Source organism: Triticum dicoccoides, chromosome 2B (assembly GCF_002162155.2).
Source record: "Triticum dicoccoides isolate Atlit2015 ecotype Zavitan chromosome 2B, WEW_v2.0, whole genome shotgun sequence".
Lineage (NCBI taxonomy): Eukaryota > Viridiplantae > Streptophyta > Magnoliopsida > Poales > Poaceae > Triticum > Triticum dicoccoides.
In genome coordinates this window covers 507,624,881-507,696,969 of record NC_041383.1, presented here as the reverse complement: position 1 = coordinate 507,696,969, position 72,089 = coordinate 507,624,881, and the positions used below count along the sequence as shown (strand labels likewise).

The 72,089-nt window shown below is 44.4% G+C and overlaps 2 protein-coding genes across 3 annotated transcripts; one reads left to right on the top strand and one right to left on the bottom strand.

The window, feature by feature from the left end:
* Window positions 1-46,602: 46,602 nt before the first annotated feature.
* On the top strand, window positions 46,603-48,579 carry LOC119364528. The gene is made up of 3 exons (XM_037630008.1): window positions 46,603-46,938; window positions 47,063-47,132; window positions 47,391-48,579. Exons 1-3 carry the CDS (start codon window positions 46,876-46,878, stop codon window positions 48,302-48,304), a joined length of 1,047 nt encoding a protein of 348 aa, XP_037485905.1. The 5' UTR covers window positions 46,603-46,875; the 3' UTR covers window positions 48,305-48,579.
* A 3,011-nt stretch (window positions 48,580-51,590) lies between these two features.
* LOC119364527 lies at window positions 51,591-54,126 on the bottom strand. Of its 2 annotated transcripts, none has more exons than XM_037630006.1 (4): window positions 53,876-54,126; window positions 52,666-52,990; window positions 52,518-52,590; window positions 51,591-52,437 (listed from the first exon to the last, which is right to left on the bottom strand). In XM_037630006.1, the coding sequence occupies exons 2-4, from the start codon at window positions 52,972-52,974 to the stop codon at window positions 51,851-51,853; spliced, it is 969 nt and encodes a 322-aa protein (XP_037485903.1). In that variant the 5' UTR covers window positions 52,975-52,990; window positions 53,876-54,126; the 3' UTR covers window positions 51,591-51,850. The 2 variants fall into 2 exon arrangements, with proteins under 2 accessions (XP_037485903.1, XP_037485904.1); XM_037630007.1 differs by lacking the exon at window positions 53,876-54,126 and adding an exon at window positions 53,167-53,834.
* Window positions 54,127-72,089: the final 17,963 nt, after the last annotated feature.

Here is a 72,089-nt window from a genome sequence, read left to right as displayed (position 1 = left end):
TATGACGCCGCGCGGACCGGGCATCTTGAGCTTTCGATAGGCATAATGTGGCATTGCGTTGAATCAAGAAAACACAGTCCGTCCGAGCAGTGCATGATAATTACTCCGGAAAGGGACGATGTCGAAGATTAACTCTTCGATACGGTAATTGTTCGGTGATCCGAAGACTACCTCCAGAGTGATGGAGCCTGTACAACGGGCCTCCACACCTGGTATAACACCTTTAAAGGTGGTTTTAGTGGGTTTGATCATCGAATGATCAATACCCATCTTGCGCATTGTGTCCTGATAGAGCAGGTTTAGACTGCTGCCTCCGTCCATAAGGACTCGTGTGAGGTGGAATCTGTCAATTATTGGGTCAAGGATGAGTGCGGCTGAATTGCCCTGGTTGGTATTGTCCGGACGATCCGTACGATCGAAAGTTATCGGCCATAGTTTATATTGTGGGGCGACTGGCTCCGTTAAGTCGACATCCCGAAGAGTGCACGTCCGTTCCAGTTTGGGGATGTGGATGGCGTTTATCATATTCACCATTTTGATTTGTAGGGGAAATTTCTTTTGCCCTCCTTTGTTTGGTGATCGGGGCTCCTTGTCGTTGTCATCGCTTTGAGACCCTTTCTCCTTGTTTTCAGCACCTGACCTACCGGCTTGTTTGAAGACCCAGCATTCTCTGTTGGTATGATTTGCTGGTGTTCCTGGGGTGCCATGAATTTGGCATGGACGATCGAGTATGCTGTCCAGACTGGACGGGCCCGAATTGTTCTTTTGGAATGGCTTTTTCCGCTGACCGGACTTAGAGCCACTGAATCCGGCATTGACTACCGTGTCTTCGGCACTACCACCATTTTTGTGATGCTTGTGTTTGTTGCGTCAGGGCTTGCCGTTGCTATCTCTGGCCTCTAATGTGCCAGGATTGCTTGTTGTATTGTTGCTACGAGCCAACCAGCTATCCTCGCCCGCACAAAAGCGGGTCATGAGTGTCGTGAGGGCTGCCATGGACTTCGGCTTTTCTTGGCCGAGATGTCGAGCAAGCCACTCATCACTTATATTATGCTTAAAGGTCGCTAGGGCTTCGGCATCCGGACAGTCGACAATTTGGTTCTTTTTAGTTAGGAACCGAGTCCAGAATTTCCTGGTAGACTCTCCGGGCTGTTGGGTTATGTGACTTAAATTGTCAGCATTAGTGGTTGCACATACGTGCCCTGGAAGTTATCCAGGAATGCGTCTACCAGGTTCTCCCAACTTCCGATGGAGTTTGCCGGCAAGCTATTTATCCAATGCCGAGTCGGTCCCTTGAGTTTTAGTGGGAGGTACTTGATGGCGTGTAGATCATCCCCGCGGGCCATGTGAATGTGGAGAAAGAAATCTTCTATCCATACCGCGGGGTTTGTAGTCCCATTATAGGGCTCAATATTTACGGGCTTAAACCCTTCTGGGAATTCGTGATCCATTACTTTGTCAGTGAAGCATAGGAAGTGAGCGGCGCCTCTATGCCGGGCTACATCATGACGCAGTTCAAATGGGTCTGGTCTGTTGTATTCGGCCCAGCCGGATTTGCTTTTAGTGTATCCGGCGTGACAGTCATCGTCATGCGTTGGGGCGCGCCCCCGTGATCCATAGATCGATCTTGACCGTCCTGCTTTGTTTTCCAATACGTCTTGCAGGTCCTGCGTGTAGCCCCAGGCCTTAATGTTTTTGTTTGATTCGCGACGGGGTGCGGGCTGATGTTCGGGTTGATACGCTACTTTGTCCCGGCCACGAGGTGGCCGATCAGCCGCATCTTGTGCTGGTAGTGTAGGATTTAATGCCTCCTCCTCGAGTTGAGGTAGCAACCTACGCTTTGGGTAACTTTTGGTTGAGCGCTCGAGTCTGTATTCCTCGGCTGCCAGGACCTTAGTCCATCTATCAGTTAGCAGATCTTGATCAGCTTGAAGCTGCTGCTGCTTTTTCTTCAGTCTTTTTGCAATGGCTATAAGCCGATGCTTGAAGCGCTCCTGCTCGACGGGGTCCTCAGGCATGATGAATTCTTCGTCGCCGAGGCTTACCTCGTCTTCGGAGAGAGGCATGTAATTGTCATCCTCCAAATTTCCATCCATTGCCTATTTGTCGGGGCTAACTTGCCCATCATCCTGTCCGGCTTGCTCGAAGCTTGGCTGGGCGGGATTGTTTTCGTCTTCGGCACCATCCGGAGTGCTATTGTCTCCTGTGCCGGTATCGCCATTTTTGTTGTGGTGGGGCTTAGAGCGGCGCCGTCGGCGCTTAGATTGCTTCTCGAGGGGATTATCCTCTATTCCCTATTCGCCATTGCTTTCTTTGGGTGTGTCCACCATATATATATCATATGACGAGGTGGCTGTCCGAACGCCCTATGGGCGGTGGTTCCTGTTCTTATCCTACATCGTCGTACATACCGTTGATGTCTTCGGAGTCGAAATCAAGCATGTCGGTTAAGTCGTCGACAGTGGCTATTAAGTGGGTGGTGGGTGGGGAACGAATTTCTTCGTCGTCCGCTTCCCACTCAAGCCGGACATAGTTCGGCCAAGAGTCTCCTAACAGGGAGAGAGACTTCAATGAATTTAGCACGTCGCCCAAGGGCGAGTGCTGAAAGGTATCCGCAGATGTAAACTCCATGATCGGTGCCCAATCGGATTCGATAGGCACAGATGCGCGTGGTTCGGAACCTATGACCGGAGATGAGTCCGAGGGCCCGATGACACAGATCTCTTTGGAGGTGAAGTCTGTGTTCGGCTCAAGCGCCGATGAGTGTGCGGCCTCCGTGGCAGGGTCTATCCACCCGTCCTCGGATGCCGCGATCTGCTCTGGATCTAAGGCCAGGGCAGCTGCAGGTGCGTTCTCCTGAACACCGTCTGATGGCAGATCTAAGTCATGCTCATCGTGACTGTACGGCGCACCTGTCATGGGCTCGAATCCGTCAAAGATCAAGTCTCCGCGGATGTCGGCGGTGTAGTTCAAGCTTCCAAACCTGACCTAATGGCCAGGGGCGTAGCTATCGATTTGCTCCAGGTGGCCAAGCGAATTGGCCCGTAGTACGAAGCCGCCGAATACGAAGATCTGTCCGGGGAGAAAAACCTCACCCTGGATCGCATCATTGCAGATGCTTGAAGGAGCCATCAAGCCTTATCGTGATGGCACAGTGGAACTCTCAATGAAAGCACCAATGTCGGTGTCAAAACCGGTGGATCTCAGGTAGGGGGTCCCGAATTGTGCGTCTAAGGCTAATGGTAACAGGAGGCGGGGGACACAATGTTTACCCAGGTTCGGGCCCTCTCGATGGAGGTAATACCCTACTTCCTGCTTGATTGATCTTAATGATATGAGTATTACAAGAGTTGATCTACCACGAGATCGTAGAGGCTAAACCGTAGAAGCTAGCCTATGATTATGATTGTTGTTGTCCTACAGACTAAACCCTCCAATTTATATAGACACCGGAGGGGGCTAGGGTTACAACAGAGTCGGATACAGAGAAGGAAATCTACATATCCAAATTGCCAAGCTTGCCTTCCACGCAAAGGAGAGTCCCACCCGGACATGGGACGAAGTCTTCAATCTTGTATCTTCATAGTCCAACAGTTTGGCCAAAGTATATAGTCCGACTGTCTGAAGACCCCCTAATCCAGGACTCCCTCACCCCCCCCACACACACAAAGAGAGAGAGATAAAGAGAGAGAGGGAGAGGGACCAACAAGGTTTGTGTTTGGATGCATGCGACAGAATTGAAGATTGTCGATGAGAGAGAGAGAGCAGGAGCCCGGGAGAGGGGGAGGTCATGTTTTATGCATCAAAGACTGATATAAACCATGTTTCGATATAAACTTGCATTCAAATATTTAAATTGGAGAACATGTTGTCTGCAATCCACACATGAACAGAGATATGCGTATCAAACAAGTTCATTAATTTGACTTTCAACATGTTCATGGAGTACTATAATATTGTACAACATGCTACTGGATTGAGGTGTTCAATTTTGGAATTAGTTCACTATTTTGACCTGGTGAACTAGCTATTTCATTGAATCAAGATATTTAATTTTGGGTTTGATTCCCATTTTTGAGTGGGTCAACTATTTGTCACATAGTAAATCGTTAGCAACGAGCATGTAAAAACACATTAGTCTCGAGCATCATCTCTCCATCTAAAAAAGAAGTGGCAAGCTAATATTTCAAAATTTGATTGGAATCGACTTGGTAAGGTAGACGTGGATGCTCGTTCTCCCAAAATTTGAATGAACCGCTAAACACCCTCTGCTCGGTGGAATTCGCACGAGCAAATAAATGGGAGACGCGAAATTACCGGCCTATGTGGGACACGCATCAATTGGCCCGTTGTACATCGAGGGTAGGTTTGTAACTTCATCCAAGTGCGCCTTCTCCTCGACCAAAATGACATGTGCCAAATAATTCATAAACCGTGGGCGGCAAAACACCCTCTCCTCGCCCGAAATCGCTCGCGCCGACTATTTCAAAAGACGCCCTCCTCGCCCCAAATCGCTCGCGCCCACTATTTCAAAACACGCCCGAAATCGCTCGCGCCCACTATTTGGGAGAAGCAAAGTTACTTTACTATCCCCAACCCTCAGTACACAGACCCAAGCCCAAAAGCCTAAAGGCAGGGGTAAAACTATGACTCCCCCACATTTCAGACAAATGCGTCTGACATGGTTCCCCCTCCCAATTCCCCATTCATACCTCATGGGCGCCAAATCACCTTATCTCCAGGAGCTCCCTTCTTCCCAGCCGTGAAACCTCAGCCCCTCCTTCATGGTGCCCCCCCACCGCGCCAAATTCACCGCCGCCCTCCTCCCCAGTGTCGGAGACGTTGTCCGTTTACCGTCGTGCACTGGGTCGTCTGCCTCTTACTCCGTGCTGCCGGAGCTACCTCGACGACGGCCATGTGAACCATACCGGAGCCGATTCACCCACGTTGTTGTGCACGGTGCCAGAGCGGCTCCAACTTCGGATGCGTCCAGGGCCCCAACACTGCTTCCCCATAGCCGTCGACCGTCACGACATCTCTGCTTTCCTACCGCCGGTAGCCATCGCAACCGTGCCGTCCTCACCGACTCGGCAGCTGGAGCTGCCTACTTCACCGGGCCGCAAGATAGGTCATACACTCATCTCAAATCACTTTATTCTGAATTTTTATTCTATCCAATCGATTCCCAACGGGAAGCAGCACCCCTCGAGGCGGCAGAGCTCCTAGGCTGTCGGTTGGCTGTTGTCTAACGTAAGGGTGCGGGGGCGCAAGTTCGCCACAGAAGCACCACTTACATGGCTATCTTAGAGTTGCGTGGGTTGAAGGTACTACCGCCGCCGGATCTAGATGACGGTGAGTCTTTGTGGATTGGCCGGGGGCGGCGCAACCACGACAACGCGGTGGGGCGGGGAGCGAGGTTTTGGCCGTAGCTCTCACGGCCACGGATGGCAGAGGCAGGCTGCTCTGCTGGTGGTCGCTGGCTCTTCAGAGAAGATTCTGAACAGTGTCAGCCGGGAGGCACAAGACGGCCATCAAGCCATCCGGCATAGATCGAACAGTACCAAAATAAAATAAAATCGCGTGACCCTGATACGTCCCGAACGTATCTATAATTTATGAAGCATTCATGCTATTTTATTATCTGTTTTGAATGATTACGGGCTTTATTGTACACTTTTATATTACTTTTGGGACTAACCTATTAACCGGAGGCCCAGCCCATATTGCTGTTTTATTGCTTGTTTTAGTATTTCGAAGAAAAGGAATATCAAACGGAGTCCAAACGGAATGAAACCTTCGGCAGAGTGATTCTTTGGAAGAATATGATCCTGGAGACTTGGAGTTCACGTCAGAAGATCCTCGAGGAGGCCAGGAGATAGGAGGGCGCGCCCACCCCCCTGGGCGTGCCCCCTATCTCTTGGGCCCCTCGATCACCTCCCGACCGACTTCTTTCGCCTATATAGTCCCACGTACCCTAAAAACATCCACGGAGAAGATAGATCGGGAGTTCCGCCAGCGCAAGCCTCTGTAGCCAGCAAAAACCTCCCGGGAGCCCGTTCTGGCACCCTGCCGGAGGGGGAATCCCTCACTGGTGGCCATCTTCATCATCCCGGTGCTATCCATGACGAGGAGGGAGTAGTTCACCCTCGGGGCTGAGGGTATGTACCAGTAGCTATGTGTTTGATCTCTCTCTCTCTCTCTCTCGTGTTCGCTCTATGGCACGATCTTGATGTATCCCGAGCTTTGCTATTATAGTTGGATCTTATGATGTTTCTCCCCCTCTACTCTCTTGTAATGGATTGAGTTTTTCCTTTGAAGTTATCTTATCGGATTGAGTCTTTTATGATTTGAGAACACTTGATGTATGTCTTGCTGTGCTTATCTGTGGTGACAATGGGATATCATGTGCCACTTGATGTATGTTTTGGTGACCAACTTGCGGGTTCCGCCCATGAACCTATGCATAGGGGTTGGCACACGTTTTCGTCTTGACTCTCCGGTAGAAACTTTGGGGAACTCTTTTGAAGTACTTTGCGTTGGTTGAATAGATGAATCTGAGATTGTGTGATGCTTATCGTATAATCATGCCCACGGATACTTGAGGTGACAATGGAGTATCTAGGTGACATTAGGGTTTTGGTTGATTTGTGTCTTAAGGTGTTATTCTAGTATGAACTCTATGATAGATTGAGCGGAAAAAATAGCTTCATGTTATTTTACTACGAACTCTTGAATAGATAGAACAGAAAGGATAACTTTGAGGTGGTTTCATACCCTACCATAATCTCTTCGTTTGTTCTCCGCTATTAGTGTCTTTGGAGTGACTCTTTGTTGCATGTTGAGGGATTGTTATATGATCTATCTATGTTATTATTGTTGAGAGAACTTGCACTAGTGAAAGTATGAACCCTATGCCTTGTTTCCTATCATTGCAATACCGTTTACGCTCACTTTTATCATTAGTTACCTTGCTGTTTTTATAATTTCAGATTACAAATACCTTTATCTACCATCCATATTGCACTTGTATCACCATCTCTTCGCCAAACTAGCGCACCTATACAATTTACCATTGTATTAGGTGTGTTGGGGACACAAGAGACTATTTGTTATTTGGTTGTAGGGTTGTTTGAGAGAGACCATCTTCATCCTACGCCTCCCACGGATTGATAAACCTTAGGTCATCCACTTGAGGGAAATTTGCTATGTCTATACGAAGAAGGTTGTGTAGTAGACATCAAGCTCTTTTCTGGCGCCATTGCCGGGGAGGCTAGGTAAGCGGCACTCACACCCCGTCAACTAAGCTCTTTTCTGGCGCCGTTGCCAGGGAGGTGAGTGCTTGAAGGTATATATTTAGATCTTGCAATCAAATCTTTTTGTTTCTTGTTTTATCACTAGTTTAGTTTATAAAAGAAAACTATAAAAAATGGAATTGAGTTTGTCTCATGCGCTTCACCTTTTTAATATCTTTCGTGAGAATGATGGTAAGGAAAATTGTGCTCAAGTGCTAGAAAAATTAATCTATACAATGTTTTGCACTAAATCTTTGAATGATGAGCATGATTGCAATGTTGTTAGTATGAACTCTTTGAATATCCATAGTACTAATGATGATTACACTAGTCATGATGAAAATATCTCTTATGAGCATGTCAACTATTGTGGAGTGCCTGTCTGCATGAACACACCAAATAGAGAAGATATATATTGCAAGAGGCATAGGTATTTAGAAACTAAAAGGTTGCAAGAAAGTCTTGATGTTTGTGCTAAAAAATTCAATATTTTTCGCGCTCCTTGTGAACTTTGCAATGAACGTGGTCATTTAAATCTCCAATGCAAATTGTTTCATGACCAAACCGTATACAAAAATTGTGATAATTTGATTACCCTTGAGCATCATAAAGAGCTTAGTCTTCTTTTGGGGTATGAAGAAATGAAACGTATAACTGAGGGTATTCCAAAATTTAATCTTGATAGAGTTCTTGGTTTTGATCTAGAGAAGATTTATATGTATTGTACGGTGAATTGCATTGAAAATCCTTATATTGCCAATTACCTAAAGAAAAGAAAGCAAATATAAGATGATGAGAATACTAATGAAAGGGAAGAGACTTCCCAATATCCTCCTATTATTTCTTATGATGAATCAGGTATCGAGGAGGAGCCTTCTATTCAACCAATCTCATCTATAAGGAGCTCAAAGAAGATGGTTGAACCCACACATAATGTGAAGAAGAAAAGGAATAGAAGGAGCAGCAAAGATAAAAAAGGTATCCCTCCCAAATGATGTTGCTCCTACCACTCGTTGTGATGATGATAATTGCTATACTATTGGTGCTATCCATACTATTGATGATTATTATGCTTATGATATGAAAAGGCCCAGGCTTGAGGAAGCTATGTTTGATGAGGATGAAATATTTGAGAATATATTTGCTGAAATTAATGTTTGTCCCAAGCTTGGGGATGCTACATTTAATGAAGATGATATTTTTAGCCTCCCAAGTTTTGATATGCAAAGTTGTTATGATGATAGCATGCCTTGTACCTATGATGATTATATTGATGAAAGTGGGTTTGGAAGAGTGTCAACTTTAGGAAGTAGCGATCCCACTATTTTGGAGGATATTGAATCTTATAATATTTATGAAAGTGTATTTGGCAGAGTGTCAACTTTATTTAGTGATGATTCCACTATCTTGGGAACGAAGTTGCTACTTATGATGATTATTGTGATGAAACTTATGCTATAAAAAGTAGTGATGATTATATTTATAAAACTTGTCATGATTATGATTACCCTTTTTCTGAACATTACTCTTTTAATGTGGAAACAATTTATAGTGTTCAAGTCTCTTATGATACTCCCACCATTCCGAACGAGAAGAATTTTGCTTATGTGGAGAGTAGTAAATTTTCTATGCCTGTAGATCATGAAAAGAATGCTTTGGGTGCTGGTTATATTGTTAAATTTATTCATGATGCTACTGAAAACTATTATGAGGGAGGAACATATGCTTGTATCAATTGCAATAATGTCAAGTTTCCTCTCTATGTGTTGAAATTTTTGAAGCTATGCTTGTTTTACCTTCCTATGCTAGTTGATTATTGTTACCATAAGTTGTTTTCTCACAAAATCCCTATTCATAGGAAGTGGGTTAGACTTAAATGTGCTAGTCATATTCTTCACGATGCTCCCGTTATCTTTCAATTCTTATCCTTTATGTGAGCATCATTGTCATCATCATGCCTAGCTAGAAAGCCATTAAAGAAAATAGCTTGTTGGGAGACAACCCAATATTTACCCTTACTGTTTTTGTGTGTTAACATGATTATGCTACTGTATTAATCATGTTCTATAGCTTTTGTTTCAATAAAGTGCCAAGTAGAGCCTTTGGGAAGACTTGGGTGAAGTCTTTGTGATCTTGCTGTAAAAAACAGAAACTTTAGCGCTCACGAGATTAGCTTCCATTTTTTACTGGAGAGTGATTTTATGTTGATTATTTTTCAGATTATTAATAGACAAATTACTCAGGTCCACCAATTTATTTCATAATTTTTGGGGTTCCAGAAGTATACGTTTGATACAGATTACTACAGACTGTTCTGTTTTTGAGAGATTCTGTTTTCTATGTGTTGTTTGCTTATTTTGATGAATCTATGGCTAGTATGTAAGGGTATGAACCATAGAGAAGTTGTAATATAGTAGGTTTAACACCAATATGAATTTAGAATGAGTTCATTACAGTACCTTAAAGTGGTGGTTTATTTTCTTGTACTAACGGAGCTTACGAGTTTTGTGTTGAGTTTTGTGTGGTTGAAGTTTTCAAGTTTTGGGTAATGATTCGATGGACTATGGAATAAGGAGTGGTAAGAGCCTAAGCTTGGGTATTCCCAAGGCACCCCAAGGTAATATCCAAGGACAACCAAGAGCCTAAGCTTGGGGATGCCCCGGAAGGCATCCCCTCTTTCGTCTTTGTTCATCGGTAACTTTACTTGGAGCTATATTTTTATTCACCACATGATATGTGTTTTGCTTGGAGCGTCATTTTATTTTGTTGGTATTTTATTTCTGTTATTTAGAATAATTTTTTGCATCTATATTTTCAATAAAAAATGTCAAGGATAGCCTTTACCATGCTTATTTTGCTAGTATACATGTTGCTGTTTCGAAAACAGAAAGTTTACCACTGTTGCAAAAATTCCCTAGAAAAGTCAGAGAGCAATATAATGTTGAATATTTTTGCATAATGAGCTCTGATAAATCTTCGACAACTCCGTTTTTTCTCATAATTTTTGGAGTTAGGGAAGTATGATGAATCTTGCATTCTTTACAGACTATACTGTTTTGGCAGATTGCTGTTATGTTTGCATTGTTTGCATATGTTTGCTTGTTTCATGATTCTATTTGAGGGTAGGAGTGTTAAATATGCAGAGGCATTTAGTATGCAATGTTGAATAATTTTTTTAGTAATTTGTTACAGTAGAAAATGATAAGGTTTTTCATTGGTTTATACTAACCTATCTCACGAGTTCTCGTTGAGTTTGGTGTGGATGAAGCTTTTGATAAAAAAGGAAACCGACATGAAAGGAATTAAGGAGACGCAAAATTTCAAGCTTGGGGATGCCCAAGGCACCCCAATATAATATTTCAAGAAGTCTCAAGCATCTAAGCTTGGGGATGCCCCGGTAGGCATCCCACCTTTCTTCTTCAACAATCATCGGCTAGTATCGGTTGAACCTAAGTTTTTGCTTCTTCACATGAGTTGTGCTATCCTTGCAATGTAATTTTATTTTGTTTTGCTTTCTGTTTGAATAAAATACCAAGATCTGAAATTCTTAAATGAGAGAGAGTCTTCACATAGTTGCATAATTATTTAACTACTCATTGATCTTCACTTATATCTTTTTGGAGTAGTCTGTCATTTACTCGTGTGCTTCACTTATATCCTGTGAGTAAATGGTTGAATGAGTTGAATGTCACAAATCTGAAATTATATATGTTTCATTTGCTTATCCCATGGGGATTAATGACTTCACATCTAAGAAGTAGAGGTTGTAAATTTATTGAAGGTTAGCAAGCATTGTATTGGTCATTTGAACAATTCATGAAAGAATATTGAAGGAAGAGAAATTTCACATATAAATATATTATCATGGACATCTTTTATAATTGTGAGCACTCATTAAGTATGACATGCTAAAGAGTTGATGTTGGACAAGGAAGATAACGTAATGGGTTATGTTTTCTCACATCTCAGTTAAAGTATATTGTCATGGATCATTCAAACATGTTGAGCTTGCCTTTCCCCCTCATGCTAGCCAAAATTCCTCGCACCAAGTAGAGATACTACTTGTGTTTCCAAATATCCTTAAACCCAGTTTTGCCATGAGAGTCCACCATATCTACCTATGGATTGAGTAAGATCCTTCAAGTAAGTTGTCATCGGTGCGAGCAATAAAAATTGCTCTCTAAATATGCATGACTTATTAGTACGGAGAAAATAAGCTTTGTACGATCTTGTTATGGAAGCAATAAAAGCGACGGACTGCGTAATAAAGGTCCATATACAAGTGGTAATATAAAGTGACGTTCTTTCGCATTAAGATTTTGTGTATCCAATCCTAAAAGCGCATGACAACCTCTGCTTCCCTCTGTGAAGGGCCTATCTTTTACTTTATGTCTTTTACTTTATTCAAGAGTCAAGGTGATCTTCACCTTTCCCTTTTTCATTTTATCCTTTGGCAAGCACTTTGTGTTAGGGTGATCCTGATATATATATCCAATTGGATGTACGTTAGCATGAACTATTATTGTTGACATCACCCAAGGTGAATACATTTGAAGGCAACATTATAAGCCCCTATCTTTCTCTGTGTCTGATTAAAACTTCATAACCACAAGTATTGTGTGAGTGTTAGCAACTGTAGAAGACTATATGATAGTTGAGTATGTGAAGTTTGCTAAATCAAAGCTCTGACATAGACCCTTCCTGAAAATAAGATGAATTGCAATTGTTTGATGACTAAGAATGAAGTTTGCTAGCTTTCAAGAAAGTTTATGGTCTATGCTTTAACATGTGAATTGCTTGTTACTTGATTATGAAAAGTTTAATGAGATGAACTATTGTTATGACATATAATCATGCTAGAAAATATGATTGAAATTATCATTGGTCAAACTTGTGCACCTACAAGCATTCACACTTCATAAATTCTTTCTTTATCATTTACCTACTCGAGGACGAGTAGGAATTAAGCTTGGGGATGCTGATACGTCTCCAACGTATCTATAATTTATGAAGCATTCATGCTATTTTATTATCTGTTTTGAATGATTACAGGCTTTATTATACAGTTTTATATTACTTTTGGGACTAACCTATTAACCGGAGGCCCAGCCCATATTGCTGTTTTATTGCCTGTTTCAGTATTTCGAAGAAAAGGAATATCAAACGGAGTCCAAACGGAATGAAACCTTCGGCAGAGTGATTATTTGGAAGAATATGATCCTGGAGACTTGGAGTTCACGTCAGAAGATCCTCGAGGAGGCCAGGAGATAGGAGGGCGCACCCACCCCCCTGGGCGCGCCCCCCTGTCTCGTGGGCCCCTCGAGCACCTCCCGATGACTTCTTTCGCCTATATAGTCCCACGTACCCTAAAACATCCACGGAGAAGATAGATCGGGAGTTCCGCCGCCGCAAGCCTCTGTAGCCACCAAAAACCTCTGGGGAGCCCGTTCCGGCACCCTGCCAGAGGGGGAATCCCTCACCGGTGACCATCTTCATCATCCCGACGCTATCCATGACAAGGAGGGAGTAGTTCACCCTCGGGGCTGAGGGTATGTACCAGTAGCTATGTGTTTGATCTGTCTCTCTCGTGTTCTCTCTCGTGTTCCCTCTATGGCACAATCTTGATGTATCCCGAGCTTTGCTATTATAGTTGGATCTTATGATGTTTCTCCCCCTCTACTCTCTTGTAATGGATTGAGTTTTCCCTTTGAAGTTATCTTATCGGATTGAGTCTTTTATGATTTGAGAACACTTGATGTATGTCTTGTCGTGCTTATCTGTGGTGACAATGGGATATCATGTGCCACTTGATGTATGTTTTGGTGACCAACTTGCGGGTTCCGCACATGAACCTATGCATAGGGGTTGGCACACTTTTTTGTCTTGACTCTCCGGTAGAAACTTTGGCGCACTCTTTGAAGTACTTTGCGTTGGTTGAATAGATGAATCTGAGATTGTGTGATGATTATCGTATACTTGGGGTGACAATGGAGTATCTAGGTAACATTAGGGTTTTGGTTGATTTGTGTCTTAAGGTGTTATTCTAGTATGAACTCTATGATAGATTGAGCGAAAAGAATAGCTTCATGTTATTTTACTACGAACTCTTCAATAGATAGAACAGAAAGGATAACTTTGAGGTGGTTTCGTACCCTACCATAATCTCTTTGTTTGTTCTCCGCTATTAGTGTCTTTGGAGTGACTCTTTGTTGCATGTTGAGGGATTGTTATATGATCTATCTATGTTATTATTGTTGAGAGAACTTGCACTAGTGAAAGTATGAACCCTATGCCTTGTTTCCTATCATTGCAATACCGTTTACACTCACTTTTATCATTAGTTACCTTGCTGTTTTTATAATTTCAAATTACAAATACCTTTATCTACCATCCATATCGCACTTGTATCACCATCTCTTCGCCGAACTAGTGCACCTATACAATTTACCATTGTATTGGGTGTGTTGGGGACACAAGAGACTCTTTGTTATTTGGTTGCAGGGTTGTTTGAGAGAGACAACCTTCATCCTACGCCTCCCACGGATTGATAAACCTTAGGTCATCCACTTGAGGGAAATTTGCTACTGTCCTACAAACCTGTGCACTTGCAGGCCCAACAACGTCTACAAGAAGAAGGTTGTGTAGTAGACTTGAGACCCCAATTTAGTCTTCAGTCAACAGACGTGTGACCACTCTCATACCTTACTGTTGATTTCTTAGGGTATTTCTTCAGATCAGAGATATGTGTCATTCTTAACATTATGCGTTTTCTACATCTTCACATCTTCAGGCACACTGTCTTCCTTCTGACCACAGCTGCTCCAACAAGGGAAGCATACGCCAGAAGGGAGCTATAGTCCCCACTCAATTGTTCCTTGCATCGAATGCGCGTGCCCGACATGGACAACCACAACAACTGCAGGGCCATCGACAAGTCAACACGTGATGCTCATTCCTATGGATGGCGGCCAGATAGGTTGTACCCTCATCTTACTTGTGTGCAACATTTATGGCTTTGTTATTCATCTAAGCATGGAAAATAGATTATCACATTTCACTGTATATTCATGTTGATCTCTTATGGGTCTTGTTCAGGAGTTAACGATGTTCCATATAGTTCAGCTAAGAGACTTGTTCTTTAGGTAACGTTGTTCCATAGTTATCATCCATCAGCCAATGCTATCCCACAGGCTGGTGATTATAGTATTATACCACTTCTAGTATTACCTATGTTGTTCTCTAATACTTTTGTGTGCCATCTAGTTAATCTCGAGTACAAATGATACATATTTTGTAGCTTTCATTTGTGTTCTACCTTTAGTTTTTTAGACCTGTTGCTGCTAGTTAACCCCAATCCTACTATTTATGTCGTCTCCTACAGGCACTCATTACGTAAATCTAACTACTAGTTGTCTTCCATGCATGTCAGATATAATTGCACACACTGATATATCCACAAGGACCTCACGGAGCAATGTAACGACCAACAAACTTGATGTCAATGATACCCAAATATGATGGTACATGTAAAGGCAATTCTTCACAAGACTTGCAGAAAGATGATGAATCTTCTTCAACCCACAAGGTCCTTGCTCTAACTTGGCTTGTGATATGGGTACAACATGCATATAATGTCCTAGAGTGCATTTACTCTGTTGCAATGCCATGTGCTTAGCCTGCTAATCATGCATGTAAATATGTCATGCCTTCCTGTTTTTCAATAGCTATTCCATTCATGATAACATGTTTTCAAATTCAAGTACTGTCATTCTACTCTATCGCAATGCCATCTGCTTAGTTTGGACATCATGCTTCTGAATATCTTATGCATTGTTATCCATCAGTATGTACTTCATTTGTCTACCAGACCATTTTTTTACATTGAAGTGTTGTTCTAGTGGTGTGTTGCAATGCCATCTTAGTTTCCCAATCATACACTCATATGTTGCCTTAGTGTTTTTCTGTATGTGTTCCGCTAGCATACAATTTTACATTTCACTACTGTTTTTTACTATGTTATCCTGTCGTATCCCTAGCTCTTACATCATACTCCCTCCGTCCGGATTACATGTCGCAGAAATGGATAAAAATGGATGTATCTAGAACTGAAATACGCCTTGACTCATCCATTTATTTCCGAATGGAGGGAGTACATGTCAATATGTCATGCCTTTCTATTCTTCAGTACCTATTCGATCTCTCTATTGTAGCATGTTTTATAATTGAAGCACCATTCTTCTATATAAGGCATGCAACGGGAAGACGACTATATTAGAATCTAAAGGGTTACAAACAAGGTCTTTGCAAAAGATCCAAACGCCAGGAGATAGTAAACCAACCCCAGTTTTCATAGATACTGCTCTAGCACACAGAAACCCAACTCCTAATGATAATAAGCGGATTCCAGTGGCCAAAGAACTAGTCCGCTCCAGTCCAGCAAAGATATGTCAACTCCATTCTAAGAAGCGTGTGTGTATCCTCGCATCATGAAACTTATAGCATTCTAATCATATTTTCTACATGTTTCTTACCCATCTCTCTTTTAGAAAATAAGCTTAACGGATAGAAGACTTTCTGCACTGGTATCGTATTCGAGGAAAGTATCTTGCAGGAATTCTCTGTGCTCCAATGCTGATGTAAGTACCTGTTGTATATCACTATATTTTTACATCAGCATGTATTTTTTTAGTCGGCGTGAATTCAACATTTATCTGATCAAAATTTAGTTGTAGCAAAATGTATAATTAAAGGTGAAAATGTTCATTTTTGTAGGGAAAGTTGCCTGGTAGTTTTGCATACTGAGTTGCATGAGTGTACTATCTCATATCATGCACATTATTGAATTGTAGTGCTGCTCTGGTTGCCCATTCATTCATTGTGTCAATGTTGCTTTCGTATTACCTTACGTGGCTGATGATAGCTATACCACGTTGTGTTAATTTGGTGTAGGCTAGTGTGGTCTAGTTGCCCAAACGTTCATTGTGTCAATGTTGCTTTCCTATTATCTGACCTGGCCAATGATAGCAATGCTAGTGTGTTAATTTGGTGCGGGCTGCTAAAGATAAGAAGACAAACTCCGAAAACAGTGAGGCAACCCCATTGTTTCTTTCCAATAAATCCAGGCCAGGTAATATGGCAATAACTCTTGATTAATCTGTCCGGTTTCCCTCCTAATTTATGTTATGATGTAGTGGTCGAGACCCTCTCCACTATGAATAATACAAGCCTACCAAAATCGCCATCTAAATCTGTTCAGTTTCCTCTGTCTCGAATGCAACGGAAAAAATGTATGTTTGTGAACCAATTACTAGATGAAGCAATGATGGAAATCATGGAGGAATCAGAGGTGCACATTCTTGCGCAACAACAACTAAACAATGTTTTCAGAGACAGTGTAGCAAAGAGGGAAGAACTTGCTCACATGCTTATGGGCATCATCCGCACTGAGGTTGTAGATTGTGATATTGTAGATTGTTAGGGTCTATTCATTTATTTGCACTGGCATCAATCTTTGATTGCCTAGTGGATGTAATTTCATGTAATATATGATGTGCAATGTTTTTCCTTGTATGCCATACCTTTGCTTAGCGCGCCTCGCATTCCAGCTAACTGGTCGCTAGGAGGCAAAAAAAAGCAATGAAATTATTAGTTAGCACGAACAGTCGTGGGCCCTATATGAAGGAAGCAGCCCACTGCCCTTAATGGGCTTCCCTAATGGGCTCGTACGGGCCAAAATTATCATAGGCCTTTGATTGATCAGTTTTGGTCCTGTGCATAATTGCTCATCGTAATGGGCTCAAATTATCTAATTGGGCCTACAAACATGTTCGAACTTTAGTGGGTCCATTAAGTTAATGGGGCGTAACCAGGCCGAAAGCTCTACTGGGTCGCTATAATTGAAATGGGGCGATAGTTAATGCTCGGCCCTGTTACCTCCTGGGTCATTAACAGGCCGACATCGAAGCAAGCAACAGGTGGGCCCATTTGATTTCACGGGCCGTTAACAGGCCGATACTAAGGTCGCCCTACATATGGCCTAACTATACTGTGGGCCTTTAGCAGGCCGAAAGAGAAAGCGGGCTCGTACTGGACCATGAAGAGCATGGGCTGCTAAGAGGCCGAAAGTCAGGTCATACTATATATGGCCCAACTGTGTTGTGGGCCTTTAGCAGGCAGAAAGAGAAACTGGGTTGGTATTGGACCATGAAGTGCATGGGCCGTTAAAAGGCCAAAACTTAGGTCCGACTGCAAGTGGCCCAGCTCATTTATGGGCCATTAACAGGCTGAAAGACACACCGGGCCGGAAATTGGCCCAACACTTGAATGGGTCGCTAAAAGGCCGAAAGACGTACATCCTGAAAATTGGCCCATCCCTTGAATGGGCCGTTAACAGGCCGAAACCACATCGGGCTGATATTGAGCCCAAATATATAGCGGGTTGTTAACAGGCTCGAACTGACGATGGGTTGCAATGTCAAATCATTAACGGGCCAAATTGGCACATCTCATATGGGCCGTGGGCTTAAATGGACCTGACACAAGTAAGCTTTATATGGGCCGGCCTGCTAATTTTTACTGGGCCGACCTTTTTCATCGGAATGGGCCACTTTGGGCCTTGCCACGTGCCGACGTATCATAGATGCCTCCCGTACTATGAGTGGATGAAATTTGTCCCAACGCTGAGCCGACACGTGGATCCTCCGGCGAATGAGAATTTTACACGTGGAAAACCCCCATTGGTCGGGGCTGCTAACGGGTTATCGGATCCAAACCGGAACTTGATAGCTTAACGGCGACCCGTTACGGTGGATGCCACGTGTCGTTTACCCTTGACGAAAGCACTTCTATGACGCACCATTTATCATCATGGAAGTGGACACTTCCGTGATGATAATTTTGGTATTGTCATGGAACACTTCTACGATAGCACAAGTATGACTATCTTGATTCTGTCATAAAATCATCATGGATGTACATGCATGACAGAAAACGTGACCTACTGTGACAAACACGTATCATCATAGAAGTGTATTTTTTTTGTAGTGCAGGTCTTCAATCGTGCCAGTTACAGACACGAGGACCACTCACTCTGAACCTGCCACTATTGCTACAGTGCCACCTCCAGTGTCTACACCACCAGTTTAGCAGACTTTAGCAGAGGCATTTGTAGACGTAGTTCTCTCAATGCCATCTACGCACACAGGAGCCACAAGTCAGAAGACCCCTTCAGGAGCCCCGAAGGATCGTGCCTAGAGAGACGTATAGCTCTATACCTTTTCAAGCTTTGTGGTAACTTGTTGCCAAAGGTGGAGGAAGTGTATAGATCATAGGCTTCGAGAGAGAGAAAGAGAGAGTGTGTGTCTCGCCTTCTGCTCTTTTGTTTTATTGAATTTTTGCTACTATTTTTGTTTGAGCCGTGCTACTTGATCTACGCTTGGTTGTGTGGTTTGCTTAATGTGTGCTTAATGCTTATCCCTATAATTATTTGTGTATAATCATTCACTTATGTCTTTGGTGATGCGTGCATGTTATTTCACTCATATCATTTTGTGCGCTCCACCAAGATGTATGTGACATGGAAGAGTGACCCATGATCCTAATCAAGTGTGCATTTGCATTCAAACTCAATTTTTTTAATAATGCAAAATTTTAGGGGGAGCTCTTGCTTATCACATACTTCTCAATGTGACGATGTATTTCATTTATTTAATCATTTATCAAAGCTTTGATCTATATGTTGTCATCAATTACCAAAAAGGGGGGACTGAAGGTGCAACTAATCACCGGGTGGTTCTGGTAATTCATAACAACATATAGCTCATTAAACTAATGTCCATTCAAGATAAATATTTCACGATGTTCAATGATTGGCATGACATGGACTATAGGTGTGGACCCCACAAAATGCTAAGGACAAAGATTGGCAAAAGCTCAAGACTCTTCATTTCTATTTAAGTGATCCAAGATCACATTGAGTCCATAGGAAAGTCAATACTATTAAAAGGGGATGAGGTGTTGCTAAAGGGTCTACTTGGTCAAAGTGCTTAATGATATTGCACCAAAACCCTCAGCCACTTTCTCCATCCAAATATGTCCAAACCCTAATTCAAAACTCAGCCTCACCGATTCTTTCTACCCGGAGCTGTCGAGTTCAATTGACATAGCCATGCTACCTCTTGAGCACTACTTTGGTTTTCCCTTGAAGAGGAAAGGGTGATGCAGCAAAGTAGCATAAGTATTCCCCTCAGTTTTTGAGAACCAAGGTATCAATCCAATAGTAGGCTCCTCACAAGTCCCTCGTACCTACACAAACAAACAAGAACCTCGCAACCAACACGATAAAGGGGTTGTCAATCCCTTCACGGTAACTTGCGAAAGTGAGATCTGATAGAGATAATAAGATAAGAGAAGTATTTTTGGTATTTTTATGATATAGATTGGAAAGTAAAGATTGCAAAATAAAGTAGATGGGAAAATTATATGATAAAAGATAGACCCGGGGGCCATTGGTTTCACTAGTGCCTTCTCTCAAGATAGCATAAGTATTACAATGGGTGAACAAATTACTGTCGAGCAATTGATAGAAAAGTGCATAGTTATGAGAATATCTAGGCATGATCATGTATATAGGCATCACGTCTGCGACAAGTAGACCGAAACGATTATGCATCTACTACTATTACTCTACAAATCGACTGCTATCCAGCATGCATCTAGAGTATTAAGTTCATAAGAACAAAGTAACGCATTAGGCAAGATGACATGATGTAGAGGGATAAACTCAAACAATATGGTATAAACCCCATCTTTTTATTGTCAATGGAAAAATACAATACGTGCCTTGCTGCCCCTGCTGTCACTGGGAAAGGACACCACAAGATTGAACCTAAAGATAAGCACTTCTCCCATTGCAAGAAATATCAATCTAGTAGGCCAAACCAAACTGATAATTCGAAGAGACTTGCAAAGATAACCAATCATACGTAAAAGAATTCAGAGGAGATTCAAATATTTCTCATAGATAAACTTGATGATAAACCCACAATTCATCGGATCTCGACAAACACACCGTAAAAAGAGTTACATCGAATAGATCTCCAAGAAGATCGAGGAGAACTTTGTATTGAGATTCAAAGAGAGAGAAGAAGTCATCTAGCTAATAACTATGGACCCGAAGGTCTGTGGTAAACTACTCACAACTCATCGGAGAGGCTATTGTGTTGATGTAGAAGTCCTCCATGGTCGATTCCCCCTCCGACAGAGCACTGGCGAAGGCTCCAAGTAGGATCCCGCGGATACAGAAGGTTGCGGCGGTGGAAATAGGTTTTTGTGGTGCTCCCTGATGTTTTCAGGGTACGAGAGTATATATATAGGCGAAGGAGGTCGGTCAGGGGAGCCATGAGGGGCCCACGAGGGTGGGGGGCATGCCCACCCCCCTAGGGAGCGCTAAGCACCCTCGTGGCCGCCTCAGCTGCTTCTTGACGTCCACTCCAAGTCTCCTGGATTGCGTTTGTTCCAAAAAGATCGCTCCCGAAGGTTTCATTCCGTTTGGACTCCGTTTGATATTCCTTTTCTTCGAAACACTGAAATAGGCAAAAAACAGTAATTTGGGCTGGGCCTCCGGTTAGTAGGTTAGTCCCAAAAATGATATAAAAGTGTAAAGTAAAGCCCATAAACATCCAAAACGGGTAATATAATAGCATGGAGCAATCAAAAATTATAGATACGTTGGAGACGTATCAAGCATCCCAAGCTTAATTCCTGCTCGTCCTCTAGTAGGTAAATGATAAAAACAGAATTTTTGATGTGGAATGCTACCTAGCATATTTCTCAATGTAATTTTCTTTATTGTGGCATGAATGTTCATATCCAAATGATTCAAGATAAAAGTTCATATTGACATAAAAGTAATAATACTTCAAGCATACTAACAAAGCAATCATGTCTTCTCAAAATAACATGGCTAAAGAAAGCTATCCCTACAAAATCATATAGTATGGTTATGCTCTATCTTCATCACATGAAGTATTTAATCATGCACAACCCCGATGACAAGCCAAGCAATTGTTTCATACTTTTATGTTCTCAAACTTTTTCAACTTTCACGCAATACATGAGCGTGAGCCATGCACATAGCACTATATGTGGAATAGAATGGTGGTTGTGGAGAAGACAAAAAGGAGAAGATAGTCTCACATCAACTAGGCATATCAATGGGCTATGGAGATGCCCATTAATAGATATCAATGTGAGTGAGTAGGGATTGCCATGCAACGGATGCACTAGAGTTATAAGTGTATGAAAGCTCAACAAAGGAAACTAAGTGGGTGTACATCCAACTTGCTTGCTCACGAAGACCTAGGGCATTTTGAGGAAGCCCATCACTGGAATATACAAGCCAAGTTCTATAATGAAAAATTCCCACTGGTATATGAAAGTGACAACATAGGAGACTCTCTATCATGAAGATCATGGTGCTACTTTGAAGCACAAGTGTGGTAAAAGGATAGTAGCATTGTCCCTTCTCTCTTTTTCTCTTTTTTTGGCCTTTCTCTTTTTTTGGCCTTTTTTTATAAAGTCCGAAGTCTCATCCCGACTTGTGGGGGGATCATAGTCTCCATCATCCTTTCCTCACTTGGGACAATGCTCTAATAATGAAGATCATCACACTTTTATTTACTTACAACTCAAGAATTACAACTCAATATTTAGAACAAAATATGACTCTATGTGAATGCCTACGGCGGTGTACTGGGATATGCAATGAATCAAGAGTGACATGTATGAAAGAATTATCAAGGTGGCTTTGCCACAAATACGATGTCAACTACATGATCATGCAAAAGCAATATGACAATGATGAAGCATGTCATAATAAACGGAACGGTGGAAAGTTACATGACAATATATCTCGGAATGGCTATGGAAATGCAATAATATAGGTATGGAGGCTGTTTTTAGGAAGGTATATGGTGGGTGTATGGTAGCGGTGAAAGTTGCACGGTACTAGAGAGGCTAGCAATGATGGAAGGGTAAGAGTGCGTGTAATCCATGGACTCAGCATTAGTCATAAAGAACTCACATACTTATTGCAAAAATCTACTAGTCATCGAAACAAAGTACTACGCGCATGCTCCTAGGGGGATAGATTGGTAGGAAAAGGCCATCGCTCGTCCCCGACCACCACTCATAAGGAAGACAATCAATAAATAAATCATGCTCCAACTTCATCACATAACGGTTCACCATACGTGCATGCTACGGGAATCACAAACTTCAACACAAGTATTCTTCAAATTCAAAATTACTACACTAGCATGATTCTTATATCACCATCCTCATATCTCAAAACAATTATCAAGCATCAAATTGATCATAACATCCAATTCACTTTCTATGATAGTTTTTATTATACCCAACTTGGATGCCCGTCATTCTAGGAGCAATTTTATAACTATAGCAAATACCATGCTGTTCTAAAAGATTCTCAAAATAATATAAGCGAATCATGAAAGATCAATAATTTCTACAAAATAAAACCACCGCCCTGCTCTAAAAAGCTATAAGTGAAGCACTAGAGCAAAATTATCTATCTCAAAAGATATAAGTGAAGCACATAGAGTATTCTAATAAATTCCAAATCATGTTGTGTCTCTCCCAAAAGGTGTGTACAGCAAGGATTATTGTGGTAAACTAAAAATCAAAGATTCATATCATACAAGACGCTCCAAGCAAAACACATATCATGTGGCGAATAAAAATATAGCTCCAAGTAAAGTTATCGATAGACGAAGACGAAAGAGGGGATGCCTTCCGGGCATCCCCAAGCTTAGGCTTTTGGTTGTACTTGAATCATCTTGGGTGCCATGGGAATCCCCAAGCTTAGGCTCTTGCCACTCCTTATTCCATAGTCCGTCAAATCTTTACCCAAAACTTGAAAACTTCACAACACAAAACTCAACAGGAAATCTCATAAGCTCCGTTAGTGCAAGAAAGAAAAACCACCGCTTAAGATACTGTAATGAACTCATTCTTTATTTATATTGGTGTTAAACCTACTGCATTCCAACTTTTCTATGGTTCGTACCCCCCGATACTAGCCATAGATTCGTCAAAATAAGCAAACAACACATAGAAAACACAAGCTGTCAAAAACAGAATAGTCTGTAGCAATCTGTAACTTTGGAATACTTACGGAACTCTAAAACTCCTACCAAAATAGGAAGTCCTGGGTAGTTTGTCTATTGATCTACTGCAAAAAGAATCAACTCAAAATCGCATTTCTGTGGTTTATTAAAATTATTATCGTGCGCGCAAAAGTTTCTGTTTTTCGGCAGAATCAAATTAACTATCACCTTAGGTTATCCTATAGGTTCTATTTGGCACAAACATTAATTAAAACATAAAACCACATCTAAACAGAAGCTAGATGATTTATTTATTACTAAACATAAGCAAAATCAAGGGACAAAAAATAAAAATGGGTTGCCTCCCAACAAGCGCTATCGTTTAACGCCCCTAGCTAAGCATAAAAGCGAGAATAGATCTATGTGTTGCCATCTTTGGTTTTAATTTTTAGCGGAGTCATGCTCAAATGGGGGGGGGGGGTTCTTTACGTTTCCCCTCATACTCGGAAATTTTTAGATCTAAAGAATCCAACCGCTTATTGCAAAGGGTAATCAACATATTCATGCGGTGAAGATGTCCGCTAATACTCTTAAGAGGTTCAAGAGACTTTTGTAAAAAAATTGTTACTTCGCAAATCTTTTCAAAAACTTGTGTCTCTTCCTAGGTATGATGTGGCCCCCTTTTTTGAGATAGTGTTCCCACTATTCCCTCTATGATTTCATGTGCAATACTGGGATCAATTTCAATAAAATTACCTTTGGCAACGCAATCCAAGAGTTGTCTATGGGACATATCTAGTCAAACATAAAAATTGTGAAGTAAAATTCTAAAAGTAACCTTTAGGGTGCAGTTACGATAAGATTCTATCATCCTATACCAAGCATCTTTTAAGTTTTCTCCTTGTCTTTGCTTGAAGTGAAGAACTTCAAACTCGGGAGACAAAGGAGCGGATAAAGGACTAGCCATGACGACGAAATAAACGATCTAACACACGGGCACACAAGAGGCAAGCGAAAAAGAGGCGAACGGAAAAGAGAAGGCGAATAAAACAGCAAGGGTGAAGTGGGGGATAGGAAAACGAGAGGCAAATGGCAAATAATGTAATGCGAGGGAGATGAGTTTGTGATTGGTACTTGGTATGTCTTGACTTGAGTGAAGACCTCCCCGCAACGATGCTAGAAATCCTTCTTGCTACCTCTTGAGCACTGCGTTGGTTTTCCCTTGAAGAGGAAAGGGTGATGCAGCAAAGTAGCATAAGTATTTCTCTCAGTTTTAGAGAACCAAGGTATCAATCCAGTAGGAGGATCCTCACAAGTCCCTCGTACCTACACAAACAAACAAGAACCTCGCAACCAACGCGATAAAGGGGTTGTCAATCCCTTCACGGTAACTTGCAAAAGTGAGATCTGATAGAGATAATAAGATAAGATAAGTGCTTTTGGTATTTTTATGATATAGATTGTAAAGTAAAGATTGCAAAATAAAGTAGATGGGAAACTTATATGATAAAAGATAGACCCGGGGGCCATAGGTTTCACTAGTGGCTTCTCTCAAGATAGCATAAGTATTATGGTGGGTGAACAAATTACTGTCGAGCAATTGATAGAAAAGTGCATAGTTATGAGAATATATAGGCATGATCATGTATATAGGCATCACGTCCGCGACAAGTAGACCGAAACAATTCTGCATCTACTACTATTACTCCACACATCGACCACTATCCAGCATGCATCTAGAGTATTAAGTTCATAAGAATAGAGTAACGCATTAGGCAAGATGACATGATGTAGAGGGATAAACTCGAACAATATGATATAAACCCCATCTTTTTATCCTCGATGGCAACAATACAATACGTGCCTTGCTGCCCCTGCTGTCACTGGGAAAGGACACTGCAAGATTGAACCCCAAGCTAAGCACTTCTCCCATTGCAAGAAAGATCAATCTAGTAGGCCAAACCAAACTGATAATTCGAAGAGACTTACAAACATAACCAATCATACATAAAAGAATTCCGAGGAGATTCAAATATTTCTCATAGATAAACTTGATTATAAACCCACAATTCATCAGATCTCGACAAACACACCGCAAAAAGAGTTACATCGAATAGATCTCCAAGAAGATCGAGGAGAACTTTGTATTGAGATTCAAAGAGAGAGAAGAAGTCATATAGCTAATAACTATGGACCCAAAGGTCTGTGATAAACTACTCACAACTCATCAGAGAGGCTATGGTGTTGATGTAGAAGCCCTCCATGGTCGATTCCCCCTCCAGCGGAGCACCGGCGAAGGCTCCAAGATGGGATCCCACGGATACAGAAGATTGCGGTGGTGGAAATAGGTTTTCGTGGTGCTCCCCGATGTTTTCAAGGTATGGGAGTATATATATGCAAAGGAGGTCGGTCAGGGGAGCCACGTGGGGCCCACGAGGGTGGGGGGCGTGCCCACCCCCCTAGGGTGTGCCAAGCACCCTCGTGGCCGCCTTGGCTGCTTCTTGACGTCCACTCCAAGTCTCCTGGATTGCGTTTGTTCCAAAAAGATCGCCTCAAAAGGTTTCATTCCGTTTGGACTCCATTTGATATTCCTTTTCTTCGAAACACTGAAATAGGCAAAAAAACAGCAATTTGGGTTGGGCCTCCGGTTAGTAGGTTAGTCCCAAAAATGATATAAAAGTGTAAAGTAAAGCCCATAAACATTCAAAACGGGTAATATAATAGCATGGAGCAATCAAAAGTTATAGATACGTTGGAGACGTATCAAGCCACTGCCAGAAACCCTAACAATTCGGTCACACCGATACGGATCTTGGTCCCACCGAGATGGCCTTGCCAACGCTATGAGCTCTATTGCATTCACTTTGGTCCCACCAAGTTTATGCAATCGGTATCACCGAGTTGGCTTGACAGATTATCTGTTGCTTATTGCTTCACTTCAATCTCACCGAGTTGATGCAATCGGCGCCACCGAGATGATGTTTTCCCTAAGCCCAAGCACATCGGTCCCATCGAGTTGTTCCAGTCGGTCCCACCGAGATTCCTAACGTTCATATTTTTGAACATATCGGTGCCACCGAGTTTTCTAATCAGCACCACCGAGATGAGTAAAAGTGTGTAACGGTTGGATTTTGTGTGGAGGCTATATATACCCCTCCACCCCCTTTTCATAACAGAGGAGAGCCATCAGAACGTGCCTACACTTTCATCATTAATTTTTTGAGAGAGAACCACCTACTCATGTGTTGAGATCAAGAGATTCCATTACAACCATTTGAACCTTGATTTCTAGCCTTCTCCAAGTTGCTTTCCACTCAAATCCCTCTTTCATCATGGCCAAATCTATGAGAGAGAGTTGAGTGTTGAGGAGACTAACATTTGAAGCACAAGAGCAAGGAGTTCATCATCAACACACCATCTATTACCTTTTGGAGAGTGGTGTCTCCTAGATTGGTTAGGTGTCGCTTGGGGGCCTCCTCGTGATCTTGAGTTGAACCAACAAGTTTATAAGGGCAAGGAGATCGCCTACTTCGTGAAGATATACCCAAGTGAGGCAAGTCCTTCATGGAAGATGGTCATGGTGGGATAGACAAGGTTGCTTCTTCGTGGACCCTTCGTGGGTGGAGCCCTCCATGGACTCGCGCATTCATTACCCTTCGTGGGTTGAAGTCTTCGTCAATGTGGACGTACGATAGCACCACCTATCGTAACCACGCCAAAAATCTCCTTGTATCCATTACTTTTGCCTTCTCCAAACCCTTGCATTTACCTTCACGTGTGATGTTTTACATTCCGCTGCTATGCTCTTAGAATTGCATGTGTAGGTTGATTGCCTAACTTGTGTTAATTGCTAAAATCCGCCCACAACTAAAATAGGGAAAATGATTTATTTTTATTTGGTTAAGTAGTCTAATCACCCCCTATAGAAATACTTTTGGTCCTACAGATAACAAAAGGTTCACTCGAATATCATTCATCTAATCATAGGGACCAATATAGATGTCCACGCTTTCGCTATCGGTCATTAAACGAAGGGGTTTCGTTCATGTCTATGATTTACCAAAACTACGGGATCACAAGCTTAAGGTAATCATGACCTGTTGAGTTTAATTGGGGCGGGAGTGATGAGAATATATCTGTGGAGTTGTTTCATTAATATCCGGAATAGTTCCGAGAGGTTCGGGAAGCGTTTCGGGGTCACTAGAAGGGTATCGGTGAATATCATGTAATACCAAGTATTACCAATTAATTATATATAGATGGAGAATGTTTTCGGGGATGTTAAATTATATATATATAATGTTCTGAAAATATTTAGAAAATTTATATTTAATTTAAATATTAATTGGCCTTAAAAGGCCAAGAGGTGGAAGGCAACTTGGGCCACAAGGGCCCAAGTAGGAAGGCGCCCCCTTTCCTCGTGGGGCGAGGAGAGGGCGAATTGGACAAGGGGAGGTAGTCCAACTCCCTCTTCCTAGGACGGCGCCCCAAGGGGAACTTCCCCCCTTGGTGTTTGCCCTCTCCCCCCTCTAACCTATATATACTAAAGGATTTCCACCCTATGGACACACAAGTTTTGGAGCCTCCTTAGTTGATCTAGTTCTAGTTCTTGTTGGTCCTAGTTGACTAATTAGAGCTAGCCCTAGCCACCTCTAATACTCATAATTAGAAGCCATGTGTGGTTCTAATCTCCTCCCTGTAATTCTCCGGCGATGATTAGCTTTGGACGATGAAGTGTTGTCGGATCGTGAAGACCACACACTTGCAATCAAGTAGAGAGGTCGTGCTTTCGGTCTTCCGTTCGAGGGATCATTTGAGGGTCCTACTTCTTGAGCTTGCATTGGTTTTTCACTTGAAGAGGAAAGGGTGATGCAGCAAAGTAGAGATAAGTATTTCCCTCAGTAAAAACCAAGGTATCAATCCAGTAGGAGAAACACACAAGTCCCCAATATATGCACCTACACAAACAATCAAACACTTCCACCCAACGCGATAAAGGGGTTGTCAATCCCTTCACGGTCACTTGCAAAGGTGAGATCTGATAAAGATAGATATAAAAGATTACTAAAACGTAAAAAATAAATAAATAAATTGCAGCAAGGTATTTTTGGTATTTTTCGTATATAGATATGAAAATATAATAAGGAAAATAGACCCGGGGGGCATAGGTTTCACTAGAGGCTTCTCTCTTGAAGGCAAATAATACGGTGGGTGAACAAATTACTGTCGAGCAATTGATAGAAAAGCGCAAGGTTATGACGATAGCCATGGCAATTATTATGAATATAGGCATCACGTCCGTGTCAAGTAGAACGACTCCTGCCTGCATCTACTACTATTACTCCACACATCGATCGCTATCCAGCATGCATCTAGAGTATTAAGTTCATAAAGAATGGAGTAACGCCTTAAGTAAGATGACATGATGTAGAGGGATAAACTCAAGCAATATGATGAAAACCCCATCTTTTTACCCTTGACGGCAACAATACAATACGTGTCTCTCTACCCCTACTTTGTCACTAGGTGAAATCACGCAAGATTGAACCCAAAACTAAGCACATCTCCCATTGCAAGAAGAACCAATCTAGTTGTCCAAACCAAACCGATAATTCGAAGAGAAATACAAAGATATCAAATCATGCATATAAGAATTCAAGAAGATTCAAATAATATTCATAGATAAACTGATCATAAATCCACAATTCATCGGATCTCGACAAACACACCGCAAAAGAAGATTATATCGGATAGATCTCCAAGAATATCGATGAGAACATGGTATTGAGAATCAAAGAGAGAGAAGAAGCCATGTAGCTATTAGTTATGGACCCGTAGGTCTGTGATGAACTACTCACGCTTCATCAGAAGGGCAATAGAGTTGATATAGATGCCCTCCGTGATCGAATCCCCCTTCGATAGGATGCCGGAAAAGGCTCCAAGATGGGATCTCACGGGAACATAAGGTTACAGCAGCGAAAAAGTATTTTGGTGGATGCTTCTGTTGATATTGGAATCTTTGTTATAGAGCTGAGAGGGAGGTCAGTGGACTCCCGAGGGGCCACAAGCCAGGGGGCGCGCCCTGAGGGCTTATGGTGCCCTCGAGACTCTTCTGAATTCATCTCCAAGTTCAGTGGGTGTCTTCTGGTCCAAGAAAAAATCATCATAAAGTTTTATTCTGTTTGGACTCCATTAGATATTCCTTTTCTGTAAAACTCAAAAACAAGGGAAAAACAAAAACTGGCACCGGGCTCTAGGTTAATAAGTTAGTCCCAAAAATAATATAAAATAGCATATTAATGCATATAAAACATCCAAGACAGATAATATAATAGCATGGAACAATAAAAATGTATAGATACGTTGGAGACGTGTCAAGCATCCCCAAGCTTAATTCCTACTTGTCCTCGAGTCGGTAAATGATAAAAACAGAATTTTTGATGTGGAATGCTACCTAACATATTTATCGATGTATTTTTCTTTATTGTGGCATGAATGTTCAGATCCATAAGATTCAAAACAAAAGTTTAATATTGACATAAAAACAATAATACTTCAAGCATACTAATAAAGCAATCATGTCTTCTCAAAATAACATGGCCAGAGAAAGTTATCCCTACAAAATCATATAGTCTGGCTATGCTCCGTCTTCATCACACAAAATATTAAATCATGCACAACCCCGGTGACAAGCCAAGCAATGTTTTCATACTTTTGATGTTCTCAAACTTTTTCAACTTACACGCAATACATGAGCGTGAGCCATGGATATAACACTATAGGTGGAATAGAATATGGTGGTTGTGGAGAAGACAAAAAGAAGGAGATAGTCTCACATCAACTACGCTTATCAACGGCCTATGGAGATGCCCATTAATAGATATCAATGCGAGTGAGTAGGGATTGCCATGCAACGGATGCACTAGAGCTATAAGTTTATGAAAGTCAAAAGGAAACTAAGTGGGTGTGCATCCAACTCGCTTGCTCATGAAGACCTAGGGTAATTTGAGGAAGCACATCACTGGAATATACAAGCCAAGTTATATATAAAAAAATTCCCACTAGTGTATGAAAGTGACAACATAGGAGACTCTCTATCATGAAGATCATGGTGCTACTTTGAAGCACAAGTGTGGAAAAAGGATAGTAACATTGTCCCTTCTCTCTTTTCTCTCATTTTTTATTTTGGGCTCTTTGGCCTATTTTTTGTGGGCTTCTTTGGCATCTTTTATTTTTCTTGAAGTCCAGAGACTCATCCCAACTTGTGAGGGAATCATAGCTTCCATCATCCTTTCCTCACATTGTACATTGCTCTAATAATGATGATCATCACACTTTTATTTACAACAACTCAAGAATTACAACTCGATACTTAGAACAAAAATATGACAGAATGGTGGAAGTTGCATGGCAATATATCTAATGTCTATGGAAATGCCATAATAGGTAGGTATGGTGGCTGTTTTGAGGAAGGTGTATAGTGAGTGTAATGCACCGACAAAAGTTGCGCGGTACTAGAGAGGCTAGCAATGGTGGAAGGGTGAGAGTGCGTATAATCCATGGACTCAACATTAGTCATAAAGAACTCACATACTTATTGCAAAAATCTATTATTCATTGAAACAAAGTACTATGCGCATGCTCCTAGGGGGTAGATTGGTAGGAAAAGACCATCGCTCGTCCCCGACCGCCACTCATAAGGAAGACAATCAATAAATAAATCATGCTCCAACTTCATCTAACGGTTCACCATACGTGCATGCTACGGGAATCACAAACTTTAACACAAGTATTTCTACCAATCTTCAATTACTCACCAGCATGACTCTAATATCACCATCTTTATATCTCAAAACAATCACTAGGAATCAAACTTCACATAGTATTCAATGCACTTTATATGAAAGTTTTTATTATGTCCCTCTTGGATGCCTATCATATTAGGACTAAATTTATAACCAAAGCAAATTAGCATGTTGTTTACTCTCAAAACAATATAAGTGAAGCACAGGAGTTCAACAATTTTCTATAAAATAAAGCCACTGTCATGCTCTAAAAAGATATAAGTGAAGCACTAGAGCAAAATTGCCTAGCTCAAAAGATATAAGTGAAGCACATAGAGTATTCTAATAAATTCACGATTCATGCGTGTCCCTCTCAAAAGGTGTTTATAGCAAGTACGATTGTGGCAAACTAAAAAGCAAAGACTCATATCATACAAGACGCTCCAAAAAAACACGTATCGTGTGGTGAATAAAAATATAGCCTCAAGTAAATTTATCGATAGACGAAGACGAAAGAGGGGATGCCATCCGGGGCATCCCCAAGCTCAGATGCTTGGTTGTCCTTGAAGATTACCTTGGGGTGCCTTGGGCATCCCCAAGATTAGCCTCTTGCCACTCCTTATTCCTTAGTCCATCAAATCTTTACCCAAAACTTGAAAACTTCACAACACAAAACTCAACAGAAAACTCATGAGATCCGTTAGTATAAGAAATAAATCACCACTTTTTGGTACTGTTGTGAAATCATTCTTTATTTATATTGGCGTAATATATACTGTATTCCAACTTCTCCATGGTTCATACCCCCGATACTACCCATAGATTCATTAAAATAAGCAAACAACACAAAGAAAACAGAATCTGTCAAAAACAGAATAGTGTGTAGCAATCTGAAAACTTCATATACTTCTGTGAGTCCAAAAATTCTGAAAAATTAAGACAACATGGCAAATTTGTATATAAATCTTGTGTGAACAATTAAGAGCAAAATCACGCATCTGGGATTTATCAAAATTATTTTACTGGGCGCAAAAGTTTCTATTTCTCAGGAAGATCAAATCAACTATCACTGTAAGCCATCCCAAAGGTCTTACTTGGTTAAAACACTAATTAAAACACCAAAACACATCTCACCAGAGGCTAGATGATAAAATTATTCAAAAAAATAGAAACAAAAAGCAAGAACAAAAATAAAGTTGGGTTGCCTCCCAACAAGCGCTATTGTTTAAAACGCCCTTAGCTAGGCATAAAACATAGATCTAGATATTGTCATCTTTGATATGCAATCCATAAGTAGCCCTCATAATAGATTCATAAGGCAACTTAATTTTCTTTCTTGGAAAGTGTTCCATGCCCTTCCTTAACGGAAATTGAAATCTAATGTTTCCTTCTTTCATATCAATAATTGCGTCAAATCGTTCTAAGGAAAGGTCTAGCAAGAATAATAGGACATGTAGGATTGCAATCTATACCAAGAACAATGAAATCTACGAGCACATAATTCCTATTTGCAACAATAAGAACATCATTAATTCTTCCCATAGGTTTCTTTATAGTGGAATCCTCTAGATGCAAATTTAAAGAACAATCATCAAATTCACGAAAACCTAACACATCACATAAAGTTTTTGGAATCATGAAAATGCTAGCACCAAAATCAGACAAAGCACGACACTCATAATCTTTAATCTTAATCTTAATAGTAGGTTCCCACTCATCATAAAGTTTTCTAGGAATAGAAACTTCCAATTCAAGCTTTTCTTCAAAAGACTTCATCATATCACCAATGATATGTTTAGTAAAAGCTTTATTTTGATTATAAGCATGAGGAGAAATTACAATGGATTACAACAAGGAAATACAATCTATCAAAGAACAATTATCATAATTAAAATCCTTGAAATCCAAAAGAGTGGGTTCATCACTACTTAAAGTTTTAACCTCTCCAATCCCACTTTTATCAATTTTTGCATCAAGATCTATAAACTCCAAATCATTGGGACGCCTTTTAACTAAAGTTGACTCATCTCCAGTCCCATATTTATCAAGATTTACATTAGAAAATAAAGATTCAATAGCAGTCACATCAATCACTTTAAGATCTTCATCATTATTTTGACGAAAACTAGAAGAACATGCTTTTACAAACCAATCTCGCTTAGCACGCATCTTAGCGGTTCTTTCTTTGCACTCATCAATAGAAATTATCATAACTTTAAGATGTTCGTTAATATCATGCTTGGGTGGAATATATCTAATTTTCAAAGAATCAATCTCAAGATAAATTCTATCCATGTTTCTAGCCAAATCATCAATCTTAAGCAATTTTTCTTCAACCAAAGCATTGAAATTCTTTTGAGAACTAATAAATTATTTAATATTGTTCTCAAGATCAGAGGTCATATTATTATAATTTCTATAAGAATTGTTGTAGGAACTACCATAATTATTAGAGGAATTACTAGGAAACGACCTAGGATTGAAACTACCTCTATACACGTTATTACCAAAATTGTTCCTACCAACAAAATTCACATCCATAGATTCATTATTATTCTCAATCAAAGTAGACAAATGCATATCATTGGGATCAATAGGAGCACTCTTATTAGCAAACAATTTCATAAGTTCAGCCATCTTTTCACTCAAAACATTAATCTCTTCAATCGCATGCATTTTTACTAGTAGAAGATCTTTGGGTATGCCATTGAGGATAATTTTCCGTAATATTATCTAGGAGTTTAGTAGCTTCTACTAATGTAATTTCCATAAAAGTACCTCCTGCAGCCGAATCTAAAAGATTTCTAGAAGCAAAATTCAATCCGGCATAAAAATTCTGTATGATCATCCACAAATTTAAACCATGAGTAGGGCAATTTCGTATCATCAATTTCATCCTCTCCCAAGATGTGCAACATGTTCATGATCAAGTTGCTTGAAATTCATAATATCGTTTCTAAGGGAGATGATCTTAGCGGGAGGAAAATACTTGGAAATAAAAGCATCTTTACACTTATTCCATGAATCAAAACTATTTTTTGGCAAAGATGAAAACCAACTTTTAGCACGATCTCGTAGTGAGAACGGAAATAGCTTTAACTTATCAATGCCATTATCCACATCTGTCTTTTTTTGCATATCACACAACTCAACGAAATTATTCAGATGGGATGCGACATCTTCACTAGGAAGGCCGGAAAATTGATCTTTCATAACAAGATTCAGCAAAGCAGCATTAATTTCATGAGATTCCGCACTAGTGGCGGGAGCAATCGGAGTACTAATGAAATCATTATTATTAGTATTGTAAAAGTCACACAACTTGGTATTTTTTTAAGACATCGTGACAAAGCAAGCAATCTAACACACGAGCAACCAAAAAGAAAACAAAAAGATGAACGGAAGAAGGGCGAATAAAAAGGCAAATCTTTTTGTATTTTTCTGAAAATGTTTTAGAAGTGGAGGAGAGAAAAATGAGAGGCAAATGGCAAATAATGTAATGCAAGAGATGAGAGTTTATGATGGGTACTTGGTAGGCTTGATGTAGATCTCCCACGCAACGGCGCCAGAAATTCTTCTTGCTACTTCTTGAGCTTGCATTGGTTTTTCCCTTGAAGAGGAAAGGGTGATGCAGCAAAGTAGAGATAAGTATTTCCCTCAGTTAAGAACCAAGGTATCAATCTATTAGGAGAGACACGCAAGTCCCCAATATATGCACCTACACAAATAATCAAACACTTGCACCCAACGCGATAAAGGGGTTGTCAATCCCTTCATAGTCACTTGCAAAGGTGAGATATGATAGAGATAGATATAAAAGATTAGTAAAACGTAAAACAAAAAAAAGGTAAATACATTGCAGCAAGGTATGTTTTGTATTTTTGGTATATAGATCTGAAAATATAATAAGGAAATTAGACATGGGGGCCATAGGTTTCACTAGAGGCTTCTCTCTTGAAGGCAAATAATACGGTGGATGAACAAATTACTATTGAGCAATTGATAGAAAAGCACAAGGTTATGGCGATATCCAAGGCAATGATTATGAATATAGACATCACGTCCATGTCAAGTAGACCGACTACTACCTACATCTACTACTATTACTCCACACATCAACCGCTATCAAGCATGCATCTAGAGTATTAAGTTCATAAAGAACAGAGTAACGCCTTAAGTAAGACGACATGATGTAGAGGGATATACTCAAGCAATATGATGAAAACCCAATCTTTTTACCCTTGATGGCAACAATACAATATGTGTCTCGCTACCCCTACTTTGTCACTGGGTGAAATCACGCAAGATTGAACCCAAAACTAAGCACCTCTCCCATCGCAAGAAGAACCAATCTAGTTGGCCAAACCAAACTGACAATTCGAAGAGAAATACAAAGATATTCAATCATGTATATAAGAATTCAGAGAAGATTCAGATAATATTCATAGATAAACTGATCATAAATCCACAATTCATCGGATCTCGACAAACACACCGCAAAAGAAGATTACATCCGATAGATCTCCAAGAACATCGAGGAGAACATGGTATTGAGAATCAAAGAGAGAGAAGAAGCCATCTAGCTACTAGCTATGGACCCGTAGGTCTATGATAAACTACTCACGCTTCATCAGAAGGGCAATATAGTTGATGTAGATGCCCTCTGTGATCGAATCCCCCTCCGACAGGATGCCGGAAAAGGCCCCAAGATGGGATCTCACGGGAATAGAAGGTCATGGCGGTGGAAAAGTATTTTGGTGGACGCTTCTGTTGATATTGGAGTATTTGTGAATTTATAGAGCTGAGAGGGAGGTCGGTGGAATCCTGAGGGGCCCACAAGCCAGGGGCGCCCCCCTAGGGCGCGCCCTGAGGCCTTGTGGTGACCTCGGGACTCTTCTGACTTCATATCCAAGTTCCGTGGGTGTCTTATGGTCCAAGAAAAATCATCGTAAAGTTTTATTCCATTTGGACTCCGTTTGATATTCCTTTTTTGTAAAACTCAAAAACAAGAAAAAAAACAACAGAAACTGGCACTGGGCTCTTGGTTAATAAGTTAGTCCCAAAAGTAATATAAAATAGCATATTAATGCATATAAAACATCCAAAACAAATAATATAATAGCATGGAACAATAAAAAATTATAGATATGTTGGAGACGTATCACGGTTCGCGGGATCGTCATCGATGTTCAAGGGACTCCAAGTACAATCTGCACCGACTTATTCTCCCCGAGTTGGTAATGATCGTTGATCCAAGCCCGTTATGCATCTTTATATTGTTCCTGGGTAATCATAGGGAGAATTTTATTGTTTTCTACTATGTTTCCCGACAGATCCTACGACTCAAGAAAGAGAAGTAGAATGACGGAAAGAATGCTACGTCTTCGCTTCGCCTTCGGTCTTCTCAGTCAATTTTCTTTGGACGACCTCCAAATAAATTGCTTTTCATTGGCAATAAATTTTAAGTGGCAAATAGTTTCACGTCAATCTTCTTTCCAGAACCGCCACAAGAGATATGACACAACTCTCTATATCTCGAATATACTTCGATGAAGTTCCTCGAACTTGTCACCAAAGTTGACATTCTTCTTCAGTTCTGCATGGACTATTTCTCTCTGTGTGCACTAGCAAACAAATCAATTTGTGCTTGTTTCTATCAACAGTCTCCAAAACACATGAGGGCAAGTACTGCACCAACAATTTATCTCTAGTAAAATGACGTAGGGCTTGCTTTACCGCCCGTGCGTCCTTGCGGGCGTTAAGGCAGTGTTCAACTTTTTTGGCAGGTACTCCTGGCATATCAGTGGGCTTCCAGGCAAATATGCCCAGTTTTCTTGGAGGAAGGCCAAGAGCTCTACTTCTTGGGCCTTTGAGAGGTATCCTCCGATCGTTACTATTTTCTTGGCGTCTGTTGGATTTTGGGTTCCGGCAGACCCTTGAGGTTCGAACTCTAGGGTGCGCGCGAAGATCTCTCCCTCACCAACTCACGTCTCGAAGCCTTGCAAGGAATCTAGGCTACACGATGAACAACACAAGGGACGCAAGGTTTATACTAGTTCGGCCCACCGATGTGGTGTAATACCCTACTCTAGTTTGTGGTGTGGTGGATTGCCTCTGGGGCTAATGATGAACAGTACAAGGGAAGAACAACCTCGCGAGGGATGTTCTTGTGGTGGTATTGTCCCTTTGGAGGGGTCGATTCCAAATGCCTCTATACTATGGTGGCTAGCCCTATAAATAGAGTGAGAGGCCCTGGTCCTCTTCCCAAATATTGAGCGGGAAGGGCGCCAACAATTGGCTATTTTGAAGGGGAACATCTAGTACACTTATCCTGACTAAAGTTGGTCTTCGACTGCTAAAGATTCCGACGATGATACCGTCTTGGGCTCCACGGTGACCTCCATCCTGCCGCTTTGTTGGTCTTGGTCTTGTTGCACCGAAACGGTAGCCTTTTCCCGATGCCTTGGCCTGTGCTTGCTCCCTTTGCACCAAAGGGGAAACAAGGACGCTGCGCAGGCCGGCGCCTGCCTGGTGCCCGCCTGGCCTCGATCGTCATGGCTTGCATCACGGGCACCTCGCGAGGTACCCCTGCCTTGATCTCTCTGCCTCCTCGCGAGCCTTCCTAACGAGGCCGCACCTGAGGAAGCTTCCCGTCGTCTGCCCCGCGAGGCTTGGCCTCGCGCGAGGGTCTTGAGCTTGAGTTGATGAAGATGGGCTGCACTGGGCCATCGCTTGAGCCACGCCGCAGGCCGCAGGCACGCAAGTTTGGGGACCCCCGTTCCCAGAACACCGATAGTAGCCCCCGGGCCCAAGGTGCGCCCGGACTTGGCTTAGCAAAGAAGCGAAGGGGCAAGTGCAAAGTGCCGCGGGCCCCAACAGCCTGCAACCTTGGGCGCCGCGTGGCGGTTGATTGGACGTGGGCGCCTCCGCTCCCTCACGACGCCTCGGCAACTGTCTGTTTGACAAAAGAGCTAGCCCGGGCCAAGCTTACTCTCTTTGCTCTCATCCGCCTTGCTCCAGATCCCCTTTCTCGCTCTCCTCCTTCTTGCTTCCGAAGTCATCCAGATCTGCCTCAATCTCTCACCTTCGGCAAGCCATGGCGCCTCGCAACACTCCGGCCGGGGCCTGGTACTCGTCGGCTCTGGATCCCCCGAACGTGTCAGAGAAGAATCTCGTCCTTACGCGCCAGATGATGGTGGCGCAAGGCAACGAGGGGGCGGCTGTGCTCAAGATTGGCTCCGCCCAGCCTGAAGGCAAAGGGAGCACTTTCTACCCGCTCTTCATGAGCGCCATCATCGCCGGTCTGGTGCCTCCCTTTTCTGAGTTCTTCCTTGCTGTTCTTCGCCAATACAACTTGCAAGCTATGCACCTCCATCCCAACTCTGTTCTTCTCATGGCGATTTTCGCCTACTATTGTGAGGCTCATGTTGGAGTGATGCCCTCAGTGGCCCTGCTGCGCCATTACTTTTCCCTCCGGGTTTCTGGTGACCACATCACTACCTGCGCGAGCTTCATTGCATACTCCAACTCTAATGCCATATTGAAGCTCGGGAAGAGGATCGAGGGCTTTCAGAGTAAGTGGGTCATGGTGGACGTTGGGCGCATCCACCCTCGACTGGTGCTGCCTACGGGGCAGCCCAAGGTCGTTGACGTGTGGTCTCGCGCGGAGCTTGACGACCCCCATGCGAAGGTGGTGCTGAAGAGGATGAATGCGGACCTGAGGCCAGGCAACCTGGTGGCCGCGAAGCTGACCGGGGGCTATGCTCCTGAGGGAGTTCCTGGAGCATCGGGTGGCTCCGCTTCGGGAACACTCGCTCCCGTTGTGGAGGCTCGGGGAAGTAGATGCTGCCCTCCGCCTGAGCTCTGCGGCCCTGGCCGACGAAGATCTGGCCATGGCCCTCCATTCCTTAGTTGGAGGAGACGTGGCGAGACTGGAGGGCGCTCCTGTCACCCTGTTCCTTCGCGATGACTGGGAGCAGGTGGTGAACGCCATGCCCACCTTTAACGGGGAGGGGCTGGTGCCGGCGGAAGCTCCCGAGGATCTCGCATACCTCAGCCGCCGTTAGCCTCGACCGGAAACCAGGACGGGACTAAGGAGTGAGGGGCTACGTGACCAGTTAGGCTCTTCAGTCGCGATGCTCAGGAGTCCCCCTTGACGCTCAAATGGTCTTTGTACCTTGGCTCCGCTCTAGGAGGGGCGCGCGACGAACCAGGCCCAAGGGACCTGGCCCCGTGTCCAGCCCCCTCACGTGGCACTCCCGAGGGGAGGCGTTACGATAGGGCCGGGCACTGAGCTCTAGGCTCCCTGAGGTTGATGCGGCCGTGGGTCGCGCTCAATTGTTTATCACCAGCGCGGAGCATAGCGCTTCCGTATGTGTACGGGCATAGCCGCTCCTCGGCAGTGTCGTCAGCCAGCGCGGAGCATGGTGCTGCCACTGGTGCATGGGAGGGGGCCCCCTCCAGGAGGAGCCCCCGGGGCGTGTACAGCCCCGCCCTGACACGTGGCTGGCACGGTAGGGCTTGACGAGGCGTATCTGGGCACCCGTGAGCCAGCGCGGGACTCATGGGGCCCTACCTCAAGACGAGTTGCGCCTGGCTCTGGGCCTTTGTTTGTGGTGTGCTTCTGCAAAATTGATTAGATGCAAACAATCTACGTCCTCAGGTCCCAGCCCTCGAGCGAGCTCAGCCGTCGCTGGTATGACAGGTCGCGATGCCGGGGACAAGGCCAGGAGGTGAGGGCTGGAGAGCCAGTAAGAGCGCGTGAGTCGCGATGCTCAGGTGCCCCCCTTTTAACGTGCAAGCGGTTAACATAAAGGGAAAAGAAGGGGTGTCGTAGGAGGCATCAGGTAATAATCATGGCAGGCCAAATATGCGAGGCACACGACCTAGATAGATGCGGGAAAGATACATGCCACCGGGTCAGGCCTGAGTGGCTTGGGGATAATGCAGCCCGAGGGGCGCCCCCAACAAGGTAACCTAAAGGCATGAACAAAAGAGATACACACCGCAGGGACGGACCCTCGCGGCCTGGGAATAATGCAGCCCTGGGGCGCTCCCAGCTGAAAATGGAACTTGAAAGATGTCACCTGATACCATTGGAGAAGAAGGAATGCTGAAGTAGCGGACGATGCGCGGTGTGGAAGCCGATCCTCACGAGCTCCCGGGACCAGGAGCCTCGGGAGGCTCCGGGAGCGCAGGCGGCCCCTCGAGGACCATCTCCATCTCTGCCAGGACCGCGCAGTGCCTGACCTCCTGAGCCTCCAGGATGCTCCTCAGCAGGCGTTGATGAGCGGCTACCGCGTTCGATAGGCCGAGAGGCATGCGAACATAGCTGTGAGGTGGACCCTCGCAACGTCCTACGCGCGAGGGCCAGAGGCGCTCCTGAGATGCGGCTCGGTTGAGCCCTGGAACATCGATGCAGATGCGCAGCCTGCCATCCTCGTCTGGATGGGGGGCTACGGCGGGTAAGCGGCGGCTGCCGCGCATGACTCTTGACTCCTGCAGCTCCTGAGGGTTTGGCCCTCCTTGCCTCATATCTTCCTGAGGGAAACGTGCTTTGAAGCACGCCTCCAAGTGGTGCCCGAGCGCCTCCCTCGTGGCCTTGGCAAAGTCGGTGGCCCTCCAAGAGAGAGCCCCCAAGCCTTGCCCGAGGAGGGCGCCGAGCGCGCCTTCCTATGCGACAGAGGAAGGCGCCCCTTGAACGGGCGCGGATCCTGGCGTGACACCCCTGGAGGTGCCTGCCTCCTGATGGTTCGGACCAGGTGATGTATTCTTCTTCTTAGGGACTGCCTCAGGAAGGCTCCTGCTCCTGTGATCTGGGTCTCTGATTGCCGCGGCCTGGAAGGCACGCTCGAGAGAACACACTACATCCTTCTCCTCACAGGGGACTATGATGACTCCACCGCTTCCTGGCATCTTGAGTACATTGTAGCCATGGTGAGTCACTGCCATGAACTTGGCCAGGGCCGGATACCCGAGGATGGCGTTGTATGGCAGGCGAATGTAGGTGACGTTGAAGTCGATGAGCTCAGTGCGGTAGTTTTTGCGCTGTCCAAAGGTGACAGGGAGGCGGACCTGCCCTATCGGGGTGGTAGAACCATCAGTGACTCCTAAGAAAGGCTTGGTTGGCTGAAGCTGATCATACGACACTTGAAGATTGTTGAATGTCTCGATAGACAGAACGTTGAGCCCTGCTCCACCATCGATGAGGGTTCTGGTGACCTGCACGTTGCTGATGACTGGGGAACAGAGCATTGGGAGAACACCAGCCGTTGCTGCGCACTTGAGTTGATCCGATGAACTGAACATGATGGCACACGTGGACCACCTGAGAGGGCGCGAGGCCTCGGTCTTTGGGAGGACTGCATTCACCTCGCGAGCAAACTGCTTGAAGATGCGCTGAGAGGCTGGGGCTTGAGCTCCACCCAAGATGCAAGCGATTGCGCGCGGCCCCTGGAAGCCCCAGCCCCCTCGTCCTGGTGCTGGTCTTCATTCCTCCTTGGTGGTGGCGGCAGAGGAGGGAGGCCGGTGTTGCCTTGCGAGCGATCCTCGCGAGGCTGTTCTCTCCAATCCCCCTCGCGAGGCTGGCCCTTCCAGCGGTCCTCACGAGGTCGGTCACGCCACCCTTGGCGAGGGCCACAGTCTTCCCATCGTCCTCCACCTCTTCCTCCTCCTCGGCCATAGCCCCGATCGTTGCGCTCGGGGCGTTGGCCGATACATTCATCTCGCACAGCTCTAAGCTCCTGGCATTCGTTGGTGTTGTGGGTGTGGAGGTCGTGGTACACGCAGTACCGGCTGCCCTTGGATGACTCCGGATGATCCCTGCCTCGCTTGGTATCTGGCTCAGCTGCGAGCACAACTGCTCCTTTGCGCTTCACGTCCTTGACCTTGGGCTTCTTCTCTTCCGGATTAGCAGTTGGAAGCTCGAGGAGGGAGAGGCGTCCTTCCTCAGCCCTGGCGCACTTGGTTGCCAAGTTGAACAGCTCCAGAGATGTGCACAGATCCTCATGGATCACTAGCTCTTCCTTCATCTTGATATCACGAACGCCATCGAAGAAGGCTGAGATGATAGTTTCCTCAGTCACCCTGGGGATCTTGAGGCGGGCGTTGTTGAAGCGCTGGATGTACTTTTGCAGGGTCTCTCCTGGCTATTGCTTGATGCGGCGCAAGTCACTCATGGCCGGGGGCCGATCGCGAGTGCCCTAGAAGTTGGCGACGAAGCGAGTGCGCATCTCGTCCCAAGAGGAGATCATGCTGGGAGGCAGGTTGAGGAGCCAAGTGCGGGCGCCATCCTTGAGCGCCATGGGAAACCAGTTCACCATGACTTTTTCGTTCCTGTTGGCCGCCTTGATGCCCAACTCATAGAGCTGGAGGAACTCCGTGGGGTCGGCAGTGCCGTCATAGCGAGGAGGCAGATCTGGCTTGAACTTGCCCGGACAGGCCACGCTGCGCAGCTCGGCGGTGAAGGCACGACAGCCTGTAGTGGCCACAGGGGGCCTTTGGTGACGAAGGGCTTGATCTTGGAGGTCTCCGCGCGCTGCCACCAGGAGCAGCACGGGGTCTTGGTGCGCTGGAGCAGGAGCGCGGTCATGACGTGCTGGCGCAGGGAGCACGCAAGCGCCTTCTTGAGGGCGAGGGATCTCTTGGCAGCTCTTTTCTTGCTGCACGGGCGCTGGATGCGGCGGGTCCCATCCAGGGGCCGCGCGCCTTGGGGCCAGGGCGCCTTCTTGAGGGGGAGGCGGCGGAGGCGCCTCCGGGGCCGACGAGCTCGGTGATGTGAGAAAGCCACTCGTCGTAGAGGTTGTCGACGGGGCGGTAGTGCAGGAGCTCACGTGCCAGGAGCAACGCGGCGTGCGCGTCCGCGGGAGCGCGACGAGCGGGCGACGACGAGCCTGCTGGAGTCAGCGATGGGGTAGCGGTGCGGCCTTCTCGCCGCATCGAGGGATGCAGTGACGATGCATGCTGCTCGTTCCCCGCCGGGTCGGTGGCGGCGTGGGCGGCAGGCGACGGGGAACGACGGGGGCCGTCTGGGCGACATGGGCCGCGAGAGCAGCCCGACGCTCGGCGCGGGCTCGGCGAGCGTCAGACATGGATGCGACGGACGACGAAACGCAAGACGGCAGAAGACACGATTCCGGCGCACCCCTACCTGGAGCGCCAAATGTCGGATTTCGGGTTTCGGCAGACCCTTGAGGTTCGAACTCTGGGGTGCGCGCGAAGATCTCTCCCTCACCAACTCGCGTCTCGAAGCCTCGCAAGGAATCTAGGCTACACGATGAACAACATAAGGGACGCAAGGTTTATACTAGTTCGGGCCACCGATGTGGTGTAATACCCTACTCTAGTTTATGGTGTGGTGGATTGCCTCTGGGGCTAATTATGAACAGTACAAGGGAAGAACAACCTCATGAGGGATGTTCTTGTGGTGTTGTTGTCCCTTTGGAGGGGTCGATTCCAGACGCCTCTATACTATGGTGGCTAGCCCTATATATAGAGTGAGAGGCCCTGGTCCTCTTCCCAAATATTGAGCGGGAAGGGCGCCAACAATTGGCTATTTTGAAGGGGAACATCTAGTACACTTATCCTGACTAAAGTTGGTCTTCGACTGCTAAAGATTCTGACGATGACGCCGTCTTGGGCTCCACGGTGACCTCCATCCTGCCGCTCTGCTGGTCTTGGTCTTGTTGCACCGAAACGATAGCCTTTGCCTGATGCCTTGGCATGTGCTTGCTCCCTTTGCACCAAAGGGGAAACAAGGACGCTGCGCAGGCCGGCGCCTGCCTGGCGCCCGCCTGGCCTCGATCGTCATGGCTTGCATCACGGGCACCTCGCGAGGTACCCCTGCCTTGATCTCTCCGCCTCCTCGCGAGCCTTCCTGACGAGGCCGCACTTGAGGAAGCTTCCTGTCGTCCGCCCCGCGAGGCTTGGCCCCTCGCGAGGGTCTTGAGCTTGAGTTGATGAAGATGGGTCGCACTGGACCATTGCTTGAGCCACGCCGCAGGCCGCAGGCAGGCAAGTCTGGGGACCCCCGTTCCCAGAATGCCGACAACGTCCTCCTGGTGGACTTGAAACTTGTTTGTGTCTCGAGCTAGGTGGAACACGGGTCTTGGTCTGGGTTTTGCCAGGAGCTCTGTTTCTGATGGGTCTACGTGTTGTTTGATTCTTTCAAGCTCCGCGGAGGCTGGAGTGGCCTCCGTGAGCTCCACGTTGGCGATCTCTGCCTCGAAGTCTCTTTCCGAGCTCCCGCGGGCAGTGATAATCCCATTTGGGCCTGACATCTTCAACTGTAAGTGCGCACATGATGGTAACGCCATGACTTTTACGTACGCTGACTTTCGAAGATCGTGTTGCATCCGCCGTGGAAATGGGCGACCTCAAATTGAAGTGTTTCTATTCTAAAGTTATCCTCGTCGCCGAAGATGACCTCGAGTTTGATCCTTCCCAAAGGGAGTACTAGGCGACCTGGCACGAAACCGTGAAATCCCACATCCGACCTTTCCAGACCGGATGGGGGAACTCCCATCTTGCTCAAAGTGTCGAGGAAGATGATATTAAGGCCACTACCCCCGTCCATCAGGACACGTGGGAGGCGTCAACCCCCGGAGATTGGATCTACCACCAAGGTGTGTTTGCTTGGGGTGGGCAATGTTTTCGGTGTGGTCGTTGGTGCTGAACGTCACCGTTTCCTCAAACTGGGCGGGTGCTCGCTAGTCGCTTCCTCTGTCGCATAGATCGCGCGTCGTGTGAGCTTCTGATTCCGGTGTGTTGTAGCCATTGGGAAAATCATGTTCATTGAGGTCTCGTGGGGGGTTGGTGGGTCAAGGAAGTCCTAAAGCTCTCCCTCTCTGCGACGATCCGTGCGTATCTTCTTGCGATGCAGAATGAGCTGAGGAAAATTGCTTTTGCCTCTGCCCGCTTGTTAAAGATGAACTCGATCATTCCGAAGCGCATGTAGTCGACATAGGGACGAGGAGAAACGTCGAAAAGTCGCCTTGAACTGTCGACTGCCAGCTCGAAAGAGCCAAACATGAAGGTCCGGCCCGGTGTGAATTTGCCGGGCCCCTTTGAATATGCGCCCGGGGTTAGATCTCTAACCATCGCCGCCCATGCCTGGTGCGCTAATTGACGATGCAAAATGCCGTCAGATCCCTTGTAGGGTTCCTGGCGAGGTCGGAAGAACCGGGACGGAGCCCGCACACACAATTTATCCAGGTCCGGGCCTCCGGAGAGTAATACCCTAGATCCTGCTTTCTCTTATTGCTCATGATAATGGGGTTCCTTATGCGAGAGATTACAATGGAGATGAATATTGCTATCAAGAGTTATTCTTCTCTGGATGAGATACCCTAGAAGTTCCCCTTCCTCCCCTTATATAGACCGAGGAGATTAGGGTTTTACATGGGCAGATGCGATCTAGGCCTCCGCCCTCCTTATATTGAGAAGTAAGTTGTCGCAAGGTTGGTTCCGCCCTTGTTGGCCCCCTCCGGGCTCCGGCCCATCCCCTCTGGCTCGGTTAGCCACCTCGAGGTCTTGGCCCCGTCACCGGCCCACCTGGCTGGGAGACAATGCTGTGAGTGAATCCTAATCTAGGACACCATCACCACCCACCTTCGCGCCCTGTCCGCTAGATCCGTAGCTCGCATGTCTGGTGGCGCCCGATGCTTCCTTCGGCGGTGGGCGTAGCTCCCCTTCCCGCGGTGACGGTTCCGACCTACAACCCAACTTCCTCTTCTTCGAATCTTGCTCCGACGGCTTCGGATTACTTGGACTCGGTCAAGGCGAAATCCTTGCTCAACCTTCGATGCTGGCAGCGATGACACCCACGGGTGTCGTCCTCTTCTTGGAGGCGCTGACATGGCCATTATCTATGCCCCTTTTCGAGCATCAGGGAAGCCCTAGGTCCAGTTATTCAGATCGGACAACGACAACGTCTCGACATCGTTCTCCTTCGTGAAGGCGTTGTCTTTTTGCTTGCGGCATCCGCGACAGTGGACTTGGAGATGTTGGTTTGGTTTGGACTGCTTCCCAGCACGACGAGTTTAGGTATGTCGTTTACCACCTCTTGTATTCACTCTTAACACTTTTCTATCAATGAAATAATACCCCAGCTTTGCATGGTCATGAAAAAGAAAGACAAAAATTAATTAGTCAACTAATAAAAAAGACAAAAATAGTCCCGTTTACAAGAGGCCCGTTGCACTCAACGGAATCAACCTGCTCGTGCGCCGACCCCAGCCCCAAACCGTCCTTCTCATCCCATCCCGAGGGCCGGGCGGAGGGCAGTCTGGTCATTACGCGGGGGCGCCCTGCCCCCCGTTTCCCTCCCTCCATCGCCACCTGTGGCCCGTCCGGCCAGGATTAATTAAAGCGAAGGGGAAGAAACGCAAACGCCAAAAGCCCCGGAAAGATTTTGCCTTTGCTTTCTTCCCAATAACCTCCGCCCTCGTCTCGCCTCGCCTCGCCCCGTGTGTTATCTATCCCCGTCCTGCACATCCACCCATCCCGCCGCCCTGCGCTCCCTCGTCTCCCCCCACCCCCCACCGTCTCTCTCCCTCTCTCTCTCTCTCCTCCGCGCCGCTTTCTAGGGTTTTTTCCCACGCCCGTCCCGCGCACGCACGCACGCACGCACCTGCAGAGGAGCAAGGCCGCCGCAGGGTCTCCGCCCAGAGGAGGATGGGATACGACGGCGCCCCCTCGCCCGCATCGGCCGCCGCGCGCGACGCCAAGAAGAAGAGGGTAAGCGAGGGGCCCGTGTGTGTGGTGTGATCCGCGATTCGATTTGGGGCCCGGGGCGTCCCCGGGCTCGGTTGCGGATTGCGCGGCGTTCTGATCCGATCTGTTGATTTTTCGTGCCCCGCAGGGTAACCGCTCGTCGGCCAAGCTGAAGCAGTGCAAGCTCGACGCGCGCCGCGAGCAGTGGCTGTCGCAAGGTCTGATCTCGTGCCTGCTCATGTATTCTTTTATGTATTCTTGGTCTTTTCCCTTGCCAATCCCGGAAGTTGGGATCTCTGCACTGTGTATCCTAGTTGCGTCTCTCGTCTTTGGGTGCCTGTGGGGGTGTTGGGATACTTAGGGGAATCTGATTATTTCGGCACAGGGGTGATCTAGGTGCTACAAATTGATAACTTTTATTCAAGATGATATTTTGGGTTCAAATTCTGATCTTTTTGCGTTTTGGATTGGTCTAGTCAAGGATGGGAAGGAGGCCACGGCCAAGCCTGTGCCAGCGGGCGCAGGATCAGGGGCAGGGTCGAATGCTGGGTCGCCAATCCTTGCTTCGCCACACCCCCCACTCCCCCGGCGGCGCGCCGATGCAAGGTCAAGGGGTGGGGCTCTGGAGGACGACAAGGAGGATGCTGGCGCTACCGGGCAAGAAGTAGGTGGCAGCGACCTTGACTCCCCTATGCACAGCCCTTGTTCAGACAACTCTCGAGGTGGCGGCTGTGCTCAGAGTAAGCGCTGCTCCAGCAATGGCGGTGGCCCCAGCCTCAGCAGTGTGAGCAGTCTATGGTCCAGTTCCAGGAGTGTGAGTGATGCTGAGGATGATGACACGGGCAGTGGCCCTGAGGAAGAAAACGGGGTGCTGGATGATTGGGAAGCTGTTGCTGATGCACTTTCAGTCGATGATAACAGTCATTGCCACCAGAGTTTAGGTACCACGATGCCCCCAGCAGCTACAAGTGAGTCAGCACCTCTGGCAAATACATCAAAAAGAACAGAGCCGATTCGTAGCAATGCAAGAGCTTGGACACCAGATGATACGTTCCGTCCACAGAGCTTGCCCAGTATCTCCAAGCAGGCGAGCTTCCCAGCAAGGATCGGCAACTGCTGGGGGATGGGTATGAGTGCAGCACATCAGAGTATCCTCTCTATGCCATTATCTTGCCCGATATGCTACGAGGATCTTGACCCAACAGACTCGAGTTTCCTCCCCTGCCCTTGCGGGTTCCATCTGTGTCTCTTCTGCCACAAGAGGATCCTTGAGGCGGATGCGCGTTGCCCAGGGTGCAGGAAGCTGTACAATGCAGGGTCTGCAGGAGAAGGAGGAGCGCCAGCACCAGTGCGTCTATCCCGTTCTTGTAGCATGGGTCCAAGACACTAGGCTGTGTGAAGGCTATGATAGCTCTATGCCGTAGTTCTGCTTTGCATGTTACTGTCGGATATGCTGGTTTTGTTGCGTATTGTCTGCTTTTGGTATAAAGAAATGTGAATATTTGAATAGATGCTGTGCCCATATAGTCTCCAGGACCTTGGTATCCTTTTTGTACTGATGCATTGGGTGTGATGCATATGTTGCTGGAGATTGGAGAGGACCTTTTGTTGTTACAGTTCGTGAGATCATATATAATAGCTATGGTGACTGTTATTTCCTTGCCACTAGTACACTATTATCAGTTGAGTCATGTTCACCTAAGTCTAGTTCTTGCTCTTTTCACTTATGGTCTTGGGACTTTCTACTACTAAGGCAAGTGTACATTCTCCTGTATTAAAACGCTTGTCTAATCTTTGTAGTCTACTTTACATAAACACTGATTATTTGGTCTTCACTGACAAAATGCAATGTTACTCAACTCAAGTAAACTCCTACCTTTTATCATTATCAATATTTGTTTTATATATCTTTACTGTATTATCATTTCAGGCTCTGGTCATCAAATAGTCTGTGTGGGTGGGCTTAACTATGATTCTGATCTTGGCAAGGAAAATATTTCGCTATTGTAGTACAACTGTGTGTGGTGTGTTGTCTCTCTCTAATTTCTTTATTTTTGGTTTAAACTTCATAATGTGTTTTGACTCAGCCTGGCAACTTTAAGATGCAAATGTGAACTGTGATTTAGTAAAGAAACTCCTTGGACTGTCTCTACAATGTACTTGTTTTAACCTTCTACAAGCTAGCGTTTCCTGGTATGATACCTGTTTTGCATCTATATATATGTTAATTTCTTGCGTTCGATCTTATTATACTCCCTTCATTTCTTCTTACTTTGCATATTAGTTTTGTCTTGACTCAAAACTTTCTGAAGTTTGATCAAGTATATAAAAAAAATCAACATTCACAATACCATATAAATATCATTAGATCCATTATGGAATATATTTTCATATCGTATTTATTTGGTATTGTAGATGTTGATATTTTTTAATGTAAAATTTGTCAAACTTTATAAAGTTTGACTTACTTACGAAGCCTTTTATCCCAAACAAGTTGGGGTAGGCTAGATATGAAACCCTTTCACAAGGAATTCGTGGGAGGTCACCCATGCTAGTACTACTCTCGCCCAAATGGGTTTCATACCCAAAAGACTGGCTAGTTTTTACCTTGGCTCGCTAAGCCTGTCACAACCCTTAGATATGAAACCCTTTCACGAGGACTTCCCAGGAGGTCACCCATCCTAGTACTACTCTCGCTCAAATGGGTTTCATACCTATGGGACTGGCTAGTTTTTACGTTGGCTCGCCAAGCCTATCACAACCCTCCTCCTTTACCCAGGCTTGGGACCAGCTATGCCTAGAAGACATAGGCGGAGTTTTTTTAATCTAACATGTGAAGTAAAAAAGAAACGTAGGGAGTACTACACGTTGTGCTATTATTCATGTTTTAACCTATCTTAAATTTTATTGATGATGTGGTTATCAATGTTTTTCCACATGTTAATTAGAATGGCCTCACAAATAGAAATAATGGCTAACCTTTTGACATTTGATAACTGATGGCCGTAACATTCGACATTCTCGAAATCCTTGGATGTCGATATTGCTACTTATTCCCATCAGGCATATAGTGTGAGTGCTTTAACCCCTGAGACCTAAAACAACTTCATTATTAGGACCAAAAATGCCCCGGAAAAGCTTGTCTTGTGCTTTATTATTGGCGTTTAAAATATATAGTACTCCCCCCGTAAACGAATATAAGAGCGTTTAGATCACTACTTTAGTGATCTAAACGCTCTTATATTAATTTACAGAGGGAGTACATGGGTAGCACTAACCCTGGGTTGTCCATCACAGGTGAAATTACATGCAGCCTGAGCTATGAATATCAGTATTGGAACTGTCAGGATAGATGCAATCACTATTGACCTGTTAAATAGTTGAACTGTTTTGCATCTTGTAATGGCTTGAGCGCCATGGACTGGTTGAAGTTAAACCCACTTCTTGGTCCACCAATCTGCATTCCTGGTTAGAGAAATAAACAGGCTTTTGTTTGTTAGAATGCTATAATGATTGTGGATCCTGGCATGATCCAGTTACTTTATACTTGTAGCCCCACTTCATGCAAATGTTTGGTAGATTGCATTGGATGTTCAAGCAATGTGTGTGCCAATAGCAGCAGCTAGCAGGTGTCCATGTGGCACTTTTCAAGGTGACATTGTGACAACCTCATATGGTGTCTTCGGCTGTGAAAAGAATGGTGGGTTTTCTTGCCTGCTTAACGGGAGAGATGAATGGCACATGAAAATATGGAATGCTGTTTGCAACATTTTTTTATTACGTTTGTATGTGCACTACTGAACTCTCTGCCATTGCACTGAAATATTGTCGCGTTTTGGGATTGATATCTACACGGTTGCGCTGTTGTATGAGCATTTTGAAGCGGGTGCAGTGCGCCTCCGAATCATCCATTTGTTGTCCTGCGGCAGTGGCTATTAGATGCCAGTTGCCAGGATACCGCCGCCCTCTTTTCTATTGATGCAGCGACCTGAGTTATATTTTGCGCATTGTTATTATCATCACACCCAAGGTAGATGAATGTTGAACTGCGCATTGGGTTCTTTCTTAGATTTAGATGGAATGAAATAGTGAAATAGAATAAAAAAGGCCTTTTTCGAAGAAAATGGAAGAATAGCGTGTGATACTTGGACAAAAAATATGTTGAAAGCAATTTTCTCTTATCCTTGCTTTGTTCCTTAATATAAATACTTCAAAATCCACTTACAATAACAAATCCAGTTTTGAAGAACTTCCTCCCCGCGTGAGCTTGCATCACTAGTTACTGAAGAACGAAATGGCTGGCCTCCGGTTGTACATTTAAACAACTGTTTGAAGTTTAACGAAATGGTTGTACTAAGGCCCCATTTGGAACAGGTGTAAATTTTGTGTGTCCACTGGTATTCAATTCAAGTTTGAGCTAAATACCGATGGCCACGCAAATCTTACACCCATTTCCAACATCCCTGGATTCAAAAAATATCTCAAAAGCAAAAAATAAAATAAAAATTCTAATGTGATTTTATCTCTGCACCTAAAATCTGTGGAAGGTGAGCCGCCAATTTCATGATGTCAATATTCATATCACGGCACAAGCCCACAAGGGCTAATGGAAAGCATCATTTGAGGAATCAAAAAGAAAATCCATGGCGTTATGGGCATTTGGTAGAACGCAACTCTGAAAAAACACTTGTGTGAATTAGCTAATAGCAAAGCAAAAACAGACCAAACAACAAAAAGTGATACACTAAATACCGCTACTAATCACAGAACCAAATAATTGGCATGAAGCATGGATTGCATGACTACACATGGCGAGTCACGAAATACTTCTATGACCCAAAAGTATGCTACAACCTACTCCGTACCAAGGACTCCAAGGGTGTGGAAGTTCACATTTAACCGGAGACAAGACACCGCGATGCGCTACAACAGCTGATTAACAGAGTAACCTATTGACCTCCCTCTTCAGCCACAGAGCGCGAAGCCTCGGCTCATACGAGAGGAAGATCTCCCGGTTCACCGCATCCTTGAAGACATCAGCAGCTAGAACCCTGACCTGATCAGACACATCGGTCATAGAATGCAGAGCCTTGATACACCTTGAAATCGAGAACTGCTCGCCGTCCTTTTTGGTTTGCTCTTTCGTGCGAGCCTGTTTCATTCTGAAGTCTAGATAAGCCTCCATGGTTTGCTGGATGTCAGACGCCTTGCGCTTCTTGCGCTTGTCCTTTTGCGGTTCTATGCAGGAACTTGACTGCGCGGGTTCATCCGCTCCTGGTTGCGGCTTTGGGTCTGCCCCAGGCTGTGGTCTTTCCAATGCCTCTTCATCGTGATTTTGCAGAAGGTCGACATCCTCCAGGCCTTGTGATCCTAGCTCCAGAGTTCTTTGCAGTGCGCTGATATTGTTCTCACCCTCATCAATGCTTCCAGGAACCAGTGCAGAAAGTCTTCTAGACATGCTTCGCAGTGTGCTGGTGTTGTTGTCTTCCTCATCAATATTGCCAACCCCTTCAGGAATATCCCCTATCATGGTAGCAGATTGGCTAAGTTGTGTTGCCCTCTCAACAATGCTTTTGAACAAATTAGAAAGGGAAGAAAATTACTTTCAAGCAACATCTCCAGCGACTGAAGCAATGAAAAACTCTTACTTTGGTACTTCCGCGCTTTTGGTGACTCCTAGTAAAATAAAATGAACGGTTAAATATCACTTGGTCATATGAATAATCAGTAGAGTAGGAGTTAGAATCTCACATCAATTATCTCATCCCATATTTCATCTGTTGTTCTGATCATAGAAGCATTCTGGTCCCATGAAACACCATCACGCTGGAGGATGGATTTTATCAATTTATAGTCTTTCTTCAGCTGAGTCTCATGTTCCTGAATTTGAACTTTGGTAAACCCTGCATCTGGGTGCCTATCATTAAAATCTTTAACAATTTTCTTCCAACCCTCACTTCTCCATCCGTTTGGAGTCCTATAGTGCGAATTATTGTTCTCATGTAGTATATCAATAAGCCCCTTTTCAAACTTCATCACCCACCTTGCTCTGTTTGCCATTTAACCTTGGAACAAGCTACAAAGCACGAACAGTATTGCTCAGTTAACAGCAGTCAAAGACAAATAAATAAATCAATCAAGTAGCCAGTAGCGCAGTTGACTTAAACAAAATTTTTTTTGAGTCAGCATTATTTAATCCATGTACTCCCTCTGTCCCATAATATAAGATGTTATTACAACCAAAATACTCACATATAAGATGGAGGGAGACATTGAATAGTTGGGTCAGCCGGCACTCCTATCTTTCTTGTGACGACTATAGGAAATGCATTAGATGCAAGGACAAGTAACATTTACATCGGATCCAACAATATCCCCCAATGATGAAAGAAAAAGAAAAACATTCACATTGTGTTAGTAATTGATATTCCGATCCAGCAATTTTAGCTCGTTAGGAGATGATTTAAAGACCACTTGATACAAGAAAGGCCCTTCCTACAAATGATGCACCCAACCATTCAAAGCAACATGAGCTCTCAAGGGAAAACATTATCCTAAAGCACAGTTCAAAATGTCAAAGCAAACACGAACATTGTCCTCTTATTGCTTCTGGGGCAGGACCGCAGGAACATGGGATTTCAGCAACAAATAGAGCGGACTAGCTCTTGCAACAATGCATTTGATAAAATGACTCGTGGGCGAGCAACCGAAACAAGGGGCGGAATACTGAACCCCCTACATTTTTTCTTCTGAAAAAAATAAATTGCCATCAGATAGTTCGACTTGAGGGTAACAACTAACAACACCAAAATAGATGCAGATGGACAATCCTATCAATGGGATGGAGTCCACTAAAGATCGACCTTGAGCAAGAAAGATCTGGCTGAATTCGATTTGTTCACGGGGAACAAATTACCGGAGCAAAACGAACAGCGATCCGAGCAAGCTAGGGTTTTCTTACCAACCAACCAAAGGAGCAGCGTCGAGTGGACCTCCCTCTCCACACCGACCCAGTCGGAGGGAAGGGAGGGAAGAGGACGCCTGCTTGCCTGGTAAGCCTGCTTCAGTCGAGATCTATGGCGGGTTTGACTGGCGGCGCGACCGGAGGAAGCCGGCGGCGTTGGAGCTAAGGGAAGAGGAATGTTTTCCTCTTTCTGGGTAGGCTCGCTGAGTTTGGGTTTTTCCGGGGGTGGGAATGGAAAAAGTTTGGTTGGATTATCTCTTCATTCATTGTTTGGATGGTGGTGGATTGGGAGACACCGAGAAGGTAGCGAAACTGCTCCATGCACGATGCTCATGCACGATCTTTGCACGACCTGTAATCCAGCGGCCAGTGCCCTTTTAGCTCATACCATGTCCGACTGGATTTAACCGTCGTGCGTGAATCGTCTGAAATCTGTCGTGTGTATAGCACTTCTCAGAAGGTAGCGGGTTGGGCTGGGTTGGGTTGAGATAAACAGCGCTGCACGCTTCTAAAAGCAGGGGGACTGGGATTTGGGACAGATAGGGTAGATGATTTCCTGTGAACAATGGTTTTTGGTATTTGGAATTTTGAGACCATTTGAAATATTTTCAATGGTTTTTTTATAATAAAAATAAGAGGAGATAATATGACTTCACCATAATATTATCGGGAAATATTTATACGACTCATTTGAATATTTGATGTTTCAAAATCATTTTTAGGAACTTATAAAACCCTACCAACATTTCTCTGGGTATGATTGCTGCCTCGGGTGCGGATCCACCGCCAGATGGTTCATGGTCCCTCCCCTTTCTTCGTGTTATGGCCTATGTCATCGGGGGGCACACCCTTTGTCCATACGAGCAAGGTGGGGCGGGCAGTCCCCGTCCAGTTTGGGCCACTGTTGAGTGGGGATCGACCGGGCTCTCGATGATCGTCATTGCAATTGGCGGTCAGTAGCTAATGGGGTGCGGTTCGTCGCTGTCGATGGGTGTGAGGCAAGGAGTTGTCCAGGGATGAGAAGGAGTTACCTTTTCGTCCTCTCTTGTGATGGTCGGTGGTTGTAGACGTGGAACGGGGGTGGTCTCGGGGCCAAGAATGCCGGGGTGGTGGTTCCGGATGGCGGGCTACACGGATTGACTCTTCGGCGAGTGGTGTGGCGCTAGGTGTTGGTGGTGTGTTTCGGTCATGTGGGTGGCCATTTGCGTTGTGGTGTGTTATCTTGACGAAGTTGTCGCCGCCGATGGCAGCCAAGCCATGAGATGGATTTGGTGCCCCATGTTCCGTCGTGGTGGGGCCCTCCTCATGGAGGGCAAGACGCGGTGGGGGTGGGGCCGAGTGAAAGCTTTGCGCCTCAGTACCGACAACGACAATGCATGTGGGTGTTGTGATCCTCTTGGGGCGTCGTCTTGGTCCCTACCTTACCCACTGACACTCAAGGTGAAAACCGGTGTTTTGCCTCGGTTGGCATGATGACGGTGTTGGGGAACGTAGCATGCAATTAAAAAAAATTCCTACGATCACGCAAGATCTATCTAGGAGATGCATAGCAACGAGAGGCGGAGAGAGTGTTCACGTACCCTCGTAGACCGAAAGCGGAAGCGTTAGTTTAACGCGGTTGATGTAGTCGAACGTCTTCATGATCCAAGTACCGAACGTACGACACCTCCGTGTTCAGCACACGTTCAGCTCGATGACATCCCTCGAGCTATTGATCCAGTAGAGGGTCGAGGGAGAGTTCCGTCAGCACGATGGCGTGTTGACGGTGTTGGTGATGTGATCCGCGCTGGGCTTCGCCTTAGCACTACGACGCTATGACCGGAGGAGTAAACCGTGGAGGGGGCACCGCACACGGCTAAGAGAACAATTGATGTGCCTTTGGGGTGCCCCCTGCCCACGTATATAAAGAAGGGGGGAGAGAGGTCGACGGCCAGGAGGGGCACGCCACCCCCCTTTTCCTTTTCTCCACCAGAGGGAATAAGAAGGAGAGGGAGAGGGAAAGGGAAGGGAGGCGTCGCCCCCTCCTCCTTGTCCTATTCGAACTCCCTAGGAGTGGGGAGCGCGGCCACCCCCCGCGGGCTTCCCTCTCTCTTCCTTAGGCCCATGTTGGCCCAAAACTTCCCCGGGGGGTTCCGGTAACCCCTCAGTACTCCGGAAAAATATCTGAATCACTTGGAACCATTCCGATGTCCGAATATAACCTTCCAATATATGAATCTTTACCTCTCGACCATTTCGAGACTCCTCGTCATGTCTGTGATCTCATCTGGGACTCCGAACAAACTTCGGTCACCAAAACACATAACTCATAATACAAATCATCGAACATTAAGCGTGCGGACCCTACGGGTTTGAGAACTATGCAGACATGATCGAGACACATCTTCGATCAATAACCAATAGCGGAACCTGGAGGCTCATATTGGCTCCTACATATTCTACGAAGATCTTTATCGGTCAAACCACACAACAACATACGTTGTTCCCTTTGTCATCGGTATGTTACTTGCCTGAGTTTCGATCGTCGGTATCATCATACCTAGTTCAATCTCGTTATCGACAAGTCTCTTTACTCATTCCGTAATGCATCATCCTGTAACTAACTCATTAGTCACATTGCTTGCAAGGCTTATAGTGACGAGCATTACCGCCCAGAGATACCTCTCCGATACATGGAGTGACAAATCCTAATCTCGATCTATGCCAACCCAACAAACACCTTCGGAGACACCTGTAGAGCATCTTTATAATCACCCAGTTACGTTGTGACGTTTGATAGCACACAAGGTGTTCCTCCGATATTCGGGAGTTGCATAATCTCATAGTCATAGGAACATGTATAAGTCATGAAGAAAGCAATAACAATAAAACTTAACGATCATTATGCTAAGCTAACGGATGGGTCTTGTCCATCACACATTCTCTAATGATGCGATCCCGTTCATCAAATCACAACACATGTCTATGGTTAGGAAACATAACCATCTTTGATTAACGAGCTAGTCAAGTAGAGGCATACTAGGGACACTTTGTTTTGTCTATGTATTCACACATGTGCTAAGTTTCTGGTTAATACAATTCTAGCATGAATAATAAACATTTATCATGATATAAGGAAATATAAATAACAACTTTATTATTGCCTCTAGGGCATATTTCCTTCAGTCTTCCACTTGCACTAGAGTCAATAATCTAGATTACATAGTAATGATTCTAACACCCATGGAGTCTTGGTGCTGATCATGTTTTGCTCATGAAAGAGGCTTAGTCAACGGGTTTGAAACATTCAGATCCGTATGTATCTTGCAAATCTCTATGTATCTCTCCTTGACTTGATCGCGGATGGAATTGAAGCGTCTCTTGATGTCTTTGGTTCTCTTGTGAAATCTGGATTCCTTTGCCAAGGCAATTGCTCCAGTATTGTCACAAAAGATTTTCATTGGACCCGATGCACTAGGTATTACACCTAGATCGAATATGAACTCCTTCATCCAGACTCCTTCATTTGCTGCTTTCGAAGCAGCTATGTACTCCGCTTCACACGTAGATCCCACCACGATGCTCTGCTTGGAACTGCACCAACTAACAGCTCCACCATTCAATATAAATATGTATACGGTTTGTGACTTAGAGTCATCTGGATCAGTGTTAAAGCTTGCATCAACGTAACCATTTACGACAAGCTCCTCCATAAACAAGAAACATATCCTTAGTCCTTTTCAGGTATTTCAGGATATTTTTGACCATTGTCCAGTGATTCACTCCTGGATTACTTTGGTACCTCCCTGCTAAACGTATAGCAAGGCACACATCAGGTCTGGTACACAACATTGCATACATGATAGAACCTATGGCTGAGGCATAGGGAATGACTTTCATTTTCTCTCTATCTTCTGCAGTGGCCGGGCATTGAGTCTGACTCAACTTCACACCTTGCAACACATGCAAGAACCCTTTCTTTGACTGATCCATTTTGGACTTCTTCAAAACTTTATCAAGGCATGTGCTTTGTGAAAGTCCAATTAAGCGTCTTGATCTATCTCTATAGATCTTGTTGCCCAATATATAAGCAGCTTCACCGAGGTCTTTCATTGAAAAATTCTTATTCAAGTATCCTTTTATGCTATCCAGAAATTCTGTATTATTTCCAATCAACAATACGTCATCTACATATAATATTAGAAATGCTACAGAGCTCCCACTCACTTTATTGTAAATACAGGCTTCTCCAAAAGTCTGTATAAAACCATATGCTTTGATCACATTATCAAAGTGTATATTCCAACTCTGAGAGGCTTGCACCAGTCCATAAATGGATCGCTGGAGCTTGCACACTTTGTTAGCACCTTTTGGATCGACAAAACCTTCTAGTTGCATCATATACAACTCTTCTTTAAGAAATCCATTAAGGAATGCAGTTTTGACATCCATTTGCCAAATTTCATAATCATAAAATGCGGCAATTGTTAACATGATTCAGACAGACTTAAGCATCGCTACGGGTGAGAAGGTCTCATCATAGTCAACTCCTTGAACTTGTCAAAAACCTTTCGCAACAAGTTGAGATTTGTAGACAGTAACATTACCGTCAGCATCAGTCTTCTTCTTGAAGATCCATTTATTTTCTATGGCATGCCGATCATCGGGCAAGTCCACCAAAGTCCACACTTTGTTCTCATACATGGATTCCATCTCAGATTTCATGGCCTCAAGCCATTTCACGGAATCTAGGCTCATCATCGCTTCCTCATAGTTCGTAGGTTCATCATGGTCTAGTAACATGACTTCCAGAATAGGATTACCGTACCACTCTGGTGCCGATCGTACTCTGGTTGACCTACGAGGTTTGGTAGTAACTTGATCTGAAGTTTCATGATCATCATCATTAGCTTCCTCACTAATTGGTATAGGAATCACTGGAACTGATTTCTGTGATGAACTACTTTCCAATTCGGGAGAAGGTACAATTACCTCATCAAGTTCTACTTTCCTCCCACTCACTTCTTTCGAGAGAAACTCCTACTCTAAAAAAGATCCATTCTTAGCAACGAATATCTTGCCTTCGGATCTATGATAGAAGGTGTACCCAATAGTTTCTTTTGGGTATCCTATGAAGACGCATTACTCCGATTTGGGTTCGAGCTTATCAGCTTGAAGCTTTTTCACATAAGCATCGCATCCCCAAACTTTAAGAAACGACAGCTTAGGTTTCTTGCCAAACAACAGTTCATATGGTGTCGTCTCAACGTATTCAGATGGTGCCCTATTTAACGTGAATGCAGCCTTCTCTAAAGCATAACCCCAAAACGATAGCGGTAAATCAGTAAGAGACATCATAGATCGCACCATATCTAATAAAGTACGATTACAACATTCGGACACACCATTACGTTGTGGTGTTCCAGGTGGCGTGAGTTGCGAAACTATTCCACATTGTTTCAAATGAAGACCAAACTCGTAACTCAAATATTCACCTCCGCGATCAGATCGTAGAAACTTTATTTTCTTGTTACAATGATTTTCCACTTCACTCTGAAATTCTTTGAACTTTTCAAATGTTTCAGACTTATGTTTCATTAAGTAGATATACCCATATCTGCTCAAATCATCTCTGAAGGTTAGAAAATAACGATACCCGCCGTGAGCCTCAACACTCATCGGACCGCATACATCGGTATGTATTATTTCCAATAAGTCAGTGGCTCGCTCCATTGTTCTGGAGAACGGAGTCTTAGTCATCTTGCCCATGAGGCATGGTTCGCAAGCATCAAGTGATTCATAATCAAGTAATTCCAAAAGCCCATGAGCATGGAGTTTCTTCATGCGCTTTACACCAATATGGCCTAAACGGCAGTGCCACGAATAAGTTGCACTATCATTACTAACTTTGCATCTTTTGGCTTCAATATTATGAACATGTGTATCACCACGATCGAGATTCAACAAAAATAGACCACTCATCAAGGGTGCATGACCATAAAAGATATTACTCATATAAATAGAACAACCATTATTCTATGACTTAAATGAATAACAGTCTCACATCAAACAAGATCTAGATATAATGTTCATGCTCAACGGTGGCACCAAAAAATAGTTATTCAGGTCTAAAACTAATCCCGAAGGTAGATGTAGAGGTAGCGTGCCGACGGCGATCACATCGACCTTGGAACCATTTCCGATGCGCATCGTCACCTCATCCTTAGCCAATCTTCGTTTAATTCGTAGCCCCTATTTTGAGTTGCAAATATGAGCAACAGAACCAGTATCAAATACCCAGGCGCTACTATGAGCATTAGTAAGGTACACATCAATAACATGTATATCAAATATACCTTTCACTTTGCCATCCTTCTTATCCGGCAAATACTTGGGGTTGTTCCGCTTCCAGTGACCAGTCCCTTTGCGGTAGAAGCACTCAGTTTCAGGCTTAGGTCCAGACTTGGGCTTCTTCCCGGGAGTAGCAACTTGCTTGCTATTCTTCTTGAAGTTCCCCTTCTTCCCTTTGCCCTTTTTCTTGAAACTAGTGGTCTTGTTAACCATCAACACTTGATGCTCCTTCTTGATTTCTACCTCCGCAGCCTTTAGCATTACGAAGAGCTCGAGAATTGTCTTTTCCATCCCTTGCATATTATAGTTCATCACGAAGCCTTTATAGCTTGGTGGCAGTGATTGAAGAACTCTGTCAATGACCCTATCATCAGGAAGATTAACTCCCAGCTGAGTCAAGTGGTTATGGTACCCAGACATTCTGAGTATGTGTTCACTGGCAGAACTATTCTCCTCCATCTTGCAGCTATATAACTTGTTGGAGACTTCATATCTCTCAACTCGGGCATTTGCTTGAAATATTAACTTCAACTCCTGGAACATCTCATATGCTCCATGACATTCAAAACGTCTTTGAAGTCCTGATTCTAATCTGTAAAGCATGGCACACTGAACTATCGAGTAGTCATCAACACGCGACTGCTAGGCATTCACAATGTCTATAGTTGCTGGGGCAGGTGGTACACCTAGCGGTGCTTCTAGGACGTAAATCTTCTGTGCAGCAATGAGGATAATCCTCAAGTTACGGACCCAGTCCGTGTAATTGTTACCATCATCTTTCAACTTAGCTTTCTCTAGTAACGCATTAAAATTGAAGGGAACGGTAGCACGGACCATTGATCTACAACAACATAGATATGCAAAAAAAAACTATCAGGACTAAGTTCATGATAAATTAAAGTTCAGTTGATCATATTACTAAAGAACTCCCACTTAGATAGACATCCCTCTAGTCATCTAAATGATCGTGTGATCCATATCAACTAAACCATGTCCGATCATCACGTGAGATGGAGTAGCTTTCAATGGTGAACATCTCTATGTTGATCATATCTACTATATGATTCACGTTCAACCTTTTGGTCTCAGTGTTCCGAGGCCATATCTGCATATGCTAGGCTCGTCAAGTTTAACCCGAGTATCCTGCACGTGCAAAACTGGCTTGCACCCGTTGTATGTGAACATAAAGCTTATCACACCCGATCTGTTGGGGAGCGTAGCATGCAATTTCAAAAAAAATCCTACGATCATGCAAGATCTATCTAGGAGATGCATAGCAACGAGATGGGGAGAGTGTGTCCATGTACCTTCGTAGACCGAAAGCAGAAGCGTTAGTTAACGCAGTTGATGTAGTTGAATGTCTTCACGATCCAAGTACCGAACGTACGACACTTCCGTGTTCAGCACAAGTTCAGCTCAATGGCGTCCCTCAAACTCTTGATCCAATAGAGGGTCGGGGGAGAGTTCCGTCAGCATGATGGCATAGTGACAGTGTTGATGATGTGATCCACGCAGGGCTTTGCCTAAGCTCTACAACGCTATGACCGAGGTGGTAAACTATGGAGGGGGGGCACCACACACGACAAAGAACAATTGATGTGCTTTGGGGTGCCCCCTGCCCCCGTATATAAAGGAGGAGAGGGGGAGGCCGGCCGGCCCTGTAGGGCACGCCAAGAGAGAGGAGTCCTACTAGGACTCCAAGTCCTAGAAGGATTCCCTTTCATGGAAGGGGGGAGAAGGAAGGGAGAGGGAGAGGGAGAGGGAAAGGGGGGTCGCGCCCCCTCCCCTAGTCCTATTCGGACTCCCCATGGGGGGGGGCTCCCCTTTGTGGGTTGTCCTCTCTCTCCCCTATGGCCCATGATGGCCCATTGCTTCCCTGGGGGGTTCCGGTAACCCCTCCGGCACTCTGTTTTTACCCGGTACCTCTCAGAACTCTTCCGGTGTCCGAATAACATCGTCCAATATATCATTATTTATGACTCGACCATTTCGAGACTTCTTGTCATGTCTGTGATCTCATCTGGGACTCTGAACAAACTTCGGTCATCAAAAACACGTAACTCATAATACAAATCGTCATTGAACGTTAAGCGTGCGGACCCTTACGGGTTCGAGAACTATGTAGACATGATCGAGACACATCTCCAATCAATAACCAATAGTGGAACCTGGATGCTCATATTGGCTCCCACATATTCTACGAAGATCATTATCGGTCAAACTGCACAACAACATACGTTGTTCCCTTTGTCATCGGTATTTTACTTGCCTGAGATTCGATCGTCGGTAACATCATACCTAGTTCAATCTCATTGCCGACAAGTCTCTTTACTTGTTCTATAATGCTTCTGAAGGAAATATGCCCTAGAGGCAATAATAAAGTTATTATTTATTTCCTTATAATCATGATAAATGTTTATTATTCATGCTAGAATTGTATTTTCCGGAAACATAATACATGTGTGAATACATAGACAAACAGAGTGTCACTAGTATGCCTCTACTTGACTAGCTCGTTAATCAAAGATGGTTATGTTTCCTAACCATGAACAATGAGTTGTTATTTGATTAACGAGGTCACATCATTAGTAGAATGATCTGATTGACATGACCCATTCCATTAGCTTAGCACCTGATCGTTTAGTATGTTGCTATTGCTTTCTTCATGACTTATACATGTTCCTACGACTATGAGATTATGCAACTCCCGTTTACCGGAGGAACACTTTGGGTACTACCAAACGTCACAACGTAAATGGGTGATTATAAAGGAGTACTACAGGTGTCTCCAATGGTCGATGTTGGGTTGGCGTATTTTGAGATTAGGATTTGTCACTCTGATTGTCGGAGAGGTATCTCTGGGCCCTCTCGGTAATACACATCACATAAGCCTTGCAAGCATTACAACTAATATGTTAGTTGTGAGATGATGTATTACGGAACGAGTAAAGAGACTTGCCGGTAACGAGATTGAACTAGGTATTGGATACCGACGATCGAATCTCGGGCAAGTAACATACCGATGACAAAGGGAACAACGTATGTTGTTATGCGGTCTGACCGATAAAGATCTTCGTAGAATATGTAGGAGCCAATATGGGCATCCAGGTCCCGCTATTGGTTATTGACCAGAGACATGTCTCGGTCATGTCTACATTGTTCTCGAACCCGTAGGGTCCGCACGCTTAAGGTTACGATGACAGTTATCTTATGAGTTTATGCATTTTGATGTACCGAAGGTTGTTCGGAGTCCCGGATGTGATCACGGACATGACGAGGAGTCTCGAAATGGTCGAGACGTAAAGATTGATATATTGGAAGCCTATGTTTGGACATCGGAAGTGTTCCGGGTGAAATCGGGATTTTACCGGGTTACCGGGAGGTTACCGGAACCCCCCGGGAGCCATATGGGCCATCATGGGCCTTAGTGGAAAGGAGAAAGGGGCAGCCCAAGGTGGCTGCGCCTCTTTCCCCTCCCCTAGTCCTATTAGGACTAGGAGAAGGTGGCCGGCCCCCCTCTCTCCCTTCCCCTCCGAGGAATCCTAGTTGGACTAGGATTGGGGGGAGGAATCCTACTCCCAGAGGGAGTAGGACTCTCCTGCGCCTCCCTCTTTGGCCGGCCAGCCTCCCCTCCTCTCCTCCTTTATATACGGAGGAAGGGGCACCTCTAAACACACAAGTTGACACAAGTTGATCCACGTGATCGATTCCTTAGCCGTGTGCGGTGCCCCCTGCCACCATATTCCTCGATAATACTGTAGCGGAGTTTAGGCGAAGCCCTGCTGCTGTAGTTCATCAAGATCGTCACCACGCCGTCGTGCTGAAGAAACTCTTCCCCGACACTTTGCTGGATCGGAGTCCGGGGATCGTCATCGAGCTGAACGTGTGCTCGAACTCGGAGGTGCCGTAGTTTCGGTGCTTGATCGGTTGGATCGTGAAGACGTACGACTACTTCCTCTACGTCGTGTCATTGCTTCCGCAGTCGGTCTGCGTTGGGTACGTAGACAACACTCTCCTCTCGTTGCTATGCATCACATGATCCTGTGTGCGCGTAGGAATTTTTTTTTAAATTACTAAGAAACCCAACAGTGGCATCCGAGCCTAGGTTAATGATGTTGATGTTATATGCACGAGTAGAACACAAGTGAGTTGTGGACGATACAAGTCATACTGCCTACCAGCATGTCATATTTTGGTTCAGCGGTATTGTTGGACGAGACGACCCGGACCAACCTTACGCGTACGCTTACGCGAGACCGGTTCCCTCGACGTGCTTTGCACAGAGATGGCTTGCGGGCGACTGCCTCTCCAACTTTAGTTGAACCAAGTATGGCTACGCCCGGTCCTTGCGAAGGTTAAAACGGAGTCTATTTGACAAACTATCGTTGTGGTTTTGATGCGTAGGTGAGATTGGTTCTTACTTAAGCCCGTAGCAGCCACGTAAAACATGCAACAACAAAGTAGAGGACGTCTAACTTGTTTTTGCAGGGCATGTTGTGATGTGATATGGTCAAAGCATGATGCTGAATTTTATTGTATGAGATGATCATGTTTTGTAACCGAGTTATCGGCAACTGGCAGGAGCCATATGGTTGTCGCTTTATTGTATGCAATTCAATCGCGATGTAATGCTTTACTTTATTACTAAACGGTAGTGATAGTCGTGGAAGCATAAGATTGGCGAGACGACAACGATGCTACGATGGAGATCAAGGTGTCGCGCCGGTGACGATGGTGATCATGACGGTGCTTTGGAGATGGAGATCACAAGCACAAGATGATGATGGCCATATCATATCACTTATATTGATTGCATGTGATGTTTATCTTTTATGCATCTTATCTTGCTTTGATTGACGGTAGCATTATAAGATGATCTCTCACTAAATTATCAAGAAGTGTTCTCCCTGAGTATGCACCGTTGCAAAAGTTCTTCGTGCTGAGACACCACGTGATGATCGGGTGTGATAGGCTCTACGTTCAAATACAACGGGTGCAAAACAGTTGCGCACGCAGAATACTCAGGTTAAACTTGACGAGCCTAGCATATGCAGATATGGCCTCGGAACACGGAGACCGAAAGGTCGAGCGTGAATCATATAGTAGATATGATCAACATAATGATGTTCACCGATGAAACTACTCCATCTCACGTGATGATCGGACATGGTTTAGTTGATTTGGATCACGTGATCACTTAGAGGATTAGAGGGATGTCTATCTAAGTGGGAGTTCTTAAGTAATATGATTAAATTGAACTTAAATTTATCATGAACTTAGTCCTGGTAGTATTTTGCAAATCATGTTGTAGATCAATAGCTCGTGTTGTTGCTTCCCTGTGTTTATTTTGATATGTTCCTAGAGAAATTTGTGTTGAAAAATGTTAGTAGCAATGTTGCGGATTTGATCCGTGATCTGAGGTTAAATCCTCATTGCTGCACAAAAGAATTATGTCCTTAATGCACCGCTAGGTGACAGACCTATTGCAGGAGCAGATGCAGAAGTTATGAACGTCTGGCTAGCTCAATATGATGACTACTTGATAGTTTAGTGCACCATGCTTAACGGCTTAGAATCGGGACTTCAAAGACGTTTTGAACGTCATGGACCATATGAGATGTTCCAGGAATTGAAGTTAATATTTCAAGCAAATACCCGAGTTGAGAGATATGAAGTCTCCAACAAGTTCTATAGCTAAAAGATGGAGGAGAATCGCTCAACTAGTGAGCATGTGCTCAGATTGTCTGGGTACTTCAATCGCTTGAATCAAGTGGGAGTTAATCTTCCAGATAAGATAGTGATTGACAGAATTCTCTAGTCACCATCACCAAGTTAGTAGAACTTCGTGATGAACTATAGTATGCAAGGGATGACGAAAATGATTCCCGAGCTCTTCGTGATGTTGAAATTAACGAAGGTAGAAATCAAGAAAGAGCATCAAGTGTTGATGGTTGACAAGATCACTAGTTTCAAGAAAAGGGCAAAGGGAAAGGAAGGGAACTTCAAGTGGAAAGACAAGCAAGTTGTCACTCCCATGAAGAAGCCCAAAGCTGAACCAAAGCCTGAAACTGAGTGCTTACACTGCAAAGGAAATGGTCACTGGAAGCGGAACTACCCTAAATATTTGGTGGATAAGAAGGATGGCAAAGTGAAAAAGGGTATATTTGATATACAGGTGTTTGATGTGTGCTTTACTAGTGTTTATAGCAACCCCTCGGTATTTGGTACTGGTTCAGTTGCTAAGAGTAGTAACTCGAAACGGGAGTTGCAGAATAAACAGAAACTAGTTAAGGGTGAAGTGATGATGTATGTTGAAAGTAGTTTCAAGATTGATATGATCATCATCGCACACTCCCTATTCTTTCGGGATTAGTGTTGAACCTAAATAAATGTTATTTGGTGTTTGCGTTGAGCATGAATATGATTTGATCATGTTTATTGCAATACGGTTATTCATTTAAGTAAGAGAATAAACTGTTGTTCTATTTACATGAATAAAACCTTATATGGTTACACACCCAATGAAAATGGTTCATTGGATCTCGATCGTAGTGATACACATATTCATAATATTGATGCCAAAAGATGCAAAGTTAATGATAGTGCAACTTATTTGTGGCACTGCCGTTTGGGTCATATCGGTGTAAAGCGCATGAAGAAACTCCATAAAGATGGATTTTCGGAATCACTTGGTTATGAATCATTTGATGCTTGCGAACCGTGCGTTTTGGGCAAGATGACTAAAACTCCGTTCTTCGGAACAATGGAACGAGTTACTGACTTGTTGAAAATAATACATACCGATGTATGCGATCCAATGAGTGCTGATGCTCGTGGCAAGCATCGTTGTTTTCTGACCTTCACAAGATGATTTGAGCAGATATGGGTATATCTACTTGATGAAACATAAGTCTGAAATAGTTGAAAGGTTCAAAGAATTTCAGAGTGAAGTGGAAAAATCATCGTAACAAGAAAATAAAGTTTCTGCGATCTGATCACGGAGACAAATATTTGAGTTACAAGTTTGGTCTTCAATTAAAACAATGTGGAATAGTTTCACAGCTCACGCCACCTGGAACACCACATCGTTATGGTGTGTCCGAACGTCGTAACCGCACTTTATTTGATATGGTGCGATCTATGATATCTCTTTACCACTATCGTTTTGGTTATGCATTAGAGACAGCTGCATTCACGTTTTAAAATATGGCACCATCTAAATCCGTTGAGATGACACTGTATGAACTATGGTTTAGCAGTAAACCTAAGATGTTGTTTCTTAAAGTTTGGGGCTGCGATGCTTATGTGAAAAAGTTTCATCCTGATAAGCTCAAACCCAAATCGGAGAAGTGCGTCTTCATAGAATACCCAAAGGAAATTGTTGGGTACACCTTCTATCACAGATCCGAAGGCAAAACATTCGTTGCTAATAATGGATCCTTTCTAGAGAAGGAGTTTCTCTCGAAAGAAGTGAGTGGGAGGAAAGTAGAACTTGACGAGGTAACTGTACCTGCTCCCTTACTGGAAAGTAGTTCATCACAGAAAACTGTTTCAGTGACACCTACACCAGTTAGTGAGGAAGCCAATGATAATGATCATGAAACTTCAGATCAAGATACTACTGAACTTCGTAGATCAACCAGAGTAAGATCCGCACCAGAGTGGTACGGTAATCCTGTTCTGGAGGTCATGCTACTAGATCATGATGAACCTACGAACTATGAAGAAGCGATGGTGAGCCCAGATTCCGCAAAGTGGCTAGAAGCCATGAAATCTGAGATGGGATCCATGTATGAGAACAAAGTATGGACTTTGGTTGACTTGCCCGATGATCGGCAAGCGATTGAGAATAAATGGATCTTTAAGAAGAAGACTGACGCTGATGGTAATGTTACTGTCTACAAAGCTCGACTCGTCGCAAAAGGTTTTCGGCAAGTTCAAGGAATTGACTACGATGAGACCTTCTCACCCGTAGCGATGCTTAAGTCCGTCCGAATCATGTTAGCAATTGCCGCATTTTATGATTATGAAATTTGGCAAATGGATGTCAAAACTGCATTCCTGAATGGATTCCTGGAAGAAGAGTTGTATATGATGCAACCAGAAGGTTTTGTCGATCCAAAGGGAGCTAACAAAGTGTGCAAGCTCCAGCGATCCATTTATGGACTGGTGCAAGCCTCTCGGAGTTGGAATAAACGTTTTGATAGTGTGATCAAAGCATTTGGTTTTATACAGACTTTTGGAGAAGCCTGTATTTACAAGAAAGTGAGTGGGAGCTCTGTAGCATTTCTGATATTATATGTGGATGACATATTACTGATTGGAAATGATATAGAATTTCTGGATAGCATAAAGGGATACTTGAATAAAAGTTTTTCAATGAAAGAACTCGGTGAAGCTGCTTACATATTAGGCATTAAGATCTATAGAGACAGATCAAGACGCTTAATTGGACTTTCACAAAGCACATACCTTGACAAAATTTTGAAGAAATTCAAAATGGATCAAGCAAAGAAAGGGTTCTTGCCTGTGTTACAAGGTGTGAAATTGAGTAAGACTCAATGCCCGACCACTGCAGAAGATAGAGAGAATATGAAAGATGTTCCCTATGCATCAGCCATAGGCTCTATCATGTATGCAATGCTGTGTACCAGACCTGATGTGTGCCTTGCTATAAGTTTAGCAGGGAGGTACCAAAGTAATCCAGGAATGGATCACTGGACAGCGGTCAAGAACATCCTGAAATACCTGAAAAGGACTAAGGATATGTTTCTCGTATATGGAAGTGACAAAGAGCTCATCGTAAAAGGTTACGTTGATGCAAGCTTTGACACTGATCCGGACGATTCTAAATCGCAAACCGGATACGTGTTTACATTAAACGGTGGAGCTGTCAGTTGGTGCAGTTCTAAACAAAGCTTCGTAGCGGGATCTACATGTGAAGCGGAATACATAGCTGCTTCGGAAGCAGCAAATGAAGGAGTCTCGATGAAGGAGTTCATATCCGATCTAGGTGTCATACCTAGTGCATCGGGTCCAATGAAAATCTTTTGTGACAATACTGGTGCAATTGCCTTGGCAAAGGAATCCAGATTTCACAAAAGGACCAAACACATCAAGAGACGCTTCAACTCCATCCGGGATCTAGTCCAGGTGGGAGACATAGAGATTTGCAAGATACATACGGATCTGAATATTGCAGACCCGTTGACTAAGCCTCTTCCACGAGCAAAACATGATCAGCACCAAAGCTCCATGGGTGTTAGATTCATTACAGTGTAATCTAGATTATTGACTCTAGTGCAAGTGGGAGACTGAAGGAAATATGCCCTAGAGGCAATAATAAAGTTATTATTTATTTCCTTATAATCATGATAAATGTTTATTATTCATGCTAGAATTGTATTTTCCGGAAACATAATACATGTGTGAATACATAGACAAACAGAGTGTCACTAGTATGCCTCTACTTGACTAGCTCGTTAATCAAAGATGGTTATGTTTCCTAACCATGAACAATGAGTTGTTATTTGTTTAACGAGGTCACATCATTAGTAGAATGATCTGATTGACATGACCCATTCCATTAGCTTAGCACCTGATCGTTTAGTATGTTGCTATTGCTTTCTTCATGACTTATACATGTTCCTACGACTATGAGATTATGCAACTCCCGTTTACCGGAGGAACACTTTGGGTACTACCAAACGTCACAACGTAAATGGGTGATTATAAAGGAGTACTACAGGTGTCTCCAATGGTCGATGTTGGGTTGGCGTATTTCGAGATTAGGATTTGTCACTCCGATTGTCGGAGAGGTATCTCTGGGCCCTCTCGGTAATACACATCACATAAGCCTTGCAAGCATTACAACTAATATGTTAGTTGTGAGATGATGTATTACGGAACGAGTAAAGAGACTTGCCGTTAAACGAGATTGAACTAGGTATTGGATACCGACGATCGAATCTCGGGCAAGTAACATACCGATGACAAAGGGAACAACGTATGTTGTTATGCGGTCTGACCGATAAAGATCTTCGTAGAATATGTAGGAGCCAATATGGGCATCCAGGTCCCGCTATTGGTTATTGACCAGAGACATGTCTCGGTCATGTCTACATTGTTCTCGAACCCGTAGGGTCCGCACGCTTAAGGTTACGATGACAGTTATATTATGAGTTTATGCATTTTGATGTACCGAAGGTTGTTCGGAGTCCCGGATGTGATCACGGACATGACGAGGAGTCTCTAAATGGTCGAGACGTAAAGATTGATATATTGGAAGCCTATGTTTGGACATCGGAAGTGTTCCGGGTGAAATCGGGATTTTACCGGGTTACCGGGAGGTTACCGGAACCCCCCGGGAGCCATATGGGCCATCATGGGCCTTAGTGGAAAGGAGAAAGGGGCAGCCCAAGGTGGCTGCGCCTCTTTCCCCTCCCCTAGTCCTATTAGGACTAGGAGAAAGTGGCCGGCCCCCCTCTCTCCCTTCCCCTCCGAGGAATCCTAGTTGGACTAGGATTGGGGGGAGGAATCCTACTCCCAGAGGGAGTAGGACTCTCCTGCGCCTCCCTCTTTGGCCGGCCAGCCTCCCCTTCTCTCCTCCTTTATATACGGAGGCAGGGGCACCTCTAAACACACAAGTTGACACAAGTTGATCCACGTGATCGATTCCTTAGCCGTGTGCGGTGCCCCCTGCCACCATATTCCTCGATAATACTGTAGCGGAGTTTAGGCGAAGCCCTGCTGCTGTAGTTCATCAAGATCGTCACCACGCCGTCGTGCTGACGAAACTCTTCCCCGACACTTTGCTGGATCGGAGTCCGGGGATCGTCATCGAGCTGAACGTGTGCTCGAACTCGGAGGTGCCGTAGTTTCGGTGCTTGATCGGTTGGATCGTGAAGACGTACGACTACTTCCTCTACGTCGTGTCATTGCTTCCGCAGTCGGTCTGCGTTGGGTACGTAGACAACACTCTCCTCTCGTTGCTATGCATCACATGATCCTGTGTGCGCGTAGGAAATTTTTTTTAAATTACTACGAAACCCAACAGCTTCATCCCGTAACTAACTCATTAGTCACATTGCTTGCAAGGCTTATAGTGATGAGCATTACCCAGAGGGCCCAGAGATACCTCTCCGATACATGGAGTGACAAATCCTAATCTCGATCTATGCCAACCCAACAAACACCTTCGGAGACACCTGTAGAGCATCTTTATAATCACCCAGTTACCTTGTGATGTTTGATAGCACACAAGGTGTTCCTACAGTATTCGGGAGTTGCATAATCTCATAGTCAGAGGAACATGTATAAGTCATGAAGAAAGCAGTAGCAATAAAACTGTAACGATCATAATGCTAAGCTAACGGATGGGTCTTATCCATCACATCACTCTCCTAATGATGTGATACCATTCATCAAATGACAACATGTCTATGGTTAGGAAACATAACCATCTTTGATTAACGAGCTAGTCAAGTAGATGCATACTAGGGACACTATGTTTTATCTATGTATTCACACATGTACTAAGTTTCCGGTTAATACAATTCTAGCATGAATAATAAACATTTACCATGATATAAGGAAATATAAATAACAACTTTATTATTGCCTCTAGGGCATATTTCCTTCACGATCATCACGTGGTGTCTCAGCACGACAAACTATAGCAATAGTGCATACTCAGGGAGAACACTTATACCTTGAAATTTAGTGAGGGATCATCTTATAATGCTACCGTCATACTAAGAAAAATAAGATGCATAAAAGATAAACATCACATGCAATCAAAATGTGTGACATGATATGGCCATCTTCATGTTGTGCCTTTGATCTCCATCTCCAAAGCACCGTCATGATCTCCATTGTCATC

Excerpts from the sequence above, each read along its gene's own strand:
- LOC119364528 (XM_037630008.1), top strand. The coding sequence starts at position 46,876 with ATGGGATACGACGGCGCCCCCTCGCCCGCATCGGCCGCCGCGCGCGAC. Across the intron at positions 46,939-47,062 it reads GCGACGCCAAGAAGAAGAGG|GGTAACCGCTCGTCGGCCAA; the intron begins GTAAGCGAGGGG and ends CGTGCCCCGCAG. Across the intron at positions 47,133-47,390 it reads CGAGCAGTGGCTGTCGCAAG|TCAAGGATGGGAAGGAGGCC; the intron begins GTCTGATCTCGT and ends GGATTGGTCTAG.
- LOC119364527 (XM_037630006.1), bottom strand. The coding sequence starts at position 52,974 with ATGGCAAACAGAGCAAGGTGGGTGATGAAGTTTGAAAAGGGGCTTATT. Across the intron at positions 52,591-52,665 it reads TATGGGATGAGATAATTGAT|GAGTCACCAAAAGCGCGGAA; the intron begins GTGAGATTCTAA and ends TTATTTTACTAG. Across the intron at positions 52,438-52,517 it reads GCTGGAGATGTTGCTTGAAA|GGGATATTCCTGAAGGGGTT; the intron begins GTAATTTTCTTC and ends CTACCATGATAG.